The sequence below is a fragment of the Pogona vitticeps genome, chromosome 2, assembly GCF_051106095.1.
Source record: "Pogona vitticeps strain Pit_001003342236 chromosome 2, PviZW2.1, whole genome shotgun sequence".
NCBI lineage: Eukaryota > Metazoa > Chordata > Lepidosauria > Squamata > Agamidae > Pogona > Pogona vitticeps.
In genome coordinates this window covers 181,310,008-181,361,921 of record NC_135784.1, presented here as the reverse complement: position 1 = coordinate 181,361,921, position 51,914 = coordinate 181,310,008, and the positions used below count along the sequence as shown (strand labels likewise).

The following is a 51,914-nucleotide window of genomic DNA, read 5'->3' as shown; positions in this document are numbered from 1 at the left end:
GAGAGAGAGAAGATGGCCATGCTATGCGAAGCCAGGTGGTAGGGGTGGATTTGGGATGCCACCAATAGTAGGCAGTTGAATGGAATGTGAGGAAGAGCCAATAAAATAGACACGATCCATGGGGAGGTGTTTCCCAATCAAGAAGCAAATGGACTTGTTGGAGCACCGACAGATGCAGTTCGAAGAAGACCTGACCTCCTTTTCATGGGGGAAGCGATCCTGGGTGCTTGCCTATTTATTGTGAATAGATCCAGGTTTCAGTTAGTAGGTTCTTTTTCCTGAAGTGATTCCAGATGAGAGTTTGAGATTCAGTGTGCAATAACGTGAATATTTTTTCATAGCTGTGGATGATCAAGGGAATGTGAGGTGGGAATTCAGTAAACTGCTTGTGGGAAACAGCGGCCATTGCGTATCGGAATAGGGTGGGCAGATGTTTCTAGCCAGAGAGCTCTGAAACTGGCAGAGGCTGCCCAGGTTGTTTTCTGTGAAGTCGTACTGCACACGCGGTAGAAACGTCCCATGGTTTTGCCAAGGGTCGTCAAGGTGGTTCCAACCCAACAGCATCCCTAATAAGGTTTTCAAAGGATGTGAGGTGTTCAAGGAGTAATTTACCGCTACTCGCTCTCTAAGTGAGTTGTCATGGCCAGCAGGGATTTGAACCCAGGTCTCCTCAGCCCTAGTCTGGCATTCTGTCCGCACTGCCCTGGTTCTCCAGTTCCTAATCCCTCTAACTTATTCTTGGCAATTGTGTGGTGTTTTGGTTAGAGGACAGAACTAAGATTTAGGAGGTCCAGATTCAAATCTGAACATGGGCACAATACTCACTGAATGACCTTAAGCCAGTCATTCTTAAGCCAGTCATTCTTAGCCTGACTTACCCTATAAGGCTGTTGTGAGGATAAACTGGGGAGAACAGCCAAGTATATTGGCTTGAGCTAGCTAGAGGAAAGGCGGGATATAACTACAACTACAGCTTATAAATATAAATAGTACTAGTACCAATTTGTATAGCTAAAGCAAATATTGCAAAGATACCATAAATTGTCAGTATATTCTCAGCCAAAGGACAGTGAGGCTCTAGACCCATGCAGATTTTCTATTGGAATAATCCAATGTGATCGGGTTCTTTGTCAGTGTCTGACAGTTCCTTGATTTTGGCGGGAAACGACAAGAGAGAAGATTCTTTCAGCAATTCTTTATTAACAAAACTAGTGGGTTTCTCCATTACAACTTCAACGGGATCAACAGGTTCAGCGCTAACAAGGGACTCTGCCCACAACAAAGGCAATGTCTCTTCATGATTATCTTTCTTTAACGGAAAGATTGTCCAAACCATTCCTGGTCTAATGGTTGTTGTGGGTTTTTCGGGCAGAGTGTTTTTCAAAGCACACGAGAGAGAACATAACCAATGTGATTAGAGGGCAAAATTCCAAATTCGCCTGCGATTTAGCCCAGTGGCCATGGCTAAAACCCAGGTCACTAAATCCTTTGATCAGCTGTAGGGAGTGAAGGAAGCTGTGACTCCAACTGTATCTACATTACACCGTTACAGCAGTGTGATCCTGCTTCAAGTCCATGTTGCAGAGCCCTGCAATTTAAAGTTGAGTAAGGGGCTTGGAATTACCTTCTGTAGTTCAGGGGAGCATAAATAGAAATCCCTAGCAGAGAACTGCACAGACCACACCAAACTAACAACCCCTGGATTCCAGTACTTGGATTCCACTTTTGCTAGTGGAGCCATGGCAGTAAAAGTGGTATCAAACCACAAGAAGTGTGTGGTGTAGACAGAGTTCACAAGGCACAGTTCCTTGTCAATGGAACAGAGTTCTGCCAGTGGAACAGAGGGACTGGGTAGGATTCTCTGCACCTGCTAGGCAGAGACAGTTGGATGGAGGCTAATAAATGGTACTTTTAAATGTTTTGCAAGTTCTGACTGTGAAGAGGCACAAGTAGGAAGGAGTTTGTCCCTATACCTCCCTGAGCGGGTGGGCTTGTAAGATCACGTGTTTATAAAGGAAAACACATGGGTGAGGATGCTTTGGTGGTCCCTCTGCCTGTCCCTGTCTCTCACTTCCAAAGTATGCCTTCCTGCTTCTCACCTGCTTTGTGTATATACGCACCTGTGAGTCAATGTGTGCCACAAAAGGCCAGCTGTGTGCTGAGCATGATTCCTTGCTTATGATGCTGATAATGAAGGAAAGGTTATCTCTGGCTGACTGGCACCATCAATGGCCGAGTCCCTGCCCCCCCCGCCCAGCGTCCAGGAAAGGTCTTCACTTGCTCCCTCCTGATAATTGGGTAGATAGGAAGGTAACCGACGTTGCCAGATACCTTGCACATACATCTGGAGGGTATAAAGAGGGGCTGTCACAAAGAGAAGCACAAGGCAGGCTGACAGGGGTTGTGCTGCTGTGGGCATCTCCTGTCCTGTCGAACGCTAGCCATGCACAAGGTCCTCCTGGCTCTGGCGTTTGCGCTGCTGCTGTCTGAGATGAGGCTGGAAAGTGAAGCCAGGACCCCCCCATATGGTGTCAAACTCTGTGGCAGGGAGTTCATCCGGGCAGTCATCTTCACTTGCGGAGGATCCCGGTGGAGACGAGCAGGTGAGTGCATAGGATCTATGAGGGAAAAGCAGGAACAAAGTCTAGACCAGATCTTGGACAAGCTACTTTTTTAAAACTACAATTCCCAGAACCCCTGGACAGATTAGTTCCCCCCCCCCCAAGTTGTAATCTAAAATGCGTAATTTATCCAATATCTGTTCTAATTAAACTGGGAAGACAAAGAAAAAGAGAAGCCAAGATCCTTAACACCCATTTAATGTTATAAGCTCACTGGCTCGCAATACATCCTCTTGTTCAGGGCTGGAGAAACAGGTAGCCCTCCAGGTTTTGCTGAACCTCAGTTCCTATATTTTTGCTAATGAGGAAGAATGGTGGGAGTTGCGGTCCCAACATCTGGGGGATGCACATCCCCCCCCCATCCTGCTTGTAGGATGCTGTCTTCTAATACACAGATACCTGCCAGAACCTGGGATTCTATATAGAGGACCATATTTTATTTGGACCTGCTTGTTGGAGAAATTATATAAATCATGTTTCCATAGATGCCAGATATTCCAGGAGGTGGATTCATAGGTGGGGCATGAGCCGTCTCACCCCAGACAGTTTAATGATTTCTCTCATTCTGCTCAGTGATAAGATATTCATTTCCCATCAGAGCAGAGGTAAAAGAAAATACATTTTTAGAGTGAAGCTCTGGAATACAACTAGTATGAGAGTTGTAGTGCCTATACGGAACTTTTCTCTTCTCTCCCCCAGTTCATCAGTATGTGGCACAAAGTGGCCAGATGGTCATCACAACCCACCCATTCACGATTCGGAAAAGGTGCTGATCTTGTGTTTCAAGAAAAGCTGAATATCAGATGACTGAAAATGGGTTGGGTCAATTATATGACTAAACCTGCAACTTAGTAGATACCGTTTCCCTGAAAATAAGACAGGGTCTTATATTAATTTTTGCTCCAAAAAATGCAGTAGGGCTTATTTTCAGGGGATGTTTTATTTTTTTCATGTACAACAATCTACGCTCATTCAAATACAGTCATGTCGTCTTCTTCTGGTTGCTACACAAGGGTGGAGGGCGGGGTTTCACTTAACTGGGGCTTATTTTAAGGGTAGGGCTTTACATTATGAGCATCCTGAAAAATCATACCAGGGCTTATTTTCAGGTTAGGTCTTATTTTAGGGGAAGCAGGCTAGTGCATGGAGGTTGGAGTTTTAAGATCAACATTACAGTGCAGTTCTTGATTAGGAAATCCTTTTGTACCCTAAACTAAACCACTAAAGGGAGCCTTCTAAACTCTAGAATTCCTCATCTGACCTTAGAATTCTCTACTTTACCTTTACAGTCTTCTAAGTCTTAAAATCTAAGATCAATCTGCTTTTCAATTGAAAGCTCTACAGCAAAATCAACACAGAAAACCAGACTGGCATCTTTGTAATGAACAAAGTACATACAAATAATAAAGTACATATCTGAAAAAAGTCCTGGAGATTTCTTTGCTATGTAAACTTTTAACATACTACAATGGCATGCATTTGGAGCAATTTTCTGATTGCTTCCTTTCATAACGTTCAGTGTTGAAAGCGGAGGAAATGTTTGGAGAAGTAGTGGCAAATAGCAGCCTAGGCTGGGAACCAAAATATCTGCGGTTTTGCATTTATTGTTTTTTTTATTTGGAATTTATGAAAATGGAAAAGACCAAGAAGCCATTGTTTTTATTTTGATTTATATTTCATCATTGCAACATATCTAAAGGCAGGACTGGCTTCTTTCCCCGTCCCCTAAGATCAACCTATGCAATCCAGAAACTAAGATGAGATACAAGTTGAGAAAATATATATTCAGCAGCACTGGCATTCCATTTTCTAATGTACCACCCAACCTACACTTACTGCTTCATGTATGTAGACGTGGAAATAAATGGTAAGCAGGATGTGCTAACAGAAATCAAGACAGAACACAGGAAGCTGCCTTATACCTGAGCCTAGCAATGGGTAAGAATTTTGTTGTTAAAGAACTTGTGAAGTTCTTCATACTGAGGATGCAAATAACATATGATTTTAAAAATCAGAATGTGGGGTAAACCAAAACCAACAGATCCACCTTGCTTGTCTTAAAATACTTGGTTCTTGAATCCTGGTCTATTTCAACTATGTTTCTGAGGGTTTAGTATTTCTACTTCTTTTTCCCTACAAGGTTCTTCATCTTTAATGCACGCATGGGGAGGAGGTACAACACAACCCTCTCTTTGCTCACTAGCTGTACCAATTGAATTGGTGGGTTCAGGTGTGGGAGAAGCTAGTTTCAGTTTGTTTTTGAAGACTCTCCAACATTCGCATATTTCTTCATCTCTAGGACAGAAAGAATTTGATATTTTAAAAATCTGAAGATAGAAGAAAAGCGATACAGTACTGGCAACATCTCCCTATCTCTACCTTAGCTAGATTGTGTGTCCCTTATCATTGTCTACCCTATGAACTGGCACCCCACACTAAGTTCTTTTCCAATCCTGTGCGTAAGACACTAGGGGCTGAACCAGGGACAAAGCTTGTATCCAGGCATAGGTTTGCAACCCATCACCTGCTGAACTCAGTACACAAATCAGGGCATGGTCTGAAGAAGACAAAGGCAGAAGACAACTGAAGAGAAAGCTGAGGGAGTTGCATTAGGGTCAGATCAATTATCTCCCCACAGGTCATCTGGTCCAGAAAGGAACTGACCTACTTTTGCTACTGCGCGTGAAACTTTAGGGCTAAAATTAGAATGAAGATCTATGATTTAATCTATTATCTTTAAGGTTAAAAAGTATATCTGGAGTACTCTATCTTTTATCCAAGCTGGAGGAAAGAGGGCTAAATCTCTAGAACACCTGCTAAAAGGCAGCACCCTCTGGCCTGCTTAATTTTTAAATCCAGCTTTTTAACATAACTGTTCTCTTGGTCTTTTCCTGTTGGAATTACCAAATGCGAATGACGGAATCGGAGTAGCAGAACATGTCAAGAATATCTGTTGTACTAGCAGATGCCTTCTGTTTGAACAAATTTGCTTTCTGTTTTCTGTTTTTGATTCTGTATAATAAAATAAATGATGGAGGAAGATCTGCTCCAGTTAGAATTTGTTTTAAAAGATTTGTTTTAATTCTAATCCAGACAAGCCATCATTTTCACATTTTTGTCTGTTTCATTAGGATGGCAGGATTCTGACCATCTGGCATCTCAGTCCTTCTGCCAGCTGGCTGAACCGTGTTTCTGATACCTTCTGATCCCCCATTTTGCTTTCCAATTGCAGGAAATCTTGGTGCCCTCCCTGGAGGAGATTCTGCAGAAGACTTTGTTGCAACTTCATCCAAGGAATGGGAGATCATCCGAGGGCCCCCCAAAGACCTATCTGACTATTATGGGGGTTGGCGGGAACAGGAGAGCCACAGCCCCCTGGAAGAAACCTGGGCTTTGGACCGTGGAGCTCGAGACGTTATGGCCGGACTGAGCAATGCCTGCTGTAAGTGGGGCTGTAGCAAAAGTGAAATCAGCTCCCTGTGCTAAAACGCCGGCTTGTGTGTGTATCTCTGCCTGTGAATGTGCTCAGTAAAAAAGGAAGTATGTATAAATATTTTGTGAGCACAAAGCTTAGAACATGAGAGTCTAAATGCATGTTTAGCTGGCCAAGGTATTCATGATTAAACATCCACTCCTTTCATGTTAGGAGTTGTTTCCCAAGAATTTCTGATTCCCAGCACATTGTTATCACGTGCTAACAGCAAGGGTCTTGTGGCACTCATGTGAGCAATTCCAGATATCTAGTGGTCTCATGTGCTCCCCGAGGCCTCTGGTGGGGCCACCGTGAGATACAGGAAGCTGGACTAGGTGATCCCTTGGCCTGATCCAGCAGGGCTCTTCTTATGTCCTTACACATTTTTGGTGAACTGTTATCATAGTGATGAACTCCGATTACAAGTAGGGAGTGACGGGCATCTCCCAATCAGTTTCCCTGTTATCCAGACCTTGGAAAACTCAATTTTCCAAGGTCTGGATAAGATCTCCTAGAATCCCATGGCCAACATGGCTATTATTTGAGAGGTTCTGGCAGCAGTTGTTCAAAATAAATTAACCCTTCCAAGCTCTGTTATTACTATATGGTCTTCCTGATCCCACAACTGTTATTGGCAAACCTAGTACTGTATTTCTTTTTCCGGACACATTACAGCAGTGGAATGATAAAGGTACCTGATGTCATGGGAGAGAGAGACTCAGGAGTCTACTCTGGTAGCACATCAGGTGCTTATAGGGAGGCATGATGCATTGAGGGAGTTGAGTTTGTGTCATCTTTTATGAATATGTGGATGGATTCTGATTTGAGCCGGACATGATTTGCAAGTAAGAGCTTTTGACTTCCTATTGCCCACTTTTTGCCTCCTGGAAGGAAGTGGACTATAGCAATATCCTCTTTGAGACAAAACATATGTCAATAATGAAAGGTAAAACCAAAAAAGATTACACAAAACAAAACTGTGTGATCAAACATATCGAGATGGAGCTCCAAAGGCACAGGAAGGCATGTCGATGATACAAGCAGTTCTAAATCTAGAAATGCCACAGAGTTGCCTAAAAGCACATTAAAAAACCAATGAGTCGTTGTGCAAAATGTCTCAAGATGTTTAAGGGGGTTGCAAAGAGATGGGAAACAGTGAAATTTCTCAAGGCTGTTCTGTACATTTCTACAAAATTCTCCTTCTTAATGAGACCAAGGTGAAGAATGACTCCCTCTTTTCCCCAGCAGCCAATCATCATCATTACGTGCCGTCAAGGTAATTCTGTCTTATAGTCACCCTTTCTAGGGTTTTCCAGGTACAGAACACTCAGAAGTCGTTTATCACTCCCTTCTTTTGGGGATGCCCTGGGACTGTGCAGCTTGCCCCAAAGGCCACACAGGAGGCACAGTGGGGGAATAGAAATCCCAACCTCTGGCTCTGCAGCCAAATAGCTAAACCACTGAGCTATCCACCCAGCATAAAAGGGTGGATAGATCTGACCGGGTAATGCCAGGTTATGGCAGAGGGAGTATCTGGATCTATTGGTAGTTCTCTGAATGATCTGGAGTAAATCAGCATGGTTTTCTGACCCACTTGTTTCACAACAGCAACAGAAGCGGCAGCTGCAACGAAGGGCAAAATCCTACTGGGAGACAACTGAAGAGGTAAAAAGGCAATTGCACAAGCACTTTTCCCATTTCCTGGACCATTGGTCATGTGACTGAGCCCACAATTGGACGTATCATTATTTGTACAATCAGAAGACTGGGTGCAGGACAGATTGCCTGGAAAATGGATAACAGGAGATATGTGATTGTTCTTGTGCAGCTGCATGCGTCAACACAGTCCCTGGTCAAGTCACTCTTCTGACCCTGCTATTGCCCTAAATTGTATGGCTGAAGTGACAAAAGTGTGGGCTAACTAGCCATGAATCCTTGTGTGGAAGGACTGTGAGCTTCATTCAGTTCTGATACCCTTACAACAAATTCCTGGGCTTGGAAGTCTTTCCTTCTAAGCCTATCGCTTCTGCATCTGGTTCCAATTGGTGGATCAAGGGATTCGACTAAAACACAACACAGGTCCTACAAGCTTATATCTGTTCATCCTGCTCTCCACACATTAAAGCCCAACAGCCTGTTTCTTCCCTGGAAAACATGGACAAGGAGCAAAAGAACAGCCAAGTCAAAAAGGGGGAGGGCATTTGCCTGTCTAACGCCTTCCCCCTGCCTCTAGGAAAAGATGAATGGTTTGCTCACAGGCCTATTCTGTGAGAGAAGTAGCTGTGTGGTTGACAGAGGAAAAAAGAGGTGGGTGAGCAGAGGCTGAAGCACCCATTCACCACCACCACCACTTTTCCACTTCAAATGCCACTTGGCCCACACTATTTTGCTAAGAATAAGTGAGACCTTGGGCTTTTATTACACACATTTGCATGCAGCAATTTCTTAGAGATGCCCCCCCCCCGGCAGGTTAAAAGACATCTATGCAGCTCTGATATTTAAAAGCCATAACCTGATTTACTAATTTAGCTAATCCTTTCCAAATCAAGAGTCTATCTAAGTGAGAGACACACCCCACACAACATGTGCATCCAGATGTATGCTGGATTGCAACTCCCATAATCCTGGGAGAAGGGAGTTGTCGTCCAGTATTTCTGGGGGTACTAGATGGAGGTGGCGACCATCCCATTAAACTTTGATTATCACATCTGAGGCAACTCTACACCATGAGGAAAAATGAGGCAGACACACAAACGCAGGATGCTTCAAAAGGACAAAAAGAGTGGGCGGCAGTCAGATCGGAACAAGGAGCACAATCCACCAGGAAAAGCTCTTGCACAACTCTCGAGGGTTAGGAACAGAAATTGCAAAAGGGCAGCAATGACATGTTGGTTACTGGAGATGAGGGGACATGTCCCACATGGATTTTCCATCACAGGCGGTCAAGTACCTTTGGCGCACCTCATGTGTTACTGGCACTGATCCAATGACATGTATACATGAACAGGATTAGCGAAACATGACCAAGTGGAGTCAGTCCTCTAATTGTGAAATTCACTGCTGCAGATAGAATACTGGCCACCCATTCAGAAAGCCATTTTCAAAAAGCATCAGACAAATTTGTAAATGGAGAACACACCTATCAGTGGCTAACAGCCGTTACAGCTCAAGGACCGAGGAGGTAGGGGAGATGCAAATGTCCCCTGAACAATCTGCCATCCGCAGCTCATAGTCCAAGTGGAAAGGGCTGACGCTGTCACTTTGGGACAGAGCTGTGTAAGGGCCAGCCATTTTGGGGTGCTACCCTGCCAGATAAGCGCGGGTCACATGACATTAGGATGCCTGGAGAAGCAAAGACGGAGAGGAAGGCCTGCCAATTCCACACAGAACGTCTTTGTTTCGTGCTTCCCAGGAGGGCAATTTTGCTCCTTTCCACCACCAAAGGTCCAGCCAAAAGCCCTAGCTGCCCCACCATGCTTATGGCTCTGCGTTGGGATAAGGTGCGGGTCCGTCCCCTCAGCTCGAAAGGCAGGCCCTCCCTGATCCTTAGAAGAATGTCTTAATTGTGCTCAGCTGGATTTATTGAACACGGGATGGCAGCCAAGGTTTCAAACAAAATTCTGCCCTTGGCGACTTCCGCTATTTCTGGGGAACCAAGTTGTGTGACCCTGGTCAAAGGCAGCCGTGGAGGAAATCCTCCTCCTCCTGCAGGGCCCTGTTTTCCCACCCAGGCTCCTTCCTCCGACTATTTCCTCCCCCTTGTATTAATGGGAAATTTAATGTCCTTTGCTCCTTTTGGCCCAACAAAGAGGGTGAGACGACTAGCCTAAATGTTGGAACACGCCAAGCGCGTGGGGCAATTTCAGACTCCCGCCCGCCCGCCCGCCCCCTCGTGTAGAGATTGGTCGTGCGTATCGCTTAAACCCGCGGGGAAAGTCGTCAGGTCAGCGTTCGGGGGTCTTCCTGCCTAGTGAGCTTGGACTTCTTTGGGACCCGCCAACATCCAGCCCGCACGACTCCCATCCCGAGGGGCCCCCCCCGCGACCTCGCAAGCGTCCAGGTCGTGTGGGCATGATCCGTGAACATCTGGGGGGGGGCAGGGACGGAGGTGGGCGGGAAGGCGGCGGGACTGAAAGTCTGGACGCCTAAAAAGAAATCCGGCAGAGAAGTTGGCTTTTGCTTCCTCGTCGCTTGCACACGTGCGGGTAAGCAGGCAGCGAGCCATCCCTCGCTCGGGAAAGTAACCTCAGATGAATCACCCCGGTTTCTGCACTTTTTAGTGAAAAAAAACTTCCTCTTGACGGAACAGCCCCTCCTTGTTGATCTCTCTCTCTCCTCCCCCTCTCTCAAAAAAATAATAATACAGGAAGGGGCCGGGAGGGGAGGGAGGAGGAAAGATCAGCCATTGCCTGGAAGAAAGAAGACCGAAGTGAACACGCTTCTCCCCTTGGTCGGAAGGGGAAGTTGGCCTCGTCTCGATTCCGGAGAAGCCGAGGCCGCCTCGACGCCGGCTGCCGGCCTTCCCCGCCCGCCTCCCGGGCCTCCCCAGGTTCTCCGAGCCCGGCTTCCCTTTCCGACCCAGGGGTGGGGCGCGAGAGCCGACGGACGCCGCCGCCGCCCTCGCCCTGGGTCCTCCCAGCGCCTGGAGAGCAAGGGTGTTTCCTGGCCCTGGGCTAGCGACCCCCTCGGGGCCGAGGACGGCGCCGCTCGTTTCTGCTTTGCCCGGGAGGACGGTGGTTAAGACCCGAGAGAGGAAGCGCTGCCGGCTCGTGGAGACAGGTAAGCCGGCTGAGCCTCTTCTCCCCACAAGATAGGCGGGCTACGGAGGATGCTCTCTTTGGGAAGAATGCGCTCCCGTTACTTTCTGCGCCGGGGTCTCGCCAGGGAGTTTGGGTCTGGGTCCGGATCCTGTTCGGATGGGTGCGTAATCTTGCCTCTGTCTCCCACCAGCCCATTCCCCACCCCTCGTTTTCTTACTCTTGTTACCTGCTGTGAAACCGCCTCCGAGTTATGGTGACCTTACGAGTGAATCATCTCCAAAATGTCATGGGTTGGCCTAAAGAGCCCTACTCAGCTTTTGTAAACTCAAGGTTTCTTTTAAGGAGTCAATCCATCTTGTATTCCTCTTTTCCTGCTGCCTTCTCCCTCTCTGTCTTTCCCAGTATGTATTACTCTGTTTTCCAGAGAATCTTGCCTTTTCATGATGGGCCCAAACGAGGACAGCCTGGGTTTCATCGTTTTTGCTTCCAGAGATAATTCAGACTTAATTTGCTGTAGGACCCACTGTTTGCCTTTCTGGCAGTTTTTGATTACAGCCCCCATAATCCCTATCAATTGGTCAAGCTGGGTTGGGCTTCTGGGAGCTAAAGTCCAAAACACCAGAGCTAGGAGAATCCTTAGATATTTAGGCTAACGGCAGGCTGAAGTGTCTCTTTCCCCCCCCTCCCATTTTTTGGTTACTTAATTGATTATGTGAGCCCCTTATATCAGCTGTCTGGTCTGTATCTTCTGGATAAATAAATATGCCCTGGCAGATTGACTCCCAAAACCCCATTCCCCCTTGGCAGATGGCTTTTGTCTCTCAGAGTACAGTACAAGTTTTCTGTAACGAGCAAATGGCAGGGGTGTGTGTGATTGTTGCTGTTATTGCCTGTGAAGTCCTCCAAACAAACAACAACCCCACTTCCTCTGCTGGAAACCCTGGAGAGCCAAGGCCAGTCAGAGTAAATATGAATGGGTTAGATCAGCCTGGACACCGTGTAGCCCTCCAGATGTTGTTGGACTAAAACTCCCATCTGCCATAGCTGGCAGCCTCGTGGTCATTTATTCCATTGTGTAGAGATTGTCCTTTTTGACCAATGTAGGATGCAGGAGGGCATTCTTGGCAGAGAATGATACTTTATATTACATTAAAAGTGAGCAAGGGAATGAAGTCCTGATGCTTCTGGGCGACATTGTTTGGGACATGAATGGCATTGTTGGAGTAGATGTGAAGGCAGAGAGGGCAGTTTGAGCTGCATCTGGAGGGAAGTCTTGTCCTTCTCTTTGTATTCATGTTGTGCAGTCTGTTATCGGTTAACGTTTGTTGTAAATAAGAATGAGGAGCTGTCTGCAAGCAGAGACCTGCAAGCAAACGGAGACCTGCAAGCAAAAAGAGATCTGCAAATCCAGATACCATGAGAGGACAAGTGTTACTGATCAGAACACATTGTTGCCTGCTGATGATGTGTTTGACTGGTCTCAGTTGGGAGCTGTAAGCGACAGCAGAAGGGGTCCCATCATTTTCCCTTCGGGGTCTGATGTGGTTGATTGCTATTGAGCTTTGCCTTGTGAGTTGTGTTTTTTTTTAAACTTCTTGATGTGCCTTGTACTTTAAGAAATGCCTGCTGTAAATCCCTGAATTTTGAGTCACTTTCTCATAGATCACAGAATATGTGGCTGTTTTGGGCAGCTTGGCTGTAGACAATAGATCTTATAGGGTGTTCTGGATAGAAGCTGGACACATGTAAACAGCAAATTTTGTATACAACATAGGGCTCCTTTATCCCTTATGCAGTCACATAGTCAAGAAAATGACTTGGTTCGGTGGACCAGTTTAGGCTCAAGTTGATAGTAAGGTTAAAGCGGCCGAAGTTCTGGTGGAACTTCTGAAGTGATTCTTGTGCATGAGCTCCCATGACTTATTTTAATATTTTTATCCCACATTTCTTCCTGTGACGTGACCATGGTCAGCCATTGAAGTTAATGTTTTGGAAGGATTTTGCACCTAGGTCTGCATAGCACCGTTTGAACACCACACCATGCTAGCTCACCATCTTAATATATATTTGAGATCTTATTGAGGGTTAAGTTTACCAGTAGCCAGAAATCTATTGTGATAATCTACAGGGACAGCATTTATTATGCAATGCTACAAAAGAAACATATTTTAAGAAGCTACTGTACAGTACTTGCAACAATAGATTCCTTTTTTGATACTATGTGTCTTTTGCTAGGATACAGCTTCAGCAACAGACTGGCAAATAGAGATTTGAATTATAGAATAACAAATATAATCATGTGCAATCAAGTCAATTCTGATTTATGGTGACCCTTTTCAGGGTTTTCCAAGTAGAGAATACTCAGCAGTGGTTTACCCTTCTCTTCTTCTGCGGACACCCTGGGACTGTGCAGCTTGCCCAAGGCCACACAGGCTGATTCTACTCGCAGGAGACACAATGGGGAATCAGTCTGTGCAGCTTCAGAACTGCATTAATAAGCCTGGGTTTTCATAGTATAATCATCAGCATAATGTGTACTCAGAAATGGTTTACAGTTCCTTTCTTCTGGGGTCATCCTTGGACCATGCAGCTTGCCCAAGGCCACCCAGGCTGGCTCTACTCACAGGAGACACTGTGGGGAATTAAACTCCCAACCTCTGGCTCCACAGCTAGATCCTGAAACCACTGAGCTGTCCAGCCAGCTTGAGTTATATACACAGGCAGAAACATATATAGCCCGTCCCTTTTAAAGCCATTTTGTTTTTAAAGCAAATGATTACAGAAGAGACCCACTTTTGTGGTGGAGGAAGTGAGCCAAGAAATAATGGTTGTCTGCTGAAGATGAGTCAGAACTTGTAGATTCGTAGTAAAAGTAGCTAAAAGAAGATGCTTAATGTTCTCACATGTTATGTCTGTAACGGGCTCTCTGGTCTGAGGAGAATGAGACATTTTCTCCTTCCCAAGTTGGGATGTGCTTAATCTTGTCATCATAGGTTGCTATTGGATATTTCCTGTCTGCAACACCAGTGTTGAGAGGCACACATCGTCCCTCACCACCCCATACAGGTTGCTTTTTGCATGCCTCATTTTAAATAATGAAATAATTATTTTATTTCATTAAAGAAAATTTAGGCATAGTGGACACACTGTAGCCCTACAGAATTTATTTGACTGCAACACTCCTCATTTCTCCTGTTGGCTAAAGCTCATGGGATTTGGAGTCCAGCAATGTTTGTACAGCTGCACGTTTCCCACCCTTGCTCTAGTTTCTTATGGAAGCTGACTGCTTCTCTATTGTACCATCTGAGCATGGATATGCCTGTCTAGTCATGGGAAAAACAAGTTACTACTACCCTGTTCCCCTGAAAATAAGACCTAACCTGAAAATAAGCCCTAGTATGATTTTTCAGGATGCTCGTAATATAACCCCTACCCCCCAAATAAGCCCCAAATAAGTGAAACCTCACCCTCCACCATTGTGCAGCAACCGGGAGATGATGATATGACTGTATCTGAATAAATATAGATTGTTATACATGAAAAAATCAAAACATCCTCTGAAAATAACCCATAATGTGTTTCTGTAGCAAAAATTAATATAAGACCCTGTCTTATTTTCAGGAAAACACGGTATTACTGTTTTGTCATATTCGCCCTCTTCTTTCTAATGAATTAAAGGATATTTGAATTTGATGCTATTTAGTGCATCTACCTTTTGGTGTTTTCTTCTTGCAGGACATAGCTACTGCCATGGGAAGCAGACCCAACGTGGCATGGCTGCTGTTTCTATTGTTAAAGGTTTCAAGGCTGAAAGGTCGGTATCCCTTGCTGGTCTCAACCAGGTCTATCTCTGAAATACCTCAGCTGAGCTTTTGGTTGTAGCCCCCTATACTACGCACACTCTCAGAACTGCACGGAACCCATTCTTTGTGGCACTTTGTCGTTTGAGGCATTTGTGTGAACGTCCCAGTTTCATGGATCTTCCTCAGCCAGTTCTGCAATTTTTAGTGGGCCAAACTAAACGTTGAGGCAAACTGGCCAGTCCTTCCTTTTCTAACAAGATGAGCAGGCTGACTTGAGAGCCACTATGTGAAGGTGTGCCTCAGGAGCCTTTGAACAGGCAGAAACATATAGGCCACTTGACAGAAGGAAAATACTGTAGTGAGAGGGAAAACGTTGAGTAGGGCAACATATGTGAGAAAGCTGTGTTCCCTCGTAGGGGAAGTGGAAATGAGTAGGCAGCAAATTGAGAAATAGGGATCTGAAGAAGGAATGAATGGTGGAGACATAAAGTTGAAGGGAACCAAGAGAATGTGGGGGAGGGACAAAGCAAAAGGTTGGTGGGACATAGAGGCAGAAAACACTGTTTTTTTTGTCAACAGGAAGGAAGTGGTGAGGCTAAGACAGTTCGAATGGTTGAGTCCTGGGACTGAGAAAGCTTCACCTTGTAAAGTCCAGGTTCTGAGGCAGTGTCTGTATTTTCTAAGAACTGCATGGAAGGTAGTCTAACAAGAGAGTAGCAAGTAATGTCATTTATTTGTTTATTTGACTCCCCTTTTGGCAGGGGAGGTAATTACTGATGAGGTCCAGAAAGTGCTGAATGCTGACCTGAAGGGCAGTGGTGGTGAGGCAGCCACATTTAATGAGCTGTATGTATGGCCTCTCTGGAAAAAGTTTACCTTGGACCCAAATGATTCAAGTTTCTTCCTCTCGTCCTGGAAGTTGGACGCTCTTCTGTCTTTGCATGTGGCAGCTCTCAACAGGGATGTTGTGATGCTTCCAAATCAGTTTCTTAGATTCTTTAGCAAACATGTTCTTCTCCTTCTTGCCCATCTTTTCTCATTTCTTTTTTTTTTAAATCTTGAATGACTGGTTGTAAAAATCTGTACTTTTCATTTCTCCTTATGTGATCAAAATATTCTAGCTGCTTTTTATTTGTTTAGTTGCTTCTTGGTCTTTGCTCATTCACTTGGTCTTTGCTCATTGATGCAAGCAGTTTTTAGTGTTCTGCAATAAATCCATCTTTCAAGTACGGTTTTCTTTTTTGTAGTTTCCTGTGTAAAAGTCCATGATTCTATATCATACAGTGGACTCCAAAACACAGTACAATGTGCATTCTCAAAGTCAGCTCAATCATTTTAAGGAAGCTGCTCTGGGCCAGCTAATTTCTATTGCACAGCTATGATTGCACTGTTCAATTATGCCATCATTTGAATCTACAAGTGCTTGTCTAAAGATGTTTTTGTGTTTAATTTAAAAGCAGTAGTGACAACACCCAACCTTTTCATATTCGTTTTCATAGATCCATTTCCTTCAACATCTGCCCAGTTTTCATGGATACTTTTTGTTGCCAGTACATAAATAATTCTCGAATCAAGACTTTGACTTTGAACTTGCCATGCTAGACTTGGTCAAAGTCTTTCTCATAGTCAAAGAAGCAAGGATGTATGGCTTCTTCCCCAAAGCACATGTATGTAGAACAATCTTTCCCTGGTTCCAGATTCTCCTCTAAACGCAAACAGCATATTTCTTGCCTTCTTTGCCTTTATTTATTTATTTATTTATTTATTTATTTATTTATTTATTTATTTATTTATTTATTTATTTATTCATTCATTCATTCATTCATTCATTCATTCATTCATTCATTCATTCATTCTATTTGTACCCCGCCTGTCTGGTCAAAACAACCACTCTTGCGGATTCTGCCATGTCTTATGTTTAAGAAAATCTTAAGCGAATGCTTTGTTAAGCTGCCTATTCTGCAGCCAGTACAAGTTTTAGCATTGTTCCTTTTCAGATAGCATAGCAGAAATCAATCTCTGCCAGATTCGCTAAAACATCTGAGGTATCATCTATTACCTGTAATAGTTTTGCAAATGCTTCATGTCCAGGTACTTTGCCTTTTTTTTGTTTGCTGTATGTATTGTATTTCAAATTTCTTTGTTTCTAACACAATTTGGAGTTACATTTGCCTATGCTTGCTTCATCTTTATCAGCAGCTGGAGTATATACCTTTATGATGTTGATGTCTGTGGGATTTCCCCTTTAGCTGGACAAGCGTTCCCCTGTGTATAATTGTGAGGCTTTGTTTGTTCAACTGCAAATTCATCATAATGCAGTGCATTGTTACTGCTGGAATCATACATAATGTGGACAGCGTATCTGTTCTTGGCCAGTGAAAGTCAACGAATGTTCTTCTTGCCTTATACCTACTTCCTACATTCTGGTTTTGAAATCTAACTTTTGTCCTAGAGATGCTTAGCATCCTCAGCCCACCTCAAAGGCACCAGGGACTGGGGGACTTTTTACATCTCTGTCTAGCCACAATAAATGTTTTTGGAAGACATAATGTGATGTTGCTTAGTTGATTTCCTCATATCAATGTTATGGCCAGTTGCAATGGCTACTATCATACTTGCCATTTTACATCTCAGAGCTTGGCTGGCAACCTTTACCATTGGCCTTTCGTGGGGACTGACATTACTTTAGACTTTGTCTAGAGGGGCAGGGTATAAATTTAAATAAAGTAAAGTACTGTTGGCCAAAGGTCAAGGTCTTGATTCAGGTGGGGTTTTGAAGCAATTTAGTTCCTTGCAGCTCCACAGACCTCTTGTCCAACTTCTTCATAGGAAGCCGTTGGCTTTTAAGGGGTCTTAAAGGGAATTAAGCTGGTGGTTGCACTAGTCACCAGAGTCAATCCAGAGGCCCCTTTGCAACAACTACTGCATGATTGTTCAATCTGCCATGTCTTTATATCCCACTAATGGACAAAAGACAGGAGGGCTTGGCATGCTCTGGTCCGTGGGGTCACAAAGAGTCGGACACGACTAAACAACAAAAATGGGCAAAATGCTTGAAAAGATCTTTGCACTTCCCCTTCAGACATTTCTGGATAATACTGATCTGCTTAATCCATTTTGACTAATTTCAGGACAAGTCCTGAAACTGCCTTGGTTGCTCTGATCTCTTCTGGGGGGTGGGGGAGATAGGGACAAAGCCTGGTTGATTCTTCTAGATCTCTTGATGGCTTTCAAGGACCTTGACCATGATGTTTTTCTGGTTCACCAAACCAAGTTGGGAGTGGAAGGCTCTGAGCTACCCTGATTCCATCTGTAGCTGACAAGCTGGTTTTAGAAGGAGGTGCCCGATATTTTTAATGCCATCTCACCATGCACATGTTAAGATGCCCCAAGGTTCAGAGGGGAGAACAGCAGCAGGAAGAAATGTCTGTGCCACGTGGTTCCCTTGCAACCTCTAAGCTGATTTGTGTCTCAGCTGCAGTGGTGTACTTGATCCTTACACCAATATTGAAGAAAGATTCAGCTGCCACTCCAGTCAGCTTTAATAAATGGAACAACAGGGAAAGTGCTGTTACATCACAAAAAAAGGAAGCAAAATATATTTTGCAAGTGCTGTGGTTCCCACAACAAACAAACAATATATGGCTGGTATAACATGATGGGACAGTCCTTTCTATCTAGTTGTCCCTCCTTCCTCCCCCCCCCCCCAAGACTCTTTCTAAAAAGATACTGTATACACTGACTGAATTTGATCTGTGGCTTAGGACTTTGTTGAGCTGTTGCTGGTACTGGCATCCGGAGATGGGGGAAACTGGAACCTAGACTAGACAGGGTTATATAACCACAAAGCCAGAAGAAGCCAGGATGTGATATAAGAAGAGCTGCATTCAGTTGCTGGTTTTTCAGCTTTGTTCCTTCACCTCTAGAAGATTAAAAACCCACTGGAAACATTAATTCAGAACCTAGCAGTGTGTCTCAACAAGTGCCGAGAAAGGGGAAGCATTTAATCAAGTGAATTTCTTAGAACACATGAACCCTAATTCCCCCCCCCCCCCAAACTGTGGTATGAAGAAGCATGGTTGAAGTTTGCCTTTGGAGGAGTTGGGAGGAGATCATTAGGGTGTGGGTAGATGGGGGGGCAGTTAGAGGGAGCTTGGAATGACGGGGCAGAGTGAGGATTTGGTCAATTGACAATTGGAGAGGGAAGAAGGGGTTGGGTGGGAATGGGTTTACTTCAGAGGTTGGGGACTTTTAGCCTGCATCTCCCATCAGCCTAACTCAGGATGGCCAACGCAAGTGTTTGTGGGAGTTGTAGTTGAAAACATAGAGACCCAAAGACTTCCCCCCCCGGTTTTAAGTAATTACTGGTTCCAATTACGTACTTTGGTTTATTGTGAATTTTAGACACCTCCAACTCACTCTGTACCCAATAATTGGATATTCAGATGAGGACCAAACAGCCCCTTAAGAGACATTACAGCCTGCTGTGTTAGGAGTTGATGATGTTATCTGTACATTTCTAGATTGCCATTAAGAAGAAAAAAAAATACAGTTAATGGAAAGAAATGTAAATTACTGGAACCTGGGGAAAGACATCCATTTTGGCATGATAGACATTAAACCTGAAGCCCAAATTCCACTGAGGTGTGCTGGCATAAGCAAAATTGTACAAGTCAGGAAAGCAAATTTGCTAGTAATTTACAAGGTGGTGTCCACGTTGTAACAACCCCAGACCTACTGGGATATGCCACAGTTTCACTAAGCTGCCACCAACCATTCCCTGTAAGGAGTCACACAGACCAGGAATGGATTTTCAACAAACAAAGGAATAAGGTTTATTTAAATAACACACAGGGAAAAATAAAATGATCAAGTGAATAAGATACAGTAACGTGGCTTAGTCTCAATCATACATACACCAGTTTGGTTCACACAGAACACCTTTAAATAAAGCACAGACCCTGAACCTATCAGTTCTGGCTAACCATACAGACACCTGAACCTATCAGGTTGGTACTGACTGACACACAGTAGTACCCTGTCTGACACACAGACTCTCACACCAGCTTCTTCTCTCAGCTCTCCTCCAGCTCCTTCTAACTTCTCCACACAGGCTCCACATATATATACAGTACAGCCCCTCCTCCTGATGTCCCGCCTTCCACTCCCCATAGGATGGAACTTTCCCTCCAAACCCATGACAGACAGGTAACATCAGTGCTGTATGTAACACCTCCCCTCTTTATAAGTTGTTTTGTAGGGGGAAAGCTAAAGTGCTTTTCTCCAAAAAACAACCTGGATCCAAAACATACAAAAACATTTATACAATGACATACAATACCATACTTACTCTAGGATAAACATATCAATTAGGCATTTAAACATTTACCATTTACAATACATCAAGTTACCTTTATTGATACAAACCGGGCATGTTTAATAAACAACAGGTACATTTAACTTTTTGGTCACCAAAATATATACATAGTCCATGTTCCTTTCGCCGTCTTCATTCTTCGGGTCTTCTTGACAAGGCGTCAGCAACACAGTTCACTGACCCTCTGACCACCTTCACTTCAAAGTCATAGTCTTGCAGGTTTAAAGCCCACCTCATAAGTTTACTATTGTGGGTTTTCATTGTCTTTAACCATTGCAGTGGTGAATGGTCAGTGCACAGAGCCAAATGTCTTCCCCAGATGTAAGGCTTGGCCTTCTGGATCGCGTAGACTATGGCCAGGCACTCCTTTTCCACGGTTGCCAAATGTCTCTCACCTTTCTGGAGTTTCCTACTCAGGTAGGACACTGGATGCTGGTCACCATTTTCATCCTCCTGGCAAAGAACTGCTCCTACCCCGCTGTTAGACGCATCGGTGTAGATGATGAACTCCCGGTCGAAGTCTGGAGCACGCAGCACTGGATAGTTGATGAGGGCCTCCTTCAACCTCTGGAACGCCTCCTCACAGTCGCTGGTCCACGGGATACGGTCATCAGTCTTCTTCCTCGTCAGATCGGTCAGCGGAGCCGCAATCTCGCTAAACCTCGGGATGAACTTTCTGTAGTAGCCCACCAACCCAAGAAATGATTTGACTTTTTTCTTGGTGTTGGGTCTAGGCCAATCACGAACGGCTTCTATTTTGGCCTCTAGGGGTTTTATCACTCCTCCCCCTACTATGTGACCCAAGTATTTTATTTCTGGGCTACCCAGCTGACACTTGCTCTCTTTGCAGAGCCTAGGCCAAAGCACTTCCTCCCCTGGGTCAAAGTGCCTCTCCCTGGCTTTCCGGTCATCCCAAGCTTTCTTTCTGACCTTTGGAGCTTGCAGGGTCTCTGCTGCTAGCTCTAGGTTTCTCTTTAGGTCATTCCTTAAAGAGTCTATATATGTCACAACATCTTGTGGGTCATCCTGGGTGATCTGCTCCCAATTTTGTTTGATTAAATCAAGGGGCCCTTTCACCCTTCTCCCAAACAAAAGTTCAAACGGACTGAACCCGGTACTGGCTTGTGGCACTGATCGATAAGCAAACAAAAGGGATTGCAGCTTCTGGTCCCAATTGTTTGGATTCTCTGCCAAGTAAGCCCTAATCATGCGCATTAGAGTCCCATTGAACTTCTCCATTAACCCATTACTTTCAGGGTGATAGGCAGTGGTTTCCTTGTGTTTAATTCCACAGATTTGCCATAACCGTTTCATGAGCTTCGATGTAAACGATGCGCCCAAATCTGTGATTATTTCTGAGGTAAATCCCATCCTGGACATATACCCCACCAAGGCATCTGCCACGGTGTTAGTTTCAATGTTAATCAAGGGTATGGCTTCAGGGTACCTCATGGCATGGTCCACAATGGTGAGAATGAACCTGTTCCCCCTCTTTGTGGCCTTGGGCAAAGGTCCCACAATATCCACCCCTATACATTTGAACGGAGTGTCAATCACAGGCAAAGGGCACAACTTTGCTTTGGTCCTGTCACGGTTATTCTCCTGCCTCTGACACACATCACATTGTTTACAGAACTCCTTGATCTGCTTCCCTATTTCAGGCCAGTAAAAATTCTGTGTGATTCTCTGCTGTGTTTTGTTCACCCCTAAGTGCGCAGCAAACATGTCAGAGTGCCCCCTCTGTAAGATCATGGGGCGATACTTTTCAGGTACCACTAACTGACTTCTGATCCCATCTCCCCCTTTTGAGATATTCCTCAGGGTCTCTCTATATAAAATTCCCTTTTTCTCTCGAAATCTCACTGGGGTTTCAGGTGTTAGCTGGGCGTCAGTCACCTGTTCAAAACACTTTTGGAGAGTGGCGTCTGCCTTTTGCTCTTGGCCAAATCTGCTGTCTGTGGTTAAGGTTTCCACCACAGCTTCTGAACTCCCCTCTGCTTCCGTCTCGGGCTCATCAATACCCCCTTGAACTGTCCCCGTGGTGGCTTGTGAGCGTGTAATCACTAGCACCCGTTTCACATGTTCAGCCAGGTCATTTCCCACGAGCACGGCTGCTGGCAGAGTCCATGAAATCGCTAGCCGCCAAACTCCCCTCCAGCCTTGAAAGTTCACAGGTACCTCAGCTACTGGCAGCGAGATCACCTGTCCCTCAATCCCTGCCACCTTCATGCTCTCATTTGGGATTATATACTCCCTAGGAATAATATCTGGATGGCACAAGGTCACCTGGGAACAAGTATCCCTCAGCCCCCTATACTGATGGTCAAGTATTCCTACGTCCACCCCTGCGGTTTCAAACAACTGCGAATCTGTTCTCACTAGTAAGCAGCGCTTGACCTCCACAAGAGGACCATTTTCCCCAGCCTGATCAGCAGATGTAACTGTTCCAGATTGAGTAGCCATGGCAACAGGCTCCCTCAGTGGCAAGGAGCTTTGCTCTTTCTGGACACAGAACACAGCTTTTGGCTTGGTTCCACTCAAATCATGAGGCATATTTCCTTTTAGCTGCTTTAATTTCTCACACTCTGAGATTAGATGGCCCTTTCCTTGACAGAAATAACATTTTCTGGTGTATTTTGAGTCTTTCTCATCTTGTTTTGGTTTTCCCTCCAAAATCTGAGGTCTTGGTTTCGTGTCTGAGGGCTTCCCTTCACCATGGGTCCCTCCCCCTTGCTGGTTTCTCCCTGGTCCCTGAGAGTACTTGCTGTAGGTTTCTTTAGGTTTACCTATCGATTTCCCCTCACCTAAGGGCTTTCTTATTTGGGAAATAAAATCTGCGATCTCGGCCGCTTCTGCCACAGATTTCGGTTTCCTTTCCCTCACCTGGAACTTCAGTTCCCCATGCAGGACTGAATAAAACTGTTCCAGCGCTATCAGGTCTTTGAGCTGCTGGTAGGTCTCTGTTCCCTCCTGAGATAGCCATTTCTCTAGCAACCTCACCAGTTGGGCCCCCACTTGGGTAAAAGTCTGCTCTGGTTTCTTGGTGAGTGACCTGAATCTCTGCCTCAGCTGTTCCGCATTTATCCCATGTCTGGCAAACACCAGTTTTTTAAACTCTGCAAAATCTTTCAGCAGTTCCTCTGGCATCTCTGCATAGACTTCTGCCAGGCTGCCACTGATTAAAGATCGCATGATAGTCATCTTCTCAGTTTCCCTTACTGAGAAGTCCACAAACGCTCTTTCCACTAGGGAAAAGAACACCTCAGGGCAATCTCCCTTGTGGTACACAGGGAATTTCTTCAGGTCAGTTTTAGACAATTGGCCCCCCTCAGAATCTCTATTGTTATTATTGTTCTGATTCATCAGTTCCAATTTTCTTAACTCAAACGCCATTTTCTCTCTCTCCAAGTTCAATTCAAATTGTCTTTGTTTCTCCCTTTCCTGCATTCTTTCTCTCTCTAATCTTTCCTCCATTTCAAATTGCCTCATCCTCAGTTCATGCTGTTGGGCTATGAGCATTTTCCTGAGTTCTGGGTTCTGTTCTCCCGTGCTCTCATCCTGCACTGAGCCAAATTCATCCTCAGAACCTTGGTCTACCTGGGGTTCCCTCACTTCACCCATTTCTGCCATTTGGCTTCGAGTCAAGGGCATAATCCCCCCCCAGAACAAGCTGCTTTCAAAAGTCAAGCCTCAAAATAAAGCGACCACTTTTTTTTTCTCTTTTGCCTCAGAACCAGCCTTCTATAGATTGCTGCTGTTCTTCAGCACTAACTTGCAACTGTTGCCAGCCAGAGTCCACCCCCCTCTGCTAGGCCTCTCAGCAGACAAGCTAGATCACTGCTACTTCACTCAGCTTTGCCTCAGCCTTTTCCCGCCAAAACAGGTTGCCTCAGAGCTCCCTAATCTAGTCCCCAATCTGAGGTTACACGTTCTTCCACTAGCCTACCTCCCCGTGAGGTAAGCCTAGAAGATTACCTACGTGCTCTCAGATTGTCCCTGACTAGACCCCCCTTGCTCTGGGCACACTTGCCAAGGCTTTGCTGGACCACTGGACAACTGGACCAGTCGTATCCCACACGCTGGACACCAATCAATGTGACAACCCCAGACCTACTGGGATATGCCACAGTTTCACTAAGCTGCCACCAACCATTCCCTGTAAGGAGTCACATAGACCAGGAATGGATTTTCAACAAACAAAGGAATAAGGTTTATTTAAATAACACACAGGGAAAAATAAAATGATCAAGTGAATAAGATACAGTAACGTGGCTTAGTCTCAATCATACATACACCAGTTTGGTTCACACAGAACACCTTTAAATAAAGCACAGACCCTGAACCTATCAGTTCTGGCTAACCATACAGACACCTGAACCTATCAGGTTGGTACTGACTGACACACAGTAGTACCCTGTCTGACACACAGACTCTCACACCAGCTTCTTCTCTCAGCTCTCCTCCAGCTCCTTCTAACTTCTCCACACAGGCTCCACATATATATACAGTACAGCCCCTCCTCCTGATGTCCCGCCTTCCACTCCCCATAGGATGGAACTTTCCCTCCAAACCCATGACAGACAGGTAACATCAGTGCTGTATGTAACACACGTGACATATCACACACCATCCCAGGTGTGGTGTCCAGTCACCTCCAAAGTTATCTTTGTGCTTGAACTAGGAAAGGAAGGATGTGTTGGGTCAACGATTCTGACACCTGAACATGTTCCTAAGAGCCCTTACAGACCTTTGGGGAAAAATCAGAAGCCAGTGTTTGTCACAGCTGTCATTTTATCCCAATTATGGGTTCATTTGAGAATGAAACCAGACAATCATTGACAATCATATCCAAATTTATGAGAACCAAGTCTTTTAATTGTTGCAGTGATTCATGGCAACATCAGCTTGTCTACAAGCTTTTAAAAATCTACATTGCTTCTGTGTTCCATAAGTACAAAACACATTAAAAAGTAATGTTACATGTGTAAAAATTCTTGCAGTTGTGAACATTATAGGCACAAATGCCTAAAAATAAATTTCCAATGACAAGTCTTACAACTATGGAAAGCTGCAAATAAGGAATAGTCCAAAAAACAAAACTTATGCTGTTGGCAGAAATTAAATCAAATCATATTTGAATTCAAAAACAAAGGCGCTTAAAGCCTAAAAAAGGCATTTTGAACCAGCAAGGAATACTTCTCCAAAATACATCATTAAACACTAAAAAGCATGGTAACTTTAGCCTTTGAGCATATTAAACACATACACAAAATCAAGTGCTCACCCAGCCAGACCAAATTGTATCAATGGAGGAAAATCCATGTTGATCATCTGCTGCCACTGTTGTTGCTACAGGAATGTTGGTTTTTTGATGTCTGGTGCCCAAAGTGGTGTGGCATTGCCATGATGTGATGAGAGGCGTATATGTATGTTGACCTCTGATTAGCTAGGATCGCTTCCTATTGATTTTGGTAACATGGTGCTCATGATTACTGTGGTCTGAGCTCCAAATTGGAAATATGTCTCTCTTTTACTTGCAGGCAATATTGATGCTTCCATAGATCTGCAGTGTTACCAGTTAGTAGTACCTAACAACATTATGAATTGCAGTTGGTTTATTCAGAGATCCTTTGATGTTACCACCACCTATGTCCTCCACTGCAAGAGTCTAAAATTGTAAGTGACCTATGGAGAGCCCCTGTGCTACCTGGGAATTTAGGCTTTGAAAGAAAGGGGCTATTTACAAGTCTGATCTCTGTCAGCTTTCTATGCAGCATGCTATATGCCACATATATACACAAATGGATCATGTTATGCAGGTTAGGACAAAATTATGTAAGTGTATGCTTACATGCATGCACACACAGGTCTAGACAATGATCTTAATAAAGGTATGTATGTGCATGGATTATGTATCATTCTGTGTGCATTCATCTGTGTATGCATACACATAGCTTGTGGTTGTCTGCGTGTCTGCCTCTGTATATGACATATACAAGCATGCATAGTGTATCTGCCCACAGTTAAAGTAGGAAATGCAAATTCTTATATACCCCAAATATACAAATCCTCTGCTGAGAGTAAAATAAACCAAGCAGATCACAATATAAAAATACAACCATGCTTGAATAACTCTGGGTGTTCTGAGCTGGTTATGGATTGTTTGCAAAATTTAGTTTTTGTGGAAGGTTTTTGCAGATGATGCCAAGTCATTCACAATCTGGATGTATACATGCGAAGTGCCAAATACTCAGTTCTGATCTACACATGCAATTCTGTTTGTTTGTTTGAATTTGATTTTGTCTCTCTCATTTCTCCTCCTCTAGCAATCCTGGTCAAACTCACTCAGAGCAGGCTGAGAGGGGACAGAATTGGTTGGCCATTGGACGAAGCAAGCTGACGCGGGGAGACAACTACAGTGTTTGGGTGGAAGTTTTCAGTGCAGACTGGAATGCAACCTCCAAGAAGTTAAACTTCAGCCTGGATGATATAGGTCAGAGACAGTTGGTGTAGAGTTCTTCGAGAAAGGGGCTCGGGAACTCTGTGAACTCAGTTTTTAAAAAAGTTGCTCCTTACTCTGAAAACAGTGCCGGCCCACCTGTGTAGCCCCAGTGTTTTGCTGTGGTGTCCATACCAAAGAGCTAGGTCTGTGAGCCACCATTTAAAAATGTTTCACGGTGACTTACCCAAAGTATTGTGGGAAATTTACAACTAGACCTTTGAACCACCTGCTCACTCTTTCTGGCATGTAGGCCCAAGAACATTGGTCTATTGGTAAATGCCTTGTGAAGTGTTCCTAGACCTAGACAAGCACTGGCAGGTGTGTTAAAGGACAGCTTGAAGTGTGGCCCTCCCAGACTGCCAGTTGGAGGTATCCTCAGTTTGTGGGTGGTTTTGATGGGCCACTGAAAACTGGCACAGCCCTTGAGTGTTCTACAGTCATGCTATGCACTCTGCAGTTCTGAGGATTGCAGCGCTAGATATGGTGCAGTTAGCCCCAACTTGAGTTGAGCCATTGAATAAACTGCAGTTGTTAAGTCAAAACCTAGGCATGTCCCATTGAGTCATGGGATCCGCTCTAACTGAGATCGAGAATTTAGATTTATTACAGAAACAAAAAGTTATGTGGCTGGAATTTTCATTGAGTCGCTTTTGTTCTGGGCGACAAAACTTTCGATCCACCCTAGTTCTTTTTAATTCTTTAGGAGTTGTAGTCCAAGGACGTTGGTGGATCCAGTGTTGGGATCCGCTGGCTTAGAGAGACCATTTTTGTGCCTAAGAGACTTTCTCCTAACTTTGCTCCTTTCAGTGAAGCCTCCTCCTCCTGTTCTGGATCCTGTGGAACCAGATTATGGTGGGGCTCTAGTGACATGGAAGAACCCCCACGTGTCTGAATTTCACATCCATCATGCTCTCACATGTGCTCTTCGATACAAGACATCTACAGACCAGGAATGGACCTATGTGAGTTGTGTCTGTGAGCAAGTGACTGACTGAGAGCCTCCTTTGTGTGTCCGTCTCTCTTCCTGTCTCACAGCTGCTTTCTGGCTTACCTGGGGAAGTAGAACTATCTGGCTACTTGATTGCCGGGGCGTTCTCTGGGGCAGCCCAGTTTTAGAGGAAATGTCCTTCTATGGACTGGGCAGATGATAGCCTCTCTGACTGTCTTTAAACAGGCCCAGATAGAGCTGGATGTTCCAGTGTGCCTTTAAAGGCAGGGGTGCCCATGGTTTGTAATTTCTTTTTTTAAAAAACATTTTTATTGCTGCTGTTGTTATAAACATTGTATAGTGCTATTTTATTTATATTTTCTGTATCATTTTATCTTGTAAACTGGTTTAAGGAGGGTTTTCCTTGGAAGTCAGGATAATTAAATGAATACACAAAGGCTATTTTATACATGATACCAATAAAGCAAGCAGATTTAAGAAGTATACTCAATGGGATCCATAGCCAGTCTTAGCTTTTTGTTCCATGTGCCTTCGTAATTATGACAGGATACTTTGCAACAGCTTAGGAAGGAAGGAGAACTGAAACCCCCAGTGGACTTTAAACCGGGGGAGTCAATCCTAGGCATGTCTACTCAGATGTAACTTCACTGACTGTAGTGTATCTTACTCCCAGGGAACTTGGCATAGGATTTCAGCCTATCAACTGTGAATAGAAATCAAGAAGTATGACCTCTACATCCTAGCCTTGCTGGCTAGGCCCTTTCCCCCCCTTTCCTGATTTTAAAAAACAACTACTGTATCTTTCCATGTATAAGACTATACTTTTGTCTAAAATCTTTAGACTAAAAATTGAGGGTCATCTTATACACAGAAGTAAGCTGAAGAGAACAAAAACAAGTGGATGGGAAAGCAGGGATCAAAGCAATCCTGCAGCACTTTGATCCTTTCCCCCCTACACTTGCTAAGCCCCACTTTGATTTCTTAATTTTGGATTAGAAAAGTGGGGGGTGTCTTATACATGGGGGCATCTTATACATGAAAAATACGGTATCTATCTTTGTGTGGTTTGCAACCACGAGATTTACAGCCACTCATATGTTGCTTTTCCTTTGTTTCTGTCTTGATTCTGATTGTGTTGTTTTGTCTGTGACTTTTTTTAAAATGTCCTGTTAAAATTTCTTAAAAGTGTAACAAAAGACCACTTGTAACTATTTTCTTTCCCAGCTGCCTCAGGAAGAGGTGGGCCAGGAGGGCCATGACCTTGAGGACTTGAAGCCATTCACATCCTACAAGGTGCAAGCCCGATGCATTCCAGAAAATGGAAACGGTTTTTGGAGTGAATGGAGTTTGTCCCAAACCTTCACTACCCCTGAAGCAGGTAGGTACTGTTGTGGAGGAAGGAGAAGGGTGTTCTTGATTAGATGCAGCAAAATCCTAGTTGACACCTGTTCACATGTTACGTTTTGAAAGGCATACTTGTCAGTTAGTATGCACGTAAAAATGTAACATGGGAAGATGCTACCGTTTCAGGCAAGGCTGAGGCACAGTTAAGAACTGAATTCAGTTTCACAGAAACTATTGGGACTGCATTCTAGTCCTGGATAGGGCCAATAGAAAAAGATGAGACCCAGACTCCTAACATATTTTACCTTAAAGTTCTTACTACCAATAATTGAGGCGTAGAAGGATTTCAGCATTCTGCAGTTTGGGTGGGAATGATGGGTAGGATGATACCAAAGCCATGAAACCACTAAATAGGCATGTACTGTAGTGGCAAAGGGCCTCTTGGAAAGCCCAAGTGGCAACCCTAGAAGGAGTCGGTTTTGTTCCTGGACCTGAGGTTCCATGTGTCTGGTCTCAGGGGTTCCCATGCACTAAATAGTTCAAGATTCTTCTTCATGGCCTCTGTGAATGCACACAATTGGGTTGTTCTGCACCTGCGCAAGACCTCTCCGATGTTCCTAGAATTTAAAGGCATGTGATTAGTGGGACGTTCCCCCTGTGGAGCACATGTTCCGCCTGCCAGAAATCCCCTCAGTTCCTTTTAGCCACCACTTAGGTTAGACCTATTTCAGAGAGAGCTGGATCGATTGTGTGTTCACTACGATCAGTAGTTGCTTCTTCTGTTATTTCAAGCACTTTTTTGTTGGATGTTTCCCCCCTAAATTGATTTGTTCTACCTTCTATTTGATTCAGTTTTTTTCTCTTTCCCCCGTTTTTGCCAATCCCCCTCCATCTTCCCTTCAATTTTCCCTTCTCTTTTATGCCCCCCGGGCCTTTCAAGCGATGCGTACTTTGTAACAACAAGATCCCACTCACTGACGGCCACAACCGTTGCCTTTTCTGTCTCAGGGAACAGCACCAAACACACTCTCGCCCCATGGTGGCCATGACAACTGTGGTTCACCCACTTGAGTCGATGTTAAGCGATCTTCTCCATCTTCTGTCAATCCCCAACCTCCTCACGCAGGACAACGGGCTCGTTTACCATCCCAATCTCGAATCTCTGAAACTGATGGTGTGGAGGATTCTCCTGCAATAAGGGATATACTTGACAGTGTTCGAAAACCATCAACAAAGATCCTTTACCAACATAAATGGAGAGCATTCCTCCCCCTTGTCAATTCTAAAAACCAGTTTCACTGAAGGCTCTACTTACCTTTATACTCCATCTTTTTCATCTTGCTTTGGCCCATTCTACTTTGAAAGTTTATATTGCTGCAGTAGTCGCGCACCAACCATCTCATTCAGAAACAGCTAAACTTTTCTCTCATCCGACTGAAAAAATTCCTTAAAGGACTTCATAATATCTGTCCTCCACGTAAACCTCCTCTTCCCCAGTGGTTGTTATAGCTTGTCCTTGACGCATTAACCCAACGTCCGTTTGAACCGATGGCTACTACTAATCTCAAACTGCTTTCCCTGAAAACGTCATTCTTAGTAGCCATAACGTCAGCTAAACATGCTAGCGAACTGGCATCTCTTAGATCAGATCCACCTTTTCTGAAGTTCCATCTGGACAAGGTCACTCTATACCCAGATGTTTCATTCTTACCTAAGGTCATATCTGATTTTCATCTTAATCAACCTATAATACTGCCAACCCTATTTTCATCTCACTCTACACCTCTCAAGCGCATGCTCCACATGCTTGCTGTTAGACGTTCCTTGGCTTTTTACATTGACAGAACCAAATTGTTTAGGAATGCATCAAGGCTCTTCCTATGTTTTCATGGCCCTAATAAAGGTTCACCAGCTTCACCTCAAACGTTGGCTAGGTGGATTGTTCGAACAATTTCACTGTCATATGAACCGGCAGGCAAAACACCACCTGAACCCTTGAAGGCTCACTCGACGAGGGCTCTGTCTACCTCCACTGCCTTCCAACGAGGAATAGAAATCCCTCACATCTGCCATGCAGCTACATGGTCCAATCCATCAACGTTTGTCACACATTACCATTTGGATGTCTGGGCAAAGAAGGATGCTGCTTTCGGCAGAGCTGTCTTGACTTCCTTTCTACCGTGATGTCCCACCATCCGGTAAGTGAGCTTGCCAGTGACCCAATTGTGTGCATTCACAGAGGCCACGATGAAGAAAAAGAGGTTACTTCCTTGTAACCATGGTTTTTCTAATGGTCCTCTGTGAATTCACACATCCCACCCTGCCTCCCCTCTGTCCGTCACGTTGTCTTCTTATATAGCTCTTTGACAGTGACAAACTTTTTTGGGAACTGAGGGGATTTCTGGTGGGCGGAGCATGTGCTCCGCGGGGGAGCGTCCCACTAATCACATGTCTTTAAGCTCTAGAAACTTCTGAGAGGTCCTGCGCAGGCGCAAAACAACCCAATTGTGTGAATTCACAGAGGCCCACTAGAAGAACCTTGGTTACAGGTAAGTAACCTCTCTTTTTTGGATCATTGGGATTTTAAACCCAGTTCATTGGGAGAAGGTCTACAAGGTTTAAAAGGTGACCCCGCCCCCCTGAGTAAGAATGCCGCAAATCAGATCCTATATTGGATAACAGTCATCCTTTGTTCTTTTTGTTTTTATCAACACAGGAAGAGCAGGTTGTTCAAGTATTTATGTTTGTTTCTTGTTCAGATTCTTCGGGGAATACCCGCTAGTTCTCACTAACTGCCTAATGTTTCTCTGTTGTCTCAGCTCCGCTGGGTCAGGTGGATGTATGGCAAAAAGTGGGTGTTTCCGAAAATGGTGAACCGAGCCTTCTCCTGCTGTGGAAGGTAAGAACGCCTTTGGCCTGTCACTTGCACATATTGTGCTTCTGACTGAGAATACATGGCAGTCCAGTTTTTCTGACCCTGAGTGACAAGGTACATGGGAGAACTTTAAGGATAGTAGGAAGGTGATCTAGAAGAATGAACGCGCAATATTTCTATGGGTCAAAATCTCTGTGTGACTTGTAAAAAAACATTATGGGGAAGTTTTCAGGTCAGAAATTCCAACAGATTCACTAACAAGGAATCAGGGCTTAGAAAAGTTGCAAAGATTTTGGAATGGCTTGATCTGGAATGGGCAATTCAAACCCATTAGCTTTACAAAATAACTGTTCAGAATTTACTACTATGCCACTACTTGTGGGTGACTTCAATAGAAGTCCCTTGGGTTGGGGTCATTTTGCTGACAAGTGATTGATCAGATCTGTAAGTGCCAGAAGAAGAAATGTTGATTGGGGATCTAAATGTGTTGTTTTTGGCTCTTCACACATAAAAATGGCAGTTTCCTGTTGCTCTAAGGAAAACTGTCCCACCTCTGGGTTTCTTCTCAACTTTGGACCTTTAACAGCTACATAAGAGGCAGAAATTTAACCTGTGTAAATGTTTTTATTGCAACATGTTCCAACGGAGAGAAGAGGGGTGCTGTTAAGAGATTTGTTGTTCTGTTGCACAACTTCTTACGGCATGGAACAATTTGTCCAATAATTCTGAGTGCAAGCTGGGCCTGCCATTTTCAGTCGGAAAATGATAATGGCAGGAGGATCAGGTTGTGTATCTGATTAGCACTGGCCTTGGCCCTTTCCCTTTTACAGGCTCTGGACCCAGAATCAGCCCAAGGAGTCATCCAAGACTATGAAGTCATTTACCGGGAGCACAGCAAAAAGACCCACAAGATGCTGTGCGGTTGCTGTAGTGCTAGCCTCCCTCCTACGGCTGAGTATGCCTGGATTTCGGCTCACAATTCCATTACTAAGACACTGCCTGCCAATCTGAGCTTGGAGCAAACAGGCAAGAATTAATAATGTGGAGGCCTCTCGGCTTCCTGCAAGAGGTCAATACAGTCTTTTCTCTCTCGCGCTGCATGCCCTGCCCTTCTGGTTATTTGGAAGCTGAGTCAGCCTCCTTGTGAAGGGAAAGGTGTAGATGTTGTCCTCTGTTTCCTCTTTGACTCTTATCTATTCAGGAGAGACTTTATTTCCTCTTTCCTTTTTTCTTCTCAGTCTAAGAAAAGTCACTTTTTCTGCTCCTCTTTCTGCTTCTGCCCCTACAAGACGTTGGATGTCATTGGGACTATTCTGACTTTGGATGTGGCCGTGCTCAACAACCACATTGTCAATCCAAATCAGCCTCCAAGTTTCCTCTTCCACTCTGCAATTCTTTCCCCACTTCTTTTGCCTTGAATGATCAGCGGTGATAATCTGTGTTTTTCATTATGTGATTCCTGCTTTCCTCATTTTATGACTTCTTTGACCTGTACTCATTCACTTTAGTGCTTAGTACATTTACTCTCTCAATCCAGGAAATTCTTAGCATTCTGTGGTAAATCCACATTTCAAATGCTGCTGCTTCTTTTTCTGTAATAAGTCTCCATTACAATCCATGACACCATGCCATACAGTAGAACTGAGAATACATAGTACTTCACACAATGCCCATTCTCAAAGCCAATTTTAAGTTCATGTTGCAAATTATGTTCTTCATCTTAAGGAGCCTTGTCTATGCTAATTTTATAATAGGCACTCAACCACTTAAGTTTACTTAGTTTGGAAGTGTAATCCAAAATAGTGCAGTTAGTAATTTTTAGAAGAAACATTTTTTTTAAAGTGTAGCCTGATAAGGACCTGTGATTATCTTGGTTTTTGGAGATTTGATGAGGACAGTTCAGAAAACAGAAATGTAAGGAGAAGGGAGGACCTGCTGAAGCCTGAAATAGGCTATATGAAGTATCCCAGAGGAGTGGGGATTACTATGAGTGAGATACATGCAATAAAAGAAAGGACACACTGTTTCCACATTAACCAGTATCCCTAAGAAGAAAATAAATAAAGAAGGAATGCCACCGCTATTGCTGGAGAATTACTGAATCAAGCAGTTGACCCCTAAATGGAAAGGCCCCCAAAAGATTTTTTTTTCCTTATTTATCTGCACTGTTTTATTTATTTATTATTTATTTTATTTATTTAATTTATATGCCGCCCACTCTACCCAAAGGTCCCTGGGCGGCTCATGTCAGGAACAGAAAAATAGAATAAGACCCGCATGGGTCTTACAAGTGACACTATACAGAAACCCATGTCCTCCTCCCTTTCCCCTTCCTTGTAGAAGGACTGGGCATTGAGTTTGCAAAAGGCTCCTTCCTACCTGTGAAGCAGGATACTGTATATATGTGTCACTCCTACATCAACAGTCTTTCCCTCAGATGGCTGCAGCGGCCGCAGAAACAGCCTTCCTGTGTGAGAAATTTCCTGGTACAGAATTCAGCCTTTATCTATCCTTTATTATTTGTTTGTTTTGTTTGGTGGCTAATTGGGTCTGTTCTTCCCCCTCCCGAATCCCAATGAAAATTTCCTGATTGTGGATAGAAGAGGTAGAGATGGAGGATGCAGAAAGGTGACAGCAGGCCCTCTTTCATTCCAGATTTATTTATGAAAAGAGTTCAAAGAGAGAACATATGAATATGGGTAAGGAGGTCTCTTCCCTCCACTGTCTTTCCGTTTGGTTCTAAAAGTACACATTACTTTTTTTGTGTGCAATTTAGACCTGAGGTGCTTCTGTTTAGACTTTTCTGGAAGAGGGGAGAACTGATCAGGATTGAGGCCCTAGCACAGGAGGTAGGAAAGATTTAACCTCCCACTTTGTAACTTCCCAGTCTGTACAGCATCCTGCACCTGCAAGTTTCCTGGCCCTTGAAGGAACCATTGACATGAAGGGATGCCCACCTGTTTGGGATGCTGACAGGAATCTCGGGGGGATTCTCTGCGCAGTAACCACCACCTCTTTAACCTTTCCTCAGATCTCCCTGGCCCTGAGGAAGTCCAGGTGCTGGCAGTGCCAGGCCTGGGATTCAATGTGACATGGAAGCCTAGCATAAGCCCTCGGTGGGTTCAGCCTGAGGAGTACATTGTGGAGTGGGAAGAAGAAGAGGGCCTCAGCAGCAACAGAGAAGCCCTGGACTGGATACGCAGGCCTGGTAGCAGTGACAGCGCTCTGGTGAGAGGTGAGAAAAGAGAGAGAGAGAGAGAGAGAGAGAGAGAGAGAGAGAGAGAGAGAGAGAGAGAGAGAGAAACTCCTGACTGGATAAGATGGGTTGTGCAGTTAACACAGTGTGTGTGTGGAGGGTGGGCGGTTGACTATTTGGGGGGGGGGTGGAAGCCACTTTTGCTGTTGATTTTCAAGGGAAATTCTCTTGATGGGGATGCCTTCCCTGAAATGCACACAGCAGGGTGGAAGAAGAGAAAGGGTTTGACTTCACCATCCGCCTTCAGAGATGCTCATGTTTTCCAGTGCCTCCCATTTATGTAGCAAAGTCTGTAAGGTGCTTATTGTAGTCACAATTTACCATTAATTTTGCATTTTGTTTGTCCCTCTGTGTTTGCAAAATGGGCCCAGCATGCAGAAGTAGTCCTCTGTGCCACCTGCATAAAGACCTTTAATTTGGGGCAAATGGGAAATGTAGTTGCAGGGAGAGTCGGGTTGATGTCCGCCTCCAAGATAAGGGGTGAGGAGAGGTTGGGCGCTGTCTTGTGTTTTTTTTCCCCCCTTACAGGAAACAACGAGTTTTCTTTGTATGCCTGGGATGCCTTCCTATCTCACAAAGTGGACAAGAATGCCTCCTGTAAATTTACATGTGAGATAGAAAGGAATCGACATAACAAATACAACTAAATGCCTGCAGCCATGTTAGCCCTGTGCTGCTTCAGAGACATTCGTCCAGCATGTGCCACTTCTCACCTGCTGAACTGTTTTTTCTCCCTCTTCCACCCAGGTAACTTTAAACCAAAGATAGCCTATCGTGTGGGTCTCCATGCACTATATCCTGAGGGAAGCAGCCGCCCAGTCAACGTGCGAGCCTACTTCAAGGAAGAAGGTAATCTCAATGGACATAGGAAAGTGGGGGCTGTCACTGGAATTCGGGATACCACAGAATTTATCTTCTTATGTTTCATTTTTATTTTGATAAAGGGATTCAGTTTTTTTCCCAATGTGTGAGAACAATCAAAGGTAGTATTGCCCACATATAGTTTGAAGTAATGCAGCTGATCCACCTCATTTTTTCTGCAAAAGCCTAGCAGGCTTTTTCTTAGTGCCTGGTGGTCTGAGAGAGGTTTTTATAATGGATTGTTGCGCTCTGTTGCTTTTAAATGTGTTTTTAGTATTGATTTTATTTGATGTTTTTAATATAATACTTGTTTAAATCCTTTAAAATATTTGTATACTTACTGTTATTTGCTTTTAAATATTGTCTTTAAGTGATGTAAGCAGCCTTGGAGTCTTTTAAGGAGAAAGGTGGAGTAAAATATTTTAAATAAAAATAAATTAAATAATCCCATCTTGGCCATAATTCCGTTGTTAGTTACATTACTTTTGGTTTTTGCTTATTGTTAACAGTTGTCTGGTTTGGTTATTATATATTATTTGCTGTTTATTGTTGTTCACCACAAGCTGTTCACCACATCTTGTGGCAGTGAATTTTCTGAGTTAATTACGTGCTATCTTTTGTAAACAATAAACAGAGTAGTGGTTTCTGCTAGCCACTATTATGTCAACTCTTCCAGAAAGACTCTATGCTGCTTCTTATTTATATAACCTTTTGACAGCTCCAACCCTACTACTTCTGATACCAAAGGAAGCTTTTATTAAAAGGACATCTATATAAATTGCGGCGTGTCTCAGCCAACAACAACAGTATCATCTTGAACTTGACCAACATGAATTTTTCTGGCAACACACTGAGCAAATCAGACTAATTTCTTCTTTCTTGGAAGCAATAATCTGCCCTACCAAATGTGCACATGATACAATTCTGTGACAATCTTGGGGATTTTTTCCTTCTCTGATCATCTGGAGGCTTTTTCCCATCATGTTTGATTCAAAGATTACTTGCACTGTGAAAATAATCAGTGCACAGTCACACAGCAGCTGTCTTCTCAGCCCACCTAAATAGAGAAAGGCATGAATTTAAAAAACGAATCACCAAGTTCGTTAAACATATTGCTAAGTCATTGATCTGTATTCATACAAACCAATGCCTCTGATGAATCATGAATCAATGATTTTTTAAAGTGATTTTTGACTTATCAATTCGTTTGGCTATAAAATGCCCCCCAGCACCTAGAGATACTAAAATTGTAGGGAAGCTTCCTCTGTCTCTCCTCTACAATCCCTCCAAGTTTAGTGAAGACTGGGGTTCAGATGTGTGAGTTATACACCCACAAATGGGGACCCCCAGGAAAGTTCCCCACAGGCAACGTAGAGACACCAAAATTACAGAGGAGCTTCTCATGACTCTCCTCTATAACCCCCCCCCCCCCAAATTTAGGTTTCCCTAAGCCAGCTGCCAATGGCACTTTTCTGAGGGGACCCAATTTGTGGGTGGATGTCTGAAACCCAATTTTCACCAAACTTGCTGAGATAGTAAAGGAGAGTTAGGGGAAGCTTCCCTGCAAACCTGGTGTCTCCAGGTGCTGGGCAGGGTATTTTATTGGGGTTTAAATTTAAAAAATCATAACTTTTTAATTTGTGTCATTGATCTTGACAAACAACGAATCAAAATAAACCACCATTTTTCTGACTCATGCAGCAGTAAATCATTTTTAGTGGTCTATAAAGGTACTGCCTACTCTTGTATTTACTACTTAACCATATTACTGGCAACAACATGCTTTGTAAAAGAGATGCATACTGTCTCTCAATTTGGAGGCATCAAGACTAGCAGCAGTTAGATCATCTTATCTTCCATTGGTTTGACTAATCTCTGATTAAAACCTTCATCACATCTTTTGGCAGCGAATTCTCTGAGTTAATTATGTGCTATCTTTTGTCATGTCTTATTTACTCCTAATTGTGTATCTCTTAGATCACAATCCTTTGGCTTTAATTAGCCATTTATGATCATGAAGAAGGGGAAAATTCCCAAAGTTTCTCTTCACAGTGTTCGGAAAGCTGTCTGAAATATTATTTTTTTTAAAAAAAACAACCGTTGACTGCAGATATGCCAACATAGAAGGCTATATTATACAACCGGGAAGTGAAACTATACTTTGCCCATATACCAAGCACACCACATACTCTTTTTAAATCACAGCTTTGCATTTCTTCCTCTTTTCTAGTACCATCCGCTGGTCCCCAAGCACTGCAGGACAGAAGCATCTCCTCTACTGCCTCTCTCATCTCTTGGCAGGAGGTTCCCTTGGCGAGTCGCAACGGACACATAATTGGCTACACACTTTACCTGAAGGATCCCACTTCAGAGAACGTCTCTTGCACCTACAGTGAGTGAGATCACCCCCAAGTTCAGCTGACGGTTAACAGCAAGACTGAGGGAAGAAGATTTCAGTCAGTAACTTACCAGAGTCACCTCCAGTGAGCCCAGAACTGGGCATGGGGAGTGGAGTCTGATCCCCAAGAGGACTGGGAGGCCTGTTGAGTACCTTTTGAGGCTTGGATAATGTCAGGGGCAGGCCTTTCTTCTTGATACCCAGAGCCCTGACTTTATAGAGGTTCCCTTCTGCAGTCAGAGAAGCAATTGCTCCATGTTTTTCTATGCACAGAAAAAAGGACCATCCCTCTTATCGCTGAGCAGAGATAATGAGGATTCCCTTCCCAGCAGAGCAGAGCAGAGATGTGCTTTTTCATGTTTTCAGACTGCATATTCCAGGACTTTCCCAGGGTGAATTCTAGAAATTGCACCCCACAAATCCCAATCTGTAGATTTTACCCCCCTCTAGATAAGGGCTTTCAGGTTATTCATCTTCACTGAGAGGTTATTTACCTTTCATTCCCCACTTCCTGCTGCAGTTCCTCCTCGGAGTCACTTGTTTTTCAGGGGATATGCCCTCTATAGGATTTAATGGAAGTGAGATGATCACTCTCAGTATCCTCCATGCCCAGGAAGGCCTGGGCCTCCTGGTTGGTCATGTGATGGCAGGGATACTCAGTTGCTGATTCTCTAGGTATGAAAGGTACAGTTGGGGTTTTTGGTATTCTCAACCCCCCCCCCCTTGATGGAGAAAGCAAACCCTAACCCTCCACTTAAAGCAAACGAGGGACAAGACAGAGAAGAACAAACAAGGTCATTGAGGGTGCCAGCTCTACATCCCATGTCGTGAAATACAAAGGGTACTAGTGAGGGATCTGTGCCAGTTGCTCCATAGGAAGAGCAAAAACCCCAGTACGCTTGTGTTGGAGGTAGGTAGTGCGCTCCTGACCCTGTGCAGCCATCTGGCAAAAATGGGCAACTTGTGGCCTTCCAGGTATTGTCGGGTTGCAACTCTCGTCTTCCTTCATGACTGGCCATGGTCGGTAGCACGGAGGGAAGGTCTAGGGTGACAACAGATGGCATGCCCCAAGTTGCTCACTCTCAGTGCAGGGCAGAGCACAGGCATCATAAAGATGAAAGAATCAAGAACAGCCGGTATTTGATTTTGGTTTAATAGGAAAGATAGAAGCCACATAAGGCTGTAGTTTCTTTCTGTCCCTATGCATGATCGTGATGCCTCCATCTTCGCTACTGAGATTGCTGGTGCTGGAAAGCCTGGCTAGTGGGTGTTGACTGTCAGCTCTCTAGCCTCAGACCTCCCTCTTCCTTTGCTTAATGCAGTTACAGCAGCTAAGAGGAGCTACAACCTCTCAAACCTGAAACCTGGGACAACCTATCAGCTCTGGATGACAGGCTCCACCTTGGCTGGGGAAGGAGCATCTAGTCCTCCGCATTACTTCAGCACTCCAGGTAGGATGGGAAGGGATGTGGTCTTAAACCAGGTGAGGCTGAACGGGGGTGTGAACAGAAGACCTCTTGATTAGTACAGGAGCGGGAAAGATCTTGGTGTGCCTGGGAAGGAAGTCTAGGACAAAGGAGGAACACAGTTGGTTCGTGAGATGGGTTTGCAAGGAAGGGGACTCAGGCTGACTCTTGCTGTTTACACAAAAAACCTTTGGGTGTCTGATTTTCTGCATACAGACATAAATCTGCCGATAACCCTGGGAGGTCTTTGTCAGTGGTGTTGGCACCACCTCATGTCAAGAATTTGAGGCAGATTCCCTCTCCCACCCCCCCACCCCCCCAGCATAACGTTCTGTTGGTGTGATGGTTAGCCGTTTCCTTATACGGGGAGACGTAAAGCACTCTGTACCGTTTTAGATGCCAGAGTGGTTCACTAAGAACGGTCAGTGGCCACCGGCGAGATTAACTTTAGTGTTTCTTTGTATTCTCCAGGAGTTTCCAATTGGCAGACCATTGTGATATCCTTCTTCACTGTGGGATTCTTGTTCATCCTGGCTGGCATTGTGGTGTCAGTTAAGTACAGATGGTAGGTAACAAGAAACGGGGGAGGGAGGGACGGGGCCCGAGGAGAAAGGAGTTGGAGAGGTGGATTAGTCCTGCGATGGCTTTACCTGCCCCTGTGGTTTCCTCAGGCTTAACCGTGAATGTAAATCCGACCCTTCCTGTCCTTCCAAGTTCCTTTGCATGTCTTGTACCACATCCTCTCTCTGCTGCCTCTCCTCTGCAGGGTCCTAAGCTTTTGCCATAAGATCCTGCCCTTTTGGTGCTGGCAGAAAATCCCCAACCCTGGGCACAGCAGTGCTATCCTGAAGATGAACGGTCAGAGCACTCTTCCTGGCATGGTAAGGAGCCCTTGGATTAAAAGAAGAACAAAGGCGGCGGCAGAGGAGGAGGGGGGGGTGCTTTTCGAGGTGGGAAACGTCTCCTGCTTCACGGAGGAGGCGTCCGCGCTCGCTCGGCCACTCTTTCTTTCAGCATTATAAAATGGCCCCAGTGAGAACGCAGACGAGAAGGAGGTTCAAGACGTCTAGGTGACGAACCCAGTATATTTGAACGGACTGGTGGATTAAATGTGTTTATGAAGTGTAGCCACCCTGTCTCTTGAAGGTCCCAGTAGCTGTAGTCCAGAAAGGGAACTTTTCCAAACCCAGGAGCTTGTCTGTAGATATCTTGAAAGATATTTTGCTCCCGGCACTCAATGGCTGGTGCAGTTTGCTGTTTATCTCGGCCTCGGGTCCTCTTAGTGTGGTGTGTGTTTCTTGCAGGATGCTCCAACTCAGCACTTGGGCCAGTGCCCCGAAGAAGCAGACATCGTGGAGATAAAAGAGCTACCAGCCCCAGAGCCCAACCCATCCCCCGCCCGTGTGGTGAACTCTGGCTATGAGAAGCATTTTATGCCCACCCTGGAAGACCTGCAGAAACTGGTCTGAGAAGAGGAAAGAAGTCACTGAGTTCACCCACTGGGTGACCAGTGGCAGAATGGGGAATATCTCAAGCCCATTGCCTGGGTGCTTGTCTTACGCGAACTGCGTGCAGGTCAGGGTGGCTTTCTGCTGAAGGATCATATGTTGTCTCTCCCAGCATCTCCTACACCTTGATGATCCAAGAGGGAGCTGCCAGTCTCTGAGATGACAGATGTGACCTCAAGACAGCCATTGAGCGTGTGCTGAATTTGCCAAATCTCTGGGAATGTGAGGGTCCATGTTGGAGCTTCCTCAGGAATAGGGCTCTCTTGCAGAACTGGAACACCTCAACCGGAGCTCAGATGCCCTGCATCTGACTAAGCTCATGTACGACATATATAGTATTCAGCCCATCACCTGGATACTGGAGCCAAAGGGGCAGCGGTGGGTTTTCATCCATATGCAGAAGTTTCATCTTATCTGGCCCTGTTTCATGTTAAGTGCGTGGTCAGAACCACAGCAGCTGCTATTAGAAGCAGAGCATCTACAACCACAGCCCCAAAGGAGGACACTTACCTTGGGAGGAGGCCTGAGAAAACCTTCCTCAAGAAGGGCTATAAAAACTGTGTGTGGCTCTTTGGGCCCTGGCTCTTGGCCCAAGAGTGGTCTTAATGGATACTTATGAGACATTAGGTTTTTAAATGAAATTTGATTTTTTTTAAAGAAAGTTTTGCATTGGGTCGTGTTCTATTTGTAAGCTACAGTACTTGAACCTCTTGTTTCCTTGGGAAGTGTCACAAACATCCTTTCTAAGAACAAAGGGAGACAGCATGGTATAGTGGGTAGAGTGTGAGTCTCTGGGACTCAGGATACCCAACTTTAATTCGCTGTTCAGACATGGATACTCACTGCGGAGAAGCAGCAGTAAACCACTCCTTGAACTAACATCTCACATAGTTAAAAAAAAACATATTTGGGGTTGCCATAAGTTGATGGCCCATAACAACAACAGTGGGAAGAAACCTTTTTACTTGGGTTCCAGAGTCTGCTGTGGGTGTTGTCTTGGGTGGCTAATACCAGTGGGCAGGGCTAAAGATATGAGGTAAAACGGACGAGGCTAGAGGTCATTCTTACCAATCTGGACATTTTCTCCCCAGACATATAAGGATGCTCAGCATATCTACTTTGAAATAAACCCCATAAGTACAGAAGCTTCTGTGCTGGCAAAGCAGAGGTCAGCTTCATGCAATAGGCTCCAAGCCTTCAAATGGCTTCCGTGCTTCATTCACTGATCGCAGATAACATTAAGAGAAGCTTGCAACTGGATGAAGAAGTTCTGTGAAGAAGTTCTGTGGGCCGGATCCATCCCATGGACTGGAGAGGTCCTCAACCTTTGGTGTAGGCAGTAAACCTGAGACTATTGGGTGCCTACTAGAGTAGCTTTGAGGTGCTGTTGTGGCTTGTGAACCCATCTTCATGGTTGCTGTGAGAGATGCAGCTGTTTCCCAACATGAAGTGGTTCCCCATTTGCCACTTCTTTCTATAACTGTGTGTTAAATACTGGATCAACCTGCTTTTCCTGCCCCAAAGAGAAAAGCATCAAGATTTATTAGCCTTCCTTATTCAGGACCAGATTCATAATTTATCTCTGAATGTCCAAGGGTTGTTTTTATCCAATTTTTTCAGCTGGCTAGTTTGTTCTTTTCTGTTTCTTAAAGACAGAAAGATTCCTGCTACATCTGACCAATCTCTTCCATACAATATCCTGTTTCTGGGGCTGGCTAGCCCAGCTGCAAGCAGCCACACAATAACTTTCCCCTGTCCTTGCCATCAGTCACTAGTCTGTCAAAGCAAGCAGGTGCTGATTCAAGGAGAACGCCTGGCTATCTCCTTTGCCATCTTTACAGGTGAAGGAGGCACCGTTTTCATATTTCACAGATGGCTAATGAAAATTTGCTTGGTTAGAGCCTGAACAAGTGAGCCTATGCAGGCCATATCTGTATTGTAGCACCAGCCCACAGGTCGTAGAACGAAAATAGGTGTCACTGGAAGGTGGTCACTGGAAGTGTCAATGTGGAAGGCAAAGTGGTATGCCAGAAAATGCAACACTTTATGAAATCACAGCTAACTAGGCTTGCAGTTGGAATAACCTGGAAAAAAAACATTTCTGGAGAAGACTGTGGTGCTGAGAAAAGTAAGTCTGTATGGCAAAACAAAAGTGTGTGTTCATGATTGTGCTTTTTGAATTGTCCATCATCTGTGACACATGTCCTTCCAAGAAAAATAGCTGAAGAAGTGTGTCTACAGTCCTCCTTTCCCCACTAGGGGGCAGGACAGTTCAAGATGTTTTGGACCTACAGTATTTGTGTAATTGCTTCCCTTGCCTCTGTCAAAAGAGTTTCCCACCAACTATCCTGTTCTTGTTTCCTGTTCTTCCTCTAGCATCCTGAAATGACCTATCTCCTCTGCTTTTCTACAAAGATTTCTAACCACCTCGCACAATTACCCCCATCTTCCAGTAGGAGTGATTAGAGGAATATATTCGTGAAGGCTTTCACGGCCAGGATCTAATGGTTGTTGTGGGTTTTTCGGGCTCTTTGGCCATGTTCTGAAGGTTGTTCTTCCCAACGTTTCACCAGTCTCTGGTCCTCTGAAGATGCCAGCCACAGAGACTAGCGAAATGTTAGGAAGAACAACCTTCAGAACACGGCCAAAGAGCCCGAAAAACCCACAACAATGATTAGAGGAAACTTGACCCAAACTTTGGAGCAATGCATGTAAGCCAGGAAGACCTGATTCTGCTCCCGTCTGCCTTCCATCCGGTGTGTGAATATAAATTTCTTTGCTCCCCTTACATTCTTTATGTACAATTGGACCCTTCATTTGCCAGATGTCAAGTTGGAGAGATTGATTGGTTTGTCTGTTAATTTGGTTAGAATTGTGAAATTTACCCATTGGGAGCAGGTGGATGCATTCCAGAATCACGGAGCAGAATATTTTAAAGAAACATGCTGAATGTAACATAGTCCTATTGCTCTCTTTCCCCACTTCAGTACACTTTTTAAGAAAGCTTATATGTGGGGTGAAGGAGCTAAGCATTTGGAAATCTTTATTGATCTTTGACAAGCCACTCATAAATCTCGCAGTACATCTTGCTCTATTTTCTGCCTGTGCATGCCTTTCAAGAAAGTGAGGTATATGTGGGCTAAGCACTTTTCTGACACTCCTGGGTCTTATGCCAGTATCACTTCATCAACCCTGTTTGAAGTAGAACTTTATGCACACCTACTTACGCATGAGAAACCTGTAACCTTGTTGCTCAACTAGGCCCAGGGCTGCTGATAGGTGAGGTCCATCAACTACGTATCATCAACCCCCCTGTTCATCCTGGGCAGCGTAAGGGAGCATTCTATTGCTGCTCAGCCGTGAGGCTGTCCAGAGGATTTGTGCATTTGACATTACTGTGTTGAATTTCACATCTGGCACACAATTCTGTTTTGTGGTCTTGTTTTCGTTTTTTCAAATCCTACCATAAAGTACTTCTGTAATGTCCTGACCCGGTAGCATAATGTGGGTGAGAGCAAAGGGATGATCGCACCAGGAGCAAAATTTTTAGGGGATGCAGAGTGCCCGCCTGACCCTGGCACAGTGGGAGACTGCCTGCGTCCCTCCGGCTTGCAAAAACGAAAAGAAAAAAACCCCATCAACAAAAGGGGGCTCTTGAGCTCCAATTGCTGGTCATTCAGTGAAGGCTTCAATACAGGGAGGGCTGTGCTCTTCTCCATGGGCAGGCAGGAGAGGCCACGGGAACATCCCTTTTTTGGACTGCATGGGGTGTGTGTGTGCTGGGAGTTGTAATACCCCCAAAGTAGCCTTGGCTGGCTGCAGGACAGGAGTGGCCAGGCAGAAGGGCAGATGGATTGAGTTGCTGCCTATCCTGTCATTCTCAAGGAGCAGGAGCAGGGGTCCGATGCCGTGCTGTTTTTCCAGGGTGAGGGAGACTTATACAGCCCCCCCAGCCTGCCTGCTGGTTCTGTTGCAGGTACAATAGGTCAGTCGGGGGCACACCGAGGGTGGAGCCACACCACATAGGGCACCGGCTTCAGGATGAGCATGCTGGGGGCTTGGGGGGGGGGAGCGGTGGTCAGCTGAGGTTTCCTCTATTGGAGTTTTGTGAGTGAGAAATCTTGCCAGGGTGCCCCACCCCAGTGCTTGTGGGGCTCATTGATGGGGGTGCGTCATCTTCTCCAAAGTATCCACCCTTCTCCCCAAAGCGCGGAGACTGCTGGTCTCTTTAGACACCAACTTGCGAACTTTGGCTGTGGTTAGGCCTCCTGTGGCATTAATTTCAAATCCAGAGGTGGAGCAGGAGATGAACATTTTCTTGAAGAGAAGAGATAAGGGACCTGAGGAGGATTTGAGGGGAACGGTTGGCCAATTGGGCAGGGTCACAGAGTAGGCTCCCCCTTGGAGGACCATCTATCTGGGTGGTCAGCCTTTCCTGCACTGTGTGCTCCTTACCTTTGTAAGTGGTTCAGAAACTGCCTGCAAAACTCCAAAGCGGCTTTTCCCAAAACTGCAACCAGAGGACTGGTGGGGGAGCTCCAGGGGGGGGGCTCTGTGCCTGTCCAGCTGCAAAAGGATGGCAACCCTTACCTGCCACTTGCCCAGGTGACTCCTCTGGCAACGACTGTGTGAGGCTTTCTCATCCTGGGCAGGTTGGAGAGGGGTGGCATTGGCAATGCTTACAAACCCCTAGACACTGAACTTGACAGTGAGGAAGGAAGTGGTGAGAAAGAAGGAACATTCATGTATAAAGCATGAAACACAGTAAGCAAACAAAAGGTCAGCCATAAAGGGCTCAGATGTGTATACACTGATGCTCAAAGTATGGGGAACAAATAGGGAGAACTTGAAGTCCTAGTGTGTGAGGGCAGGTATGACATTGTTGCCATTACCAAAACTTGATGGGATGAAACCCATGACTGGAATATACTGCTAGAAGGATATAATTTGTTCAAAAGAAACAGACCCAAGAAAAGAGGAGGAGGAGTTGCAGTGTATGTAAAGAGTTACTACTCCTGTAATGTAATACAGGAGTCCAAGGATGAAAGCCTTCCTGAAGTTCTTTGGGTGAATATTAGGGGAAAAAACGAGTGACATAGCTGTAGGAGTGTACTACAGGCCCCCTAACCAAGCAGAGGAAACAGATGAACATTTTGCAAATCAATTATCTGAATATTTGTAGGAAACACACCACTGTTGTAATAGGGAACTTTAACTACCCAGATACCAACTTGGAAGCCAACTCTGCAGCAAGTGGGAGATCTGACAGGTTCCTGACAAGCCTGGCTGACAACTTTATCATCCAAAAGGTGGAGGAGGGAACTAGAGGGTCAGCCATACTGAATACTTACTGACAGGGAGGAAATAGCTGAGGGAGTGGAAATTGTAGGAACTTTAGGAGAAAGCGATCATGTCATATTAGAATTCACCATCATGCAGGCAAGAGTATGTACCAAGTCTGTACCAAGTCTGACTAATGATGTAGAGATTTTAAGAGAGCTGACTTTAACAAACTAAGAGATGTATTGTAATAGGAAGGATTTCATGGATGGAAATCCTAAAGGGAAAAACAGTTCAGGGTGCTTGGGAAACTCTGAAAGGCGAGATAATAAAGGCCCAAACCAAAACAATACCACAGAGAAAGAAAAACGAGAGACGTCTGACAAGACCAGTGTGGATGCACATAGAGCTCTCTGACAAGCTAAGAGACAAAAAGGATAAGTATAAAAACTGAAAAAGGGGCTCATAATTAGAACAGAATGCTAGCAAGTAGCTCGAAACTGCAAGGACGGAGTCAGGAAGGCTAAGGCTCAGAATGAACTAAGACTTGCAAGAAATGGCAAAAATAACAACAAAAAAGTTTCCTTTGACACGTAAGGAGCATGAGGGAACTCAAGGAAATGGTTGGTCCACTAGTGGGAGAAGATGACAATAAGGTAACAGGCAACGGAGAGGAAGTGGAACTGCTTTACTCTTTTTTTTACATCTGTATTTGTGCAAAGGGAGAAATTGGTCCACTCTGTCAAAAGCTGTGGGAGGCAGGAGAGGGAAGCAGGTCAAAATAGGTAAGGAAGTGGAAACATGAGGAAACTATATTTCTATTAATGCAGCCTAAAATAGTCTGTTGGACTTCAGATGGAAACAAAGTTCAAAATTTAGTTAGATGGGCATGAGAGCTCGGGTCAAAATACCTATTTTCTACCCCCAACTTGCTGAAGTTGATATTGTTGGTTTGAAATATATCTACCCAATCCCCAGTTTCAGTTTTATCAAGGTTCTACCAACTTGGCTGTCCTACAAAAAAATTCTGTGTCCTCAAGTGGTGTCGAATTTGGTCTGAAACCGTAATTGGTTTTCCACAGCTGTGAAAAAACTACAGTCCTCAAGATTTGTAAAAGAGAGGAATTGAATACTCAGTCAGTTTAATAATCTGCAACTGTGTCACACCTAGTTGGGCTACTGGATATGTGATAACACTTTCAGTTCTGCAAAGCATAGTGGAACTCCTAGATGCTTTGGTCTTTTCAGTGTTAAATAGAGAGGAATGCACTTCCTCCTTTTATGTGCTGTACTGTTTAAGAAATGGAAAACAATCATCTCAGCTCCTTCATGGAAATAAATTCATTTGTTTGTTTGCAGAGCTGGCAAGCCAGCTAATCTCTCTGCTTCACTGGGCACTGAACAAAGGCTTGACCCGATCAATTTCCCATATCACTTCCATCAAGTACTAGGTTGGTATCCTAGTGCAAGGGCATCTGTTTACAATCCCATTTCTATATCCAGGGTTCTGGTTTTCTTCTCACTTGTCATCACTGCACCATAGGGCTTGTTCCCCCTGCCAGAATAAACCAGCACGGGGATATAATAATTTTTGAGATTCGGGCTAACGTCACGTGGATTTTAGTCTGAATCCAAAACTTTTGTGGCATCCTCAATCTACCATCACCAACACTACAGCTGTCATCACCTCCATTTCCTGTCAGGTGGGTCCAACAGGAGGCACTTAGTTTTATTTTTTTTTATTTTCGGTAAATCTTTATTGTTATATTTTGTTTTCTAGGTTATGTAATTTTTAAAACTAAACAATTTTGAAAAAGAAATTACACCCCAGACTCTGTACAGGCTGCAGGCACCGCTCCTTGATGTATAGAAGCATTTAACACATCCGTTACAGCAGTCTTAAGGCTTCTTAGGAGTAAGGATCAAGAGAGTATCTATTCAGCTCCATGACTACAAGTGTTTTGTTCATGCTTTCAGGTTGCTTGAACTAATTTTTCCTTCTCTTGCAGTCTTTCACGGCCCACTTGCTGATGTTCTTAGGAGGATTTCGCTTTCTATTCCAATTCCTAAGCAAGGCTGCCTTCCCTTATAATTCCTAGTGAAATGAGAAGATAGCGGTTGCTTTGCATGCAGTGGACTACAACTTCCAGAATTTCCTGGGTAGCATTACCAAGAGCCATTTTGACCCAGAGATTCTGAGAGCTCTCAGCCAGAAAAGGAACTTTTCAAAGCTCTGAAAGCGTTCTGACAACTTGGACAGCTCTGTCTGAGAAGTTGCATCTTCGTCAAGAGGGTGCTTCTTGAGACCCAGCAGCTATAACAGAATCCAGGAAGGGAGGCCAGAGACCACAGAATCCCTGACTGACAGATTTAGCAGCTGAGAATGACAGTTAGGCAGAGAAAGAAAGAGAGGAAGTCAGCTGGGAATGACAGGTAGAAAGGGAAAGAGAGTGATCGTCTCATAGTGGGACTGCCCTTTGAATAACTCAAGTGTTGGATTTAGGGTCGCTGAAGACTGCAGCTAGTTTGTTATTCTGGATCGTGTCTTCTGTACATTGATCCTTGGTTATATATTTGTGAACACCATGTTTTTAAACTGTTAATAAACAATCCCCACATTTGGAATATTCAGCAACTCCTTTCTCCCTGAGCTCATCTTATCCTCAGACCTGCCATCTTGTGTCTGGATTCCATCACAGCACCCTTTTCTTAAAACCCTGTCAAGTCCCTGACTCCTAGTCAGAAAATCTCAGGGTGACAAATGGTACTGGAAGCCTTGCTTGCCAGATTCGATAGCAAGGCTGAATTAGACAGACCAGCATTCTCATAGGGTGCAAGGCAGAGCCTGACATTCCTTCTGTCAATGCCAGATTTAGACCCCTTCTGGTTCCAAGCATTTCAAAATCACAAGCAGCTTCTTCAGTCTGGGGAGAGTTTGTAAGAGCCCCTGATATATCCTCCCCATTAGTTTCACTTCCACTTGGTCTGAATAGGCTCCTTAGATGGACAAAGGACTGGGGGTGAGGGATAATCTCACTTCTGCAGTCCTCCTCCACCCATTACCATGGGTCATTAATAGTTGTTAACAAAACGAGTATGTAGAGCGCATTACAGTGGTCTAATCTTGAGATTACAAGTGCATGTATCAAAGTGGTGAGCGCCCTAACATCAGAGTACTGCCTACTTCCAGATAGGGATGCAGCTGGGCCTCCAAGAAGAATCATCTTGGTCATCAAATGAGTGTCCTTTGTCCTTCAAATGAAGGAATGATTGTGGTCCTGAGCCACTGCCCCGCCTGTGTTGGGCCATTCTCCTTTTTAGTGGCACTAAACACCATTCTCCTGTTTAGTGGCTGTTTGGCCACTAAACAGGAGAATGGCCCAACTCATTTTGGACCAAGAAGATAGGTGGTTTGAGAGAGGGGTCAGGGAGTTTATAGATGTGCATATAGAAAATCCCTCAAACAGCAGGGGTGGAGGCTTTATATATCATTTGTTTCCTCAAATGTTCTGCCTAGTGAAACCCTTTTTCTTTTCTTGCATGTCAACATCAATCCCATGTAAGGCAGAACCTCATATACACCAATTTGTTGCTACTTCTACAACAGGCATAAAAAGCCTTCTTTCCCAGTTCATTTCATTAAATATACATATCTGAAAAGCCCTGGAATCTTACATTTTCATCCATTACTTACCAGATACAAATGTCTCTATCCTCCATGTGTGACAGACACCTACTGTCTGTCCCAGAAGGCTTGACACCACAGGATGTAGCAATAAATATTTTAGAACATGAAGCAGAACATACTAGCCTGTTTCCCAGAAAATAAGACCTAACCTGAAAATAAGCCCTAGTGTTTTTCAGGATGCTTGTAACATAAGCCCTACCTCAAAAATAAGCCCCAGTTAAATGAAACCCCGCCCTCCACCCTTGTGCAGCAACCAGAAACAAATGGCATGACTGTAAAATAAAACATCCCCTGAAAATAAGTCTTAAAGCATTTTTGGAGCAAAAATTAATATAAGACCCTGTCTTATTTTTGAGGAAACGTGATAGACAGGACAGTTCAAGAGGTGTTGGTTGGAATTATGTGTGTATCCATAGATATGTACTTCTGAACTCTTTGGGCTGTTTGCAATTCTTGTCACGTGAACACATAAACTGCATCAAAAGTAGAAGAAACTCCAAATTCAAGGCAGTTGGCACAAGGGATCAGGACAGCTGGACTATCCTCTTCAAAGGTGCAGAACAGACACTGGTGCTGCTCACGTTAGAGACTACCTCTGCCCTGCCAAATATCCTTGGAGAATATCTCTGCTCTGCCAAATGAATTGCTCTTTCATCATCCTTACCTTTCCACAAATTATTCTGCATACTGAAGCCACTGAAAACTCTGACAGCAATCCTACCTACACCCCATTCCTTACCCAAAATAACAATCCTCACGGTCACTTACATGTTCTTCAACTCATGTCACATTTAATTTGGGTCTTAGGCTTGGGGACTATCCTTTCACAGAGGCTTCAGCAGAGGTTTTTTATATTATTATTATTATTATTATTATTATTATTATTATTATTATTATTATTATTATTATTATTATTATTATTATTATTATTATTATTATTATTATTATTATTATTATTATTATTATTAGGTTGTGTGTATTGTGACCCACCTCTACCTGCCACATTTCTTTCCTTAAAGTCATTCTTTATCAGCTTCTTGAGGTGACTTTTGGGCTTGGTCTCACAGCAGAGCTTTGTGTAGTTCCAGCAAAATAGCAGGTGCACTGCTGCATCTCTAATGAGCTCCAGCATGTAAGTCAACCCGATGTGGCATCAAATGAAGACCGCTTTGAGTGCTGTGATCCTTATGTGGCCTCTAGGAGTGTGTACGACTAGGAGTGCGGTACACCTAGTGCTGACAGGATTTAGCAGCATGGATTTGTATACTGGCACAGACGTTTGGATTTTCCAGAGGATGAACTGAACGGATACACTGGAAGCCAATGAGAACAAATTAGCAACTGTACATATGTATCTGAGCATGCATGTCCTAACACCAGCACAGGGACCTGTGTGTTCTAAATGTGCAATGAGAAGGCATGCACACCCAATTGAATAGAGCACAGAGGCAAGAAAGGGAAGGGTGCGGGAAATGGTGCCTGATGGTGTGCCAAGAAAACTGTAAGCTCATGTTGCTCAGCTGGGAAGTCTTATGTGTATGTGTGCATATGTCTGTGTCCATGTGTCAACGAACAAGCACGCTGTAGATATGTGGGAACCTCCTCTAAGGCATGTTTCTTTCCCTTCCCTTCATCACCTTCATGGGAGCAAAGAGGAAAATGGTAAGCTAGCTGCAGCAAGGGGCAGATGTCTCTGTGTGTAATGCAAAACTATGTGGGAGCAGAGTGCTGGCACGTTAGACTGGGTTTTCCAG

At 44.4% G+C, this 51,914-nt stretch overlaps 2 protein-coding genes across 3 annotated transcripts; both read left to right on the top strand.

Annotated features, from left to right (window-relative positions):
- The first annotated feature begins 2,374 nt into the window (after positions 1–2,374).
- On the top strand, positions 2,375–6,266 carry RLN3 (relaxin 3). Its single transcript, XM_020798753.3, has 2 exons — positions 2,375–2,603; positions 5,854–6,266. Exons 1-2 carry the CDS (start codon positions 2,444–2,446, stop codon positions 6,105–6,107), a joined length of 414 nt encoding a protein of 137 aa, XP_020654412.3. The 5' UTR covers positions 2,375–2,443; the 3' UTR covers positions 6,108–6,266.
- Positions 6,267–10,203: 3,937 nt separating this feature from the next.
- Positions 10,204–41,853, top strand: IL27RA (interleukin 27 receptor subunit alpha). 2 transcript variants are annotated; one of them, XM_072991515.2, is made up of 15 exons: positions 10,204–10,298; positions 14,589–14,667; positions 25,574–25,709; positions 26,360–26,526; positions 27,343–27,497; positions 28,709–28,862; positions 31,648–31,727; positions 32,534–32,729; positions 34,735–34,938; positions 35,707–35,808; positions 38,051–38,212; positions 39,541–39,669; positions 40,156–40,249; positions 40,451–40,565; positions 40,989–41,853. In XM_072991515.2, the coding sequence occupies exons 2-15, from the start codon at positions 14,604–14,606 to the stop codon at positions 41,151–41,153; spliced, it is 1,923 nt and encodes a 640-aa protein (XP_072847616.2). In that variant the 5' UTR covers positions 10,204–10,298; positions 14,589–14,603; the 3' UTR covers positions 41,154–41,853. The 2 variants fall into 2 exon arrangements, with proteins under 2 accessions (XP_072847616.2, XP_072847614.2); XM_072991513.2 differs by lacking the exon at positions 10,204–10,298 and adding an exon at positions 10,731–10,872.
- Positions 41,854–51,914: the final 10,061 nt, after the last annotated feature.

Bases quoted from the DNA above. Each gene is read 5' to 3' on its own strand.
- RLN3 (XM_020798753.3), top strand. From the start codon at position 2,444: ATGCACAAGGTCCTCCTGGCTCTGGCGTTTGCGCTGCTGCTGTCTGAG. The intron at 2,604-5,853 runs GTGAGTGCATAG...TTCCAATTGCAG, and splicing joins ATCCCGGTGGAGACGAGCAG to GAAATCTTGGTGCCCTCCCT.
- IL27RA (XM_072991515.2), top strand. From the start codon at position 14,604: ATGGGAAGCAGACCCAACGTGGCATGGCTGCTGTTTCTATTGTTAAAG. The intron at 26,527-27,342 runs GTCAGAGACAGT...TGCTCCTTTCAG, and splicing joins CTTCAGCCTGGATGATATAG to TGAAGCCTCCTCCTCCTGTT. The intron at 38,213-39,540 runs GTGAGTGAGATC...TGCTTAATGCAG, and splicing joins GAACGTCTCTTGCACCTACA to TTACAGCAGCTAAGAGGAGC.